Consider the following 72,089-nt stretch of genomic DNA (forward strand, 5'->3'; position numbering starts at 1 on the left):
CCAGCTACAACAGGACAGCGGTAACGAGAGATTTAGCAGGATATAAATTTGAGGCCTAGTATTTAGGCGCTGGGTGACAGGTATGGGTTTAGTGACAGAATTAGACTTGAAAATACACAGTAGCGGGTGTGTGTGAAGTTATTCTGAATGACCCAATGTGCACCTTGAATATTATATACCCTTTTAGGGATAGATTTCAAATAGCTCTGATATAGCAGAAACCACTAAATTATGAAATTGCTAAATTGGGAATTGTACTTCAACCCAGAACAAAAAATGTGCTTTGACGGACACTAAATATCTTTCCAAGCAACAACAGTACAGCGGTAACGAGAGATTTAGCAGGATATAAATTTGAGGCCTAGTATTTAGGCGCTGGGTGACAGGTATGGGTTTAGTGACAGAATTAGACTTGGAAATACACAGTAGCGGGTGTGTGTGAAGTTATTCTGAATGACCCAATGTGCACCTTGAATATTATATACCCTTTTAGGGATAGATTTCAAATAGCTCTGATATAGCAGAAACCACTAAATTATGAAATTGCTAAATTGGGAATTGTACTTCAACCCAGAACAAAAAATGTGCTTTGACGGACACTAAATAACTTTCCCAGCTACAACAGGACAGCGGTAACGAGAGATTTAGCGGGATATAAATTTGAGGCCTAGTATTTAGGCGCTGGGTGACAGGTATGGGTTTAGTGACAGAATTAGACTTGGAAATACACAGTAGCGGGTGTGTGTGAAGTTATTCTGAATGACCCTATGTGCACCTTCAATATGATCTACCCTTTTAGGGATAGATTTCAAATAGCTCTGATATAGCAGAAACCACTAAATTATGAAATTGCTAAATTGGGAATTGTAATTCAACCCAGAACAAAAAATGTGCTTTGACGGACACTAAATAACTTTCCCAGCTACAACAGGACAGCGGTAACGAGAGATTTAGCAGGATATAAATTTGAGGCCTAGTATTTAGGCGCTGGGTGACAGGTATGGGTTTAGTGACAGAATAAGACTTGAAAATACACAGTAGCGGGTGTGTGTGAAGTTATTCTGAATGACCCAATGTGCACCTTGAATATTATATACCCTTTTAGGGATAGATTTCAAATAGCTCTGATATAGCAGAAACCACTAAATTATGAAATTGCTAAATTGGGAATTGTACTTCAACCCAGAACAAAAAATGTGCTTTGACGGACACTAAATAACTTTCCCAGCTACAACAGGACAGCGGTAACGAGAGATTTAGCAGGATATAAATTTGAGGCCTAGTATTTAGGCGCTGGGTGACAGGTATGGGTTTAGTGACAGAATTAGACTTGAAAATACACAGTAGCGGGTGTGTGTGAAGTTATTCTGAATGACCCAATGTGCACCTTGAATATTATATACCCTTTTAGGGATAGATTTCAAATAGCTCTGATATAGCAGAAACCACTAAATTATGAAATTGCTAAATTGGGAATTGTACTTCAACCCAGAACAAAAAATGTGCTTTGACGGACACTAAATAACTTTCCCAGCTACAACAGGACAGCGGTAACGAGAGATTTAGCGGGATATAAATTTGAGGCCTAGTATTTAGGCGCTGGGTGACCGGTATGGATTTAGTGACAGAATTAGACTGGGATATGGCCAAAAAATAACCACACTATTGCTGGTTAAATGCACTTGGTGACGGGCGCAGCTTGCCCCTGATGTAGTATATGGCCAAAAAATGAACAGACTATTGCTGGTTAAATGCACTTGGTGTCACAGCTTGACCAACCACACTACTGAGGGTTAAATGCACTTGGTGACGGGCGCAGCTTGCCCCTGATGTAGTATATGGCCAAAAAATAAACAGACTATTGCTGGTTAAATGCACTTGGTGTGACAGCTTCACCCTGATGTAGGCTTTAGCCAGAAAACAACCACACCATTGAGGGTTAAATGCACTTGGTGACAGGCGCAGCTTGCCCCTGATTTTGTATATGGCCAAAAAATGAACAGACTATTGCTGGTTAAATGCACTTGGTGTGACAGCTTCACCCTGATGTAGGCTTTAGCCAAAAAACAACCACACCATTGAGGGTTAAATGCACTTGGTGACAGGCGCAGCTTGCCCCTGATTTTGTATATGGCCAAAAAATGAACAGACTATTGCTGGTTAAATGCACTTGGTGTGACAGCTTCACCCTGATGTAGGCTTTAGCCAAAAAACAACCACACCATTGAGGGTTAAATGCACTTGGTGACAGGCGCAGCTTGCCCCTGATTTTGTATATGGCCAAAAAATGAACAGACTATTGCTGGTTAAATGCACTTGGTGTGACAGCTTCACCCTGATGTAGGCTTTAGCCAAAAAACAACCACACCATTGAGGGTTAAATGCACTTGGTGACAGGCGCAGCTTGCCCCTGATTTTGTATATGGCCAAAAAATGAACAGACTATTGCTGGTTAAATGCACTTGGTGTGACAGCTTCACCCTGATGTAGGCTTTAGCCAAAAAACAACCACACCATTGAGGGTTAAATGCACTTGGTCGCAGCTTGTGCTGGCGCACCACAAGACACAAAATGGCCGCCGATCACCCCAGAAAAATGTGACTGACAAACGGTCTGGGCAGCCTAAAAACAGTGAGCAATTGAGTATCAGCAGCTCAATGATCCACAGCTGCAGATCGATCAGTTAATCAAGTCCTTTGGAGGAGTTAATCTGCCTAATCTCGCCCTACTGTCGCAGCCGCAACCTCTCCCTACGCTAATCAGAGCAGAGTGACGGGCGGCGCTATGTGACTCCAGCTTAAATAGAGGCTGGGTCACATGGTGCTCTGGCCAATCACAGCCATGCCAATAGTAGGCATGGCTGTGATGGCCTCTTGGGGCAAGTAGTATGACGCTTGTTGATTGGCTGCTTTGCAGCCTTTCAAAAAGCGCCAAGAAAGCGTCACAAAAGCGCCAAGAAAGCGACGAACACCGAACCCGAACCCGGACTTTTACGAAAATGTCCGGGTTCGGGTCCGTGTCACGGACACCCCAAAATTCGGTACGAACCCGAACTATACAGTTCGAGTTCGCTCATCCCTACTCGTGACACATTGTACCTCAGGACAGTCATAAATTTGAGTCAATATATTTCACCTTTGATTGGTCCCTTGCCGGCATTACTAGACTTCATGCTGTCCGTGACAGCAGCAGGGCAGAGGCAGAAGCTTTAATCCAAGCGCTATGCAACGCTTGAATTAAAGAACTGCCATGACGTCTATACAGTACATGTGGTAGCTGCACTGGGCATGTTCAAATAGCACATATATAGATGGATTGCAGTCGTGAAGGGGTTAAACATAAAAAGTGATTTAAACAGCAGGTCATTTTCTGATGACACATTCCCTTTAACACTGGCATGTGCACAGCCACTCAAGCATACAGAGATCATGCTTATACAACATTTTGAATGCTGCTGTTCCATTCCGGCAAAGTCTGAAATCATTGTCATAGCGCACTGGCCTGTAGCAACTATCATTTTTGATTATGTTACATCCAGTCCACTCAATACACTGCCCTTTTGGCTACATTGTTATTTAACACCTTTCTTGCTCTTTGTAGCATGGACTGATTTAGCTCCAGGCCGTGCAAAGAATCCTGGGGTTCTGAGGTTATTAAGTTGCTTTATTCAGCATCAAATGTTATATTCTGTATCTGGACTTGAGCGGAGGCGGCATGATGATCATGAAAGTGTCAAAGCAAATTAATGTGATGGCCCATTATAATACATCTTAGCTTCTCCCCCAGCTACAGTACACCAAAACAGGCTTCCTCTTCTGTGCCACGCTGGCATAATAGGGCTTGACAGCATGTGTCTGAGTACAGCCACATCAGTTATATAAGGCAGTTCTTGACATGTGACAAGAGTTAATAATATTTAAATTCAGATGTGTGACATGTGCAGATATCTCTTCTCCAGACGTTAAAACTAAAAGTTTTATTGCAGGACATTTGCCAAATTACTCATTAAAGGGAACCTGTCATCAACTTTATGCTGATCTTACTGAGGGCAGCATAAGTTACTGACAGAAATGCTGATGTCAGCGGTGTGTCCCTCATGAGCTAAATGTAAGTGGTTGCTGAGAACCAGCATCATAATCATTGCAGCCCAAGCCTTGAGAAGAGTCACATCTACCTGAGAAGAGTCCTGGTTATTTATAATCTCCTGCTCTCTCACCCATTTGCTGATGATTGTCAATTCTCTCCTAGAGAGAAAGGGAGAAAACTAGGTAGAAGACTGTCAGTCATCAGCAGGTGGGCAGAGACAACAAGAATTAATTAATAACAATGACTCTTCTCAGATGGTCGTGACTCTTTTCCAGGCCTAGTCTGCAATGATTGTGATATTGGTTCTCGGCAACCACTTACTTTTAACTTTTAAATGACAGACCGCTAAAATCAATTCAGCTGTCTCTACTTTATACTATAGTTAGTAGGGGCAGCATAAAGTTGATGACACGTTCCATTTAACTTTTGTTTAACACTAACATCTTTTGTTTAACATTTAACATTAAAAAGAAGCATCAGATTTTGTCTCTCTCTCCTATTATAAAATCAATAACTCAAAATCACAAGTCCTCCCTATCAATATTCCATTAGCAGAACTGAGATTCCTAAAAAAATATGTTTCCACTTGACTGGCAATCTACCTATCTTCTATACTTGGGAATCAAACTTACTTGTCCTTGTTTGCACGCATATCAGCTTAACTATGAACCACTCCTTACCACTATGTCAAAAGATTTTGCAAATTTCAACATGCAGAAAGTCTCCTTGGTTGGTAGAGTCGCATCATTCCAGATGATGACATTACCAAAATTAAAGGGCTTCTGTCACCCCATTAAACCGTTTTTTTTTTTCTTTACTAATAATCCCTACACTGCGATCTCATCATACATAAGCTAATTAATGATTTTCGTTCAGTAGAATTTGTTAAAAATCGATTTTTAAAATATGTAAATTACCTTGCTACCAGCAAGTAGGGCGGCTACTTGCTGGTAGCAGCCGCGTCCTCCGATGGTAATGACGCCCCCTCTGCTTGTTGATTGACAGATCCCGTCCGCTGGCCCTTTCTCTGCTGGCCCTGCCTGTTTTGATTCAATATCTGGCGCCTGCGCCGCGGCCGTACCTTTCTTCAATCTGCGCAGGCGCACTGAGAGGCGCCCACTCGCTCGGCCGCTCCATCCTCAATGCGCCTGCGCCGGGTGTAGATGTGAGGTCATCGGCGCAGGCGCATTGAGGATGGAGCGGCCGAGCGAGTGGGCGCCTCTCAGTGCGCCTGCGCGGATTGAAGAGAGGTACGGCCGCGGCGCAGGCGCCAGATATTGAATCAAAACAGGCAGGGCCAGCAGAGAAAGGGCCAGCGGACGGGATCTGTCAATCAACAAGCAGAGGGGGGTCATTACCATCGGAGGACGCGGCTGCTACCATCAAGTAGCCGCCCTACTTGCTGGTAGCAAGGTAATTTACATATTTCAAAAATCGATTTTTAACAAATTCTACTGAACGAAAATCATTAATTAGCTTATGTATGATGAGATCGCAGTGTAGGGATTATTAGTAAAGAAAAAAAAGAAAAAAAAGAAAAAACAGATTAATGGGGTGACAGAAGCCCTTTAATATATATCTTTCGAGCATTATTAATGCCCATACCCGATTCGCTTTTCAGGGAAGTGCAAAAACTCCTTAATAATTACATCTGGAAATCAAGACGTCCCAGAGTCGCTCAGCCTCTAATGTTCAGAAGGAAACAAGCTGGTGGCATTGGCCTCTCTTCAATTAAGGACTATTTCCGTTCTATTGGCGTTTCCTTTCTTAGAGATTGGTGGAACACCTCTACAAATAAATCTTGGGTCAACATAGAGTCCCAACTTACACCAGGAGGCTCACTGAAAGATCTCCTTTGTCTGTCTATACTAAAACCCGATACTATTACTCACCCCCTTATCACGGTGTCGCATGCTACTGCACTATGGTCTCAGCTTCATCTCTCCAAGTGTACCCCAAACCCCATAAATCTATCACATATATCAATGAATGTTTTGTAAAGACTTATAGGGGACACCTGGGCGGCTTCAGTTATTACAGCTTCTCAACTGGTGGAAAACTCAACAATGATAACATTCGATCGCATCCGTCAAGGTCAGAACCTACCCAATTCCGAATTTTTGACCTATATGAGAGTTTGCCACTGTCTCGGCACACTTCTCCTTTCGTCTTTTAACACTCAACAAGACATCATCAGAATTTTTCATAATCCTTCCTTATTTAAGCAACATACCACTCGTCATATTTAGAACATTCTGGATAATAAATCTAAATTTATAAAGTCTTCCCCGATATTAAAATGGGAAAGAGACTTACAAACAACGTATTCAGAGGAGAGGTGGGCTGGGGCAGTTTGCTTTATTGTGTCTACCTTCAAGTGCGCCTCACACTACGAGGCTGGGATCAAAACATTGCTTAGATGGTACTTCACCCCTTACCGTTTAAGCCTCATATATCCGGGTACCCCAGAATGCTGCTGGAGAGGATGCGTTAATATTCTCTTCTTCACATTCTATGGTCGTGCCCAAAACTCACTGCATATTGGAAAACGACCTTCGCTCTAATTTCCCAAATCACAGGTTCTCAGGTGTCCCCTTCACCTGCTCTGGCTCTCCTTTTTCTTGATGTTTCTGATTTCCCCCATGAATACAGGCGTGTTGTGGGGCATATTCTACTCAGTGCTAAACTGGTAATTACGAGGCATTCGAAATTGAAGAATTCCCCTGCCTTTGCGGAGGTCATTAACGTTCTAAATTCCACCTGTAGACACAAGAAACTGCTTCCTGACACAGTAATTAACTCGGCCCTTAGAGATAAAACTTGGGCTCCTTGGATGTTACACACACAATATGACCAATAATTATATTGCTCACCCATGGATTTGGCTGCATTGCTGTTTTGCTCAACTGACCTTCCAATGTTCCTCCCTTTCCCTTTTATTTTTCTAGGGTTTCTTTACCTAGATACAAGTCTTATGTTTTTCTGATTCTCGTCATTCTTACAACCTGTCTATTTGTCATTCTTATGAGTCTTACCTGAGAGTCTTGTGCCTCACCCTCTCTGCTATACATCATTGGATATGTTTTTGATCCATATTTTACAGTATGTTTCTGTATTTCATTTACTGTAACTATAGTGTATTCTATACCGCAATTTTAAAACGAATAAAAACGATTAAATATAAAAAGAAGCATCGGATTACACCAATTACCAATTTAGTTTGCATTTCTTAATTTCACCATTTTCTGATCCATATTCGTCAGATTAAAAGGAATGTCACCTAGATTTTATCAATCAACACTAGATGTAACAGTAGTGAAATAAATTATTTTGCTATGCAACATAATGGGGAAAGCCTTCTTGCCTGAGAGCATTAAGAGATATGCTCAACTGCAGTCATATGGCCCACAGGAGATGTTTATTAGTGTTTATGGAAGAGTTTTCTACGCATGTGACCTGTATAGAGGTTGTTGTGCAGGGAGGTTAGAATAGTTCAGTTGTCTCCGTCACCTATTGTGAATATTGAGATTCAAAATTATTTATATAGCAGTGTTTTTTTTCATTGTAATCAAGATATTATTAGGCTTAGTGGATACTTTGAAAACTGTAGGTTTTTAGGATTTTTTTAACTATAGAAAGTGACCTGGAAATGTAAAAAATAAAAAATAAAATTCTAAATATTTGTATTCAAAATAAAAACGTGATTTAACCCCTTCTTGATTTGCACTGTACATGTAAATTGAAAGTTTGGTCTTTAAGGGGTGGAAAGGGCACTTTTGACCTAACAGGTGTTTCACAGAAGTGAATATGTAGTGGTTGGTGAAAAGTGGATATGTAAGCTATGCAGACTAAGGGCTTGTTTACACGACTGTATGTATTTTGCGATCCGCAAAAAATATGGATAATGTTCGTGTGCATTCCGTATTTTGTGGATTGGAACAGCTGGCCCCTAATAGAACACTACTATCCTTGTCCGTAATTCGGACAATAATAGGACATGTTCTATTTTTTTGAGGAACGGAAATACGGAAACGAAATGCACACGGAGTACCTTCTGTTTTTTTTTTTTTTGCTGATCCATTGAAATGAATGGTTCTGTATATGGTCCGCAAAAAAAAAAAAAAAAAAAAGGAACGCCAACGGAGAGAAAATGCGTTCATGTGCATGAGCTCTAAATCAGAGAAATAAGTTGGTAAAACTGCAGGGTACATCATGGATGAAAATAAATTAATACTCCATGTATGAGTGACAGATTCTGAAACAATCCTTGATGCACAGGTCAGGTTTTTCAGGGCAGGTTTCGCAGTGGTAAATGGTGTCTTTCCTTATCCCCGTTTTGGAACACACCCTGCATCTTTTTTGCGTCCTTCCCTTCCTCGCTGTTTGGGGGACTTCACCAGGGAAAGGCTGCCCTGGTACAACTCGGGCCCCGTAACTTGCAGAAGTACTGGGGCCCTCCATTGCTTGATTTGGAAGAATTATGGCCTTTATCACCACCTCTTGAAATTGTAGGAATGTTATCGTCTGGCCATCTGTACAATGTGAACGGCCAGTTTTTTGTACCACACTTTTGTTTTTCATATGGCACTGTAGGGCTTCAGAACTTGATCTGAAAGATCAACTCCGCCCATGTGCCCGTTGTAGTCCAGAATGCAGTCTGGTTTGGAGACAGTGGTAGTAGTACCATGTACAGGGGCAGGGGAGCTGGTGAATGGTGGTCAGCGAAACGACATCCCTCTTGTCCTTGTACTTAACCACCATGTTCACATTGAGGAGAGCACGGCTGTCTACTTTTCTTAGTGGTTGCCCTACCAGGGATATAGGGAGGCCTCTCTAATTTTTGCGTACTGTGCTGCACGCCACAGTACCTCTGGAACTTAGTGACCGGAATAGTGGTAGACTCGTGTAGTAATTATCCACGTATAGATGGTAACCCTTATCCAGCAGTTGGTGCAGTAAGTCCCACACTATCTTCCCACTAACTTCTAGGACGGGGAGAGGGTATTCTGGGGGTTCAATCCGGGTGTCCCTCCCTTTATAGACCCGGAACTTGTGAGTGTACCCAGAGCTACTCTCACAGACTTTATACAGTTTTATGCCATACCTTGCCTGCTTGCTGGGCAGCTACTGGTGGAATCTTACCCCCCCTTTGAAAAGTAATAGGGATTCGTCTATGCAGACATTTTGTTCTAGGGTGCACACTTCTGAAAACTTTGCTTTGAAGTGGTCAAGGACGGTCTTAATTTTGAACATACGGTCAAATACAGGGTCATTCTGGGCTGTGCACTGTGCAAAAACTTAAGTATTTATTTGAATCGATTACAGACCATGGTATTACTGTAAATTGGAGACATCCACACTCCAATAATGATTAATCTTTGTTTTTTTAATAACTCCCATATGCAGCAAGAGCCCCCAAAAGGTCATCATCTCTGCTGTATTTATTGGGTTTAAACCTTGGGATCTAGTGTATGGCGTTGTGGGGTTCTGGGAAAAAATTTGCTGGGCGTATAAATTTGTTTGGATTACCATTAAATGTATAAAATTTTCAGAGAAAAATATAATAATTCTGTGAAGCCTGCACAAAAAACCCTCAGGGACAGGGATGGAGGGTGGTTTAGGGATCTGGAACAGCTGCAAATGAAAAAATAAAATAAAAATCAATGCAGCAATTCCAGATGTTCTTCTTTTCTTCTTTCAGAAGCAAAAGGTAAAATCGCAGTGGTGGTGCACCACAAGTCCCAGTAAGTAGGGATGAGCGAACTCGAACTGTATAGTTCGGGTTCGTACCGAATTTTGGGGTGTCCGTGACACGGACCCGAACCCGGACATTTTCGTAAAAGTCCGGGTTCGGGTTCGGTGTTCGTCGCTTTCTTGGCGCTTTTGTGACGCTTTCTTGGCGCTTTTTGAAAGGCTGCAAAGCAGCCAATCAACAAGCGTCATACTACTTGCCCCAAGAGGCCGTCACAGCCATGCCTACTATTGGCATGGCTGTGATTGGCCAGAGCACCATGTGACCCAGCCTCTATTTAAGCTGGAGTCACATAGCGCCGCCCGTCACTCTGCTCTGATTAGCGTAGGGAGAGGTTGCGGATGCGACAGTAAGGCGAGATTAGGCAGATTAACTCCTCCAAAGGACTTCACTTGATTAATCGATCGATCTGCAGCTGTGCATCATTGAGCTGCTGAAATTCAAATGCTCACTCACTGTTTTTAGGCTGCCCAGACCGTTTGTCAGTCACTTTTTTCTGGGGTGATCGGCGGCCATTTTGTGTCTTGTGCGGTGCTGCGACCAAGTGCATCCAAGCTGCGACCAAGTGCATTTAACCCTCAATGGTGTGGTTGTTTTTTGGCTAAAGCCTACATCAGGGTGAAGCTGTCACACCAAGTGCATTTAACCAGCAATAGTCTGTTCATTTTTTTGGCCATATACTAAATCAGGGGCAAGCTGCGCCTGTCACCAAGTGCATTTAACCCTCAATGGTGTGGTTGTTTTTTGGCTAAAGCCTACATCAGGGTGAAGCTGTCACACCAAGTGCATTTAACCAGCAATAGTCTGTTCATTTTTTGACCATATACTACATCAGGGGCAAGCTGCGCCCGTCACCAAGTGCATTTAACCCTCAGTAGTGTGGTGCGTCAAGCTGTGACACCAAGTGCATTTAACCAGCAATAGTCTGTTCATTTTTTGGCCATATACTAAATCAGGGGCAAGCTGCGCCCGTCACCAAGTGCATTTAACCAGCAATAGTGTGGTTATTTTTTGGCCATATCCCAGTCTAATTCTGTCACTAAATCCATACCGGTCACCCAGCGCCTAAATACTAGGCCTCAAATTTATATCCCGCTAAATCTCTCGTTACCGCTGTCCTGTTGTGGCTGGGAAAGTTATTTAGTGTCCGTCAAAGCACATTTTTTGTTCTGGGTTGAAGTACAATTCCCAATTTAGCAATTTCATAATTTAGTGGTTCCTGCTATATCAGAGCTATTTGAAATCTATCCCTAAAAGGGTATATAATATTCAAGGTGCACATTGGGTCATTCAGAATAACTTCACACACACCCGCTACTGTGTATTTCCAAGTCTAATTCTGTCACTAAACCCATACCTGTCACCCAGCGCCTAAATACTAGGCTTCAAATTTATATCCTGCTAAATCTCTCGTTACCGCTGTCCTGTTGTGGCTGGGAAAGTTATTTAGTGTCCGTCAAAGCACATTTTTTGTTCTGGGTTGAAATACAATTCCCAATTTAGCAATTTCATAATTTAGTGGTTCCTGCTATATCAGAGCTATTTGAAATCTATCCCTAAAAGGGTATATAATATTCAAGGTGCACATTGGGTCATTCAGAATAACTTCACACACACCCGCTACTGTGTATTTCCAAGTCTAATTCTGTCACTAAACCCATACCTGTCACCCAGCGCCTAAATACTAGGCCTCAAATTTATATCCTGCTAAATCTCTCGTTACCGCTGTCCTGTTGTGGCTGGGAAAGTTATTTAGTGTCCGTCAAAGCACATTTTTTGTTCTGGGTTGAAATACAATTCCCAATTTAGCAATTTCATAATTTAGTGGTTTCTGCTATATCAGAGCTATTTGAAATCTATCCCTAAAAGGGTATATAATATTCAAGGTGCACATTGGGTCATTCAGAATAACTTCACACACACCCGCTACTGTGTATTTCTAAGTCTAATTCTGTCACTAAACCCATACCTGTCACCCAGCGCCTAAATACTAGGCCTCAAATTTATATCCTGCTAAATCTCTCGTTAACGCTGTCCTGTTGTGGCTGGGAAAGTTATTTAGTGTCCGTCAAAGCACATTTTTTGTTCTGGGTTTAAATACAATTCCCAAATTAACAATTTCATAATTTAGTGGTTTCTGCTATATCAGAGCTATTTGAAATCTATCCCTAAAAGGGTATATAATATTCAAGGTGCACATTGGGTCATTCAGAATAACTTCACACACACCCGCTACTGTGTATTTCCAAGTCTAATTCTGTCACTAAACCCATACCTGTCACCCAGCGCCTAAATACTAGGCCTCAAATTTATATCCTGCTAAATCTCTCGTTAACGCTGTCCTGTTGTGGCTGGGAAAGTTATTTAGTGTCCGTCAAAGCACATTTTTTGTTCTGGGTTTAAATACAATTCCCAATTTAACAATTTCATAATTTAGTGGTTTCTGCTATATCAGAGCTATTTGAAATCTATCCCTAAAAGGGTATATAATATTCAAGGTGCACATTGGGTCATTCAGAATAACTTCACACACACCCGCTACTGTGTATTTCCAAGTCTAATTCTGTCACTAAACCCATACCTGTCACCCAGCGCCTAAATACTAGGCCTCAAATTTATATCCTGCTAAATCTCTCGTTAACGCTGTCCTGTTGTGGCTGGGAAAGTTATTTAGTGTCCGTCAAAGCACATTTTTTGTTCTGGGTTGAAATACAATTCCCAATTTAGCAATTTCATAATTTAGTGGTTTCTGCTATATCAGAGCTATTTGAAATCTATCCCTAAAAGGGTATATAATATTCAAGGTGCACATTGGGTCATTCAGAATAACTTCACACACACCCGCTACTGTGTATTTCTAAGTCTAATTCTGTCACTAAACCCATACCTGTCACCCAGCGCCTAAATACTAGGCCTCAAATTTATATCCTGCTAAATCTCTCGTTAACGCTGTCCTGTTGTGGCTGGGAAAGTTATTTAGTGTCCGTCAAAGCACATTTTTTGTTCTGGGTTTAAATACAATTCCCAATTTAACAATTTCATAATTTAGTGGTTTCTGCTATATCAGAGCTATTTGAAATCTATCCCTAAAAGGGTATATAATATTCAAGGTGCACATTGGGTCATTCAGAATAACTTCACACACACACGCTTCTGTGCATTTCCAAGTCTAATTCTGTCACTAAATCCATACCGGTCACCCAGCGCCTAAATACTAGGCCTCAAATTTATATCCTGCTAAATCTCTCGTTAACGCTGTCCTGTTGTGGCTGGGAAAGTTATTTAGTGTCCGTCAAAGCACATTTTTTGTTCTGGGTTTAAATACAATTCCCAATTTAACAATTTCATAATTTAGTGGTTTCTGCTATATCAGAGCTATTTGAAATCTATCCCTAAAAGGGTATATAATATTCAAGGTGCACATTGGGTCATTCAGAATAACTTCACACACACCCGCTACTGTGTATTTCCAAGTCTAATTCTGTCACTAAACCCATACCTGTCACCCAGCGCCTAAATACTAGGCCTCAAATTTATATCCTGCTAAATCTCTCGTTAACGCTGTCCTGTTGTGGCTGGGAAAGTTATTTAGTGTCCGTCAAAGCACATTTTTTGTTCTGGGTTGAAATACAATTCCCAATTTAGCAATTTCATAATTTAGTGGTTTCTGCTATATCAGAGCTATTTGAAATCTATCCCTAAAAGGGTATATAATATTCAAGGTGCACATTGGGTCATTCAGAATAACTTCACACACACCCGCTACTGTGTGTTTCTAAGTCTAATTCTGTCACTAAACCCATACCTGTCACCCAGCGCCTAAATACTAGGCCTCAAATTTATATCCTGCTAAATCTCTCGTTAACGCTGTCCTGTTGTGGCTGGGAAAGTTATTTAGTGTCCGTCAAAGCACATTTTTTGTTCTGGGTTTAAATACAATTCCCAATTTAACAATTTCATAATTTAGTGGTTTCTGCTATATCAGAGCTATTTGAAATCTATCCCTAAAAGGGTATATAATATTCAAGGTGCACATTGGGTCATTCAGAATAACTTCACACACACACGCTTCTGTGCATTTCCAAGTCTAATTCTGTCACTAAATCCATACCGGTCACCCAGCGCCTAAATACTAGGCCTCAAATTTATATCCCGCTGAATTTGAATACAATACATTGGGCCAAATAATATATTTGTTGTTGTGGTGAACCATAACAATGAGAAAAACATCTAGTAAGGGACGCGGACGTGGACATGGTCGTGGTGGTGTTAGTGGACCCTCTGGTGCTGGGAGAGGACGTGGCCGTTCTGCCACATCCACACGTCCTAGTGTACCAACTACCTCAGGTCCCAGTAGCCGCCAGAATTTACAGCGATATATGGTGGGGCCCAATGCCGTTCTAAGGATGGTAAGGCCTGAGCAGGTACAGGCATTAGTCAATTGGGTGGCCGACAGTGGATCCAGCACGTTCACATTATCTCCCACCCAGTCTTCTGCAGAAAGCGCACAGATGGCGCCTGAAAACCAACCCCATCAGTCTGTCACATCACCCCCATGCATACCAGGGAAACTGTCTCAGCCTCAAGTTATGCAGCAGTCTCTTATGCTGTTTGAAGACTCCGCTGGCAGGGTTTCCCAAGGGCATCCACCTAGCCCTTCCCCAGCGGTGAAAGACATAGAATGCACTGACGCACAACCACTTATGTTTCCTGATGATGAGGACATGGGAATACCACCTCAGCATGTCTCTGATGATGACGAAACACAGGTGCCAACTGCTGCGTCTTTCTGCAGTGTGCAGACTGAACAGGAGGTCAGGGATCAAGACTGGGTGGAAGACGATGCAGGGGACGATGAGGTCCTAGACCCCACATGGAATGAAGGTCGTGCCACTGACTTTCACAGTTCGGAGGAAGAGGCAGTGGTGAGACCGAGCCAACAGCGTAGCAAAAGAGGGAGCAGTGGGCAAAAGCAGAACACCCGCCGCCAAGAGACTCCGCCTGCTACTGACCGCCGCCATCTGGGACCGAGCACCCCAAAGGCAGCTTCAAGGAGTTCCCTGGCATGGCACTTCTTCAAACAATGTGCTGACGACAAGACCCGAGTGGTTTGCACGCTGTGCCATCAGAGCCTGAAGCGAGGCATTAACGTTCTGAACCTGAGCACAACCTGCATGACCAGGCACCTGCATGCAAAGCATGAACTGCAGTGGAGTAAACACCTTAAAACCAAGGAAGTCACTCAGGCTTCCCCTGCTACCTCTTCTGCTGCTGCCGCCTCGGCCTCTTCTGCTGCTGCCGCCTCGGCCTCTTCCTCCGCCTCTGGAGGAACGTTGGCACCTGCCGCCCAGCAAACAGGGGATGTACCACCAACACCACCACCACCACCTCCGTCACCAAGCATCTCAACCATGTCACACGCCAGCGTTCAGCTCTCCATCTCACAAACATTTGATAGAAAGCGTAAATTCCCACCTAGCCACCCTCGATCCCTGGCCCTGAATGCCAGCATTTCTAAACTACTGGCCTATGAAATGCTGTCATTTAGGCTGGTGGACACAGACAGCTTCAAACAGCTCATGTCGCTTGCTGTCCCACAGTATGTTGTTCCCAGCCGGCACTACTTCTCCAAGAGAGCCGTGCCTTCCCTGCACAACCAAGTATCCGATAAAATCAAGTGTGCACTGCGCAACGCCATCTGTGGCAAGGTCCACCTAACCACAGATACGTGGACCAGTAAGCACGGCCAGGGACGCTATATCTCCCTAACTGCACACTGGGTAAATGTAGTGGCAGCTGGGCCCCAGGCGGAGAGCTGTTTGGCGCACGTCCTTCCGCCGCCAAGGATCGCAGGGCAACATTCTTTGCCTCCTGTTGCCACCTCCTCCTTCTCGGCTTCCTCCTCCTCTTCTTCCACCTGCTCATCCAGTCAGCCACACACCTTCACCACCAACTTCAGCACAGCCCGGGGTAAACGTCAGCAGGCCATTCTGAAACTCATATGTTTGGGGGACAGGCCCCACACCGCACAGGAGTTGTGGCGGGGTATTGAACAACAGACCGACGAGTGGTTGCTGCCGGTGAGCCTCAAGCCCGGCCTGGTGGTGTGTGATAATGGGCGAAATCTCGTTGCAGCTCTGGGACTAGCCAATTTGACGCACATCCCTTGCTTGGCGCATGTGCTGAATTTGGTGGTGCAGAAGTTCATTCACAACTACCCCGACATGTCAGAGCTGCTGCATAAAGTGCGGGCCGTCTGTTCGCGCTTCCGGCGTTCACATCCTGCTGCTGCTCGCCTGTCTGCGCTACAGCGTAACTTCGGCCTTCCCGCTCACCGCCTCATATGCGACGTGCCCACCAGGTGGAACTCCACCTTGCACATGCTGGACAGACTGTGCGAGCAGCAGCAGGCCATAGTGGAGTTTCAGCTGCAGCACGCACGGGTCAGTCGCACTACAGAACAGCACCACTTCACCACCAATGACTGGGCCTCCATGCGAGACCTGTGTGCCCTGTTGCGCTGTTTCGAGTACTCCACCAACATGGCCAGTGGCGATGACACCGTTATCAGTGTTACAATACCACTTCTATGTCTCCTTGAGAAAACACTTAGGGCGATGATGGAAGAGGAGGTGGCCCAGGAGGAGGAGGAGGAGGAGGAGGAAGAGGGGTCATTTTTAGCACTTTCAGGCCAGTCTCTTCGAAGTGACTCAGAGGGAGGTTTTTGGCAACAGCAGAGGCCAGGTACAAATGTGGCCAGCCAGGGCCCACTACTGGAGGACGAGGAGGACGAGGATGAGGAGGAGGTGGAGGAGGATGAGGATGAAGCATGGTCACAGCGGGGTGGCACCCAACGCAGCTCGGGTCCATCACTGGTGCGTGGCTGGGGGGAAAGGCAGGACGATGACGATACGCCTCCCACAGAGGACAGCTTGTCCTTACCCCTGGGCAGCCTGGCACACATGAGCGACTACATGCTGCAGTGCCTGCGCAACGACAGCAGAGTTGCCCACATTTTAACCTGTGCGGACTACTGGGTTGCCACCCTGCTGGATCCACGCTACAAAGACAATGTGCCCACCTTACTTCCTGCACTGGAGCGTGATAGGAAGATGCGCGAGTACAAGCGCACGTTGGTAGACGCGCTACTGAGAGCATTCCCAAATGTCACAGGGGAACAAGTGGAAGCCCAAGGCCAAGGCAGAGGAGGAGCAAGAGGTCGCCAAGGCAGCTGTGTCACGGCCAGCTCCTCTGAGGGCAGGGTTAGCATGGCAGAGATGTGGAAAACTTTTGTCAACACGCCACAGCTAACTGCACCACCACCTGATACGCAACGTGTTAGCAGGAGGCAACATTTCACTAACATGGTGGAACAGTACGTGTGCACACCCCTCCACGTACTGACTGATGGTTCGGCCCCATTCAACTTCTGGGTCTCTAAATTGTCCACGTGGCCAGAGCTAGCCTTTTATGCCTTGGAGGTGCTGGCCTGCCCGGCAGCCAGCGTTTTGTCTGAACGTGTATTCAGCACGGCAGGGGGCGTCATTACAGACAAACGCAGCCGCCTGTCTACAGCCAATGTGGACAAGCTGACGTTCATAAAAATGAACCAGGCATGGATCCCACAGGACCTGTCCGTCCCTTGTCCAGATTAGACATTAACTACCTCCCCATAACCATATATTATTGGACTCCAGGGCACTTCCTCATTCAATCCTATTTTTATTTTCATTTTACCATTATATTGCGAGGCTACCCAAAGTTGAATGAACCTCTCCTCTGCCTGTGTGCTAGGCCTAAATATATGCCAATGGACTGTTGCAGTGGTGGCTGACATGAAGCCTGATTCTCTGCTATGACATGCAGACTAATTCTCTGCTGACATGAAGCCAGATTGTCTGTTACGGGACCTCTCTGCTCTGCCTGTGTGCTAGGCCTAAATATATGCCAATGGACTGTTGCAGTGGTGGGTGACGTGAAGCCTCATTCTCTGCTATGACATGCAGACTGATTCTCTGCTGACATGAAGCCAGATTGTCTGTTACGGGACCTCTCTGCTCTGCCTGTGTGCTAGGCCTAAATATATGCCAATGGACTGTTGCAGTGGTGGGTGACGTGAAGCCTCATTCTCTGCTATGACATGCAGACTGATTCTCTGCTGTCATGAAGCCAGATTGTCTGTTACGGGACCTCTCTGCTCTGCCTGTGTGCTAGGCCTAAATATATGCCAATGGACTGTTGCAGTGGTGGGTGACGTGAAGCCTCATTCTCTGCTATGACATGCAGACTGATTCTCTGCTGACATGAAGCCAGATCGTCTGTTACGGGACCTCTCTGCTCTGCCTGTGTGCTAGGCCTAAATATATGCCAATGGACTGTTGCAGTGGTGGGTGACGTGAAGCCTCATTCTCTGCTATGACATGCAGACTGATTCTCTGCTGACATGAAGCCAGATTGTCTGTTACGGGACCTCTCTGCTCTGCCTGTGTGCTAGGCCTAAATATATGCCAATGGACTGTTGCAGTGGTGGGTGACGTGAAGCCTCATTCTCTGCTATGACATGCAGACTGATTCTCTGCTGTCATGAAGCCAGATTGTCTGTTACGGGACCTCTCTGCTCTGCCTGTGTGCTAGGCCTAAATATATGCCAATGGACTGTTGCAGTGGTGGGTGACGTGAAGCCTCATTCTCTGCTATGACATGCAGACTGATTCTCTGCTGACATGAAGCCAGATTGTCTGTTACGGGACCTCTCTGCTCTGCCTGTGTGCTAGGCCTAAATATATGCCAATGGACTGTTGCAGTGGTGGGTGACGTGAAGCCTCATTCTCTGCTATGACATGCAGACTGATTCTCTGCTGACATGAAGCCAGATTGTCTGTTACGGGACCTCTCTGCTCTGCCTGTGTGCTAGGCCTAAATATATGCCAATGGACTGTTGCAGTGGTGGGTGACGTGAAGCCTCATTCTCTGCTATGACATGCAGACTGATTCTCTGCTGTCATGAAGCCAGATTGTCTGTTACGGGACCTCTCTGCTCTGCCTGTGTGCTAGGCCTAAATATATGCCAATGGACTGTTGCAGTGGTGGGTGACGTGAAGCCTCATTCTCTGCTATGACATGCAGACTGATTCTCTGCTGACATGAAGCCAGATCGTCTTTTACGGGACCTCTCTGCTCTGCCTGTGTGCTAGGCCTAAATATATGCCAATGGACTGTTGCAGTGGTGGGTGACGTGAAGCCTCATTCTCTGCTATGACATGCAGACTGATTCTCTGCTGACATGAAGCCAGATCGTCTGTTACGGGACCTCTCTGCTCTGCCTGTGTGCTAGGCCTAAATATATGCCAATGGACTGTTGCAGTGGTGGGTGACGTGAAGCCTCATTCTCTGCTATGACATGCAGACTGATTCTCTGCTGTCATGAAGCCAGATTGTCTGTTACGGGACCTCTCTGCTCTGCCTGTGTGCTAGGCCTAAATATATGCCAATGGACTGTTGCAGTGGTGGGTGACGTGAAGCCTCATTCTCTGCTATGACATGCAGACTGATTCTCTGCTGACATGAAGCCAGATCCTCTGTTACGGGACCTCTCTCCTCTGCCTGGGTGCTGGGCCTAAATTTATGACAATGGACTGTTGCAGTGGTGGGTGACGTGAAGCCTGATTCTCTGCTATGACATGCAGACTGATTCTCTGCTGACATGAAGCCAGATCCTCTGTTACGGGACCTCTCTCCTCTGCCTGGGTGCTGGGCCTAAATTTATGAAAATAGACTCTTACAGTGGTGGGTGACGTGAAGCCTGATTCTCTGCTATGACATGAAGACTGATTCTCTGCTGACATGAAGCCAGATTGTCTGTTACGGGACCTCTCTCCTCTGCCTGGGTGCCGGGGCCTAAATATCTGAGAATGGACTGTTCCAGTGGTGGGTGACGGGAAGCCAGATTCTCTGCTATGGAACCTCTCTCCAATTGATTTTGGTTAATTTTTATTTATTTAATTTTTATTTTAATTAATTTCCCTATCCACATTTGTTTGCAGGGGATTTACCTACATGTTGCTGCCTTTTGCAGCCCTCTAGCCCTTTTCTGGGCTGTTTTACAGCCGTTTTAGTGCCGAAAAGTTCGGGTCCCCATTGACTTCAATGGGGTTCGGGTTCGGGACGAAGTTCGGATCGGGTTCGGATCCCGAACCCGAACATTTCCGGGATGTTCGGCCGAACTTCTCGAACCCGAACATCCAGGTGTTCGCTCAACTCTACCAGTAAGCCAACAAGCAACACAGAGAAGCACAGAACCACTCTGCACGCAGTCACCAGCTAGAATAGCTGCCTGCAGACAGGTTCAGCCCTTTCCTGTGCTGCTATAGTGCTGCCATTGGCTGGAGCCCTGTTCCAGCCAATCGCAGCGCAGGCAGGGGATGCCAAACACCTCGGGGGAGACAGGTACTGATTAGATCAGCACCAGTCATTCCTGGCTGATTGGCCGGTCTGCAGAAACCGGCCAAAGACATCGCTCGGGGCTGCAGGGGGACGGAAAAACCTCCCTGTGCCTGTAGGAAAGATGGCCGCCTGCCGTGCAGAGCAGCCATTGTACCCCAGTCACAGAGGGATTTTGCTCAGGGACTGGGTGCAGTGGCGCACCTACAGCGGGGGTCCAGCGGGTCTGGACCCCCCCCCCCCCCCCCAGAACAACCAGCCCAAATTTTTTTTTTTTATCCTTCAGGGCCGCACCGCCGATCACCACAGGCGGCGCGGCCCTGGATGTAATTGCAGCGGTGGTGGTGGGGGGCGGGGGGGCAGTAGGAGATGAGCGCTTCCATTGTGGAAGCACTCATCTCCATATCTAATCCATCTGTATCGCTGATGTGTCCCTCCCCTGTTCTTCTGATAGGCCGCAGGCACTAATGCCTGCAGCCTATCAGAGGCCGGCTCTGGCGGCGCGATGACGTCATCATCGCGCCGCCTGAGCCGGGCAGCACACAGCAGGGACACGGGCCGGAAGAGGCCTGCATCGCATCGCTGCTGATGGAGGTAAGTATCGGTGTATTTTTTTTTTTGTATTTTTAGTTTTTTTTTGAGGGGGGAGCTGGCACTATGGGGGCTCTAAAGGAGAGAACGGCACTACGGGGGCACTAAAGTGGAGAATGGCACTATGGGGGCAGTAAAGGGGAGAACGGCACTATGGGGGCACTAAAGGGGAGAATGGCAATATGGGACACTAAAGGGGAGAACGGCACTATGGGGGCACTAAAGGGGAGAACTGCACTATGGGGGCACTAAAAGGGAGAACGGCACTATGGGGGCACTAAAGGGGAGAACGGCACTATGGGAGCACTAAAGGGGGGAACGGCACTATGGGGCATTATTTGGGGGGCACCATGGGGGAGAGGAGCACTATGGGGGGGCTCTAAAGGGGCTTTTTTTTTTACACATTATGGGGGGTACTATAGGGAAAAACGGCACTAGGGGGCATCTGGTGGCACTATAGGGGCATTATTTGGGGGGCACCATGGGGGAGAGGAGCACTATGGGGGCTCTAAAGGGGCATTTTTTTTTTTACACATTATGGGGGGCACTATAGGGGAGAACGGCACCAGGGGGCATCTGGTGGCACTATAGGGGCATTATTTGGGGGCACTAAGGGGGAAGTGGGGGCTCTAAAGGGGCCTTTATTCTTATTGGCACATTATGGGGGCATTATGGGGGAGAGGAGCACTATTGGGGCATATGGTGGCACTTAGAAGGGGCATTTTTTACTGGAATATTATGGGCGACACTATGGTGAAGGAGATAGGAGCACTATGAGGGCATTTATTGGGGCACTATATAGGGGTATTTTATACTGGCATACATTATGGGGACATTAGCTCAACAACGGGCACTAAGCAGGGGTACAATAATTTTTTGAGGACATTATCTTTATACTATTAGTGTCTGGGCGCAGTTATTTTTTTAGAGCACTGTGTGCCAATAATTGTTGAAGGGGGCACTATCTGTGTGGTAGCAGTATTTCCAGGGGGACTGTTTCTGCAGTATAGTATTGGGGGCACAGCGGGCACAGTATTGGGGGTGGCAGGAAAGGGTGTTCAGAAGATGTGAAGATGATGCAAATGTGGGAAACTAATGTCTGTTTGTTAATATCTGCAGAGACGGGAGATGGCTGAAAAATCATTATGGCGGTCTGGTCTGAATGGAGAAGATAAAGAAAGAGAACGTCTACAACAAAGGTGACATCACTGGATGTAAGAGGTATGGGGCGCTATGTAGGAGAAGAGATGCTCCGGCTCTTCCCCCTGCCATTTGCAGAAGGAGGATTCAGAGCTGGGTGAGGACGGCCAAAGGGGGCAGCAGGCCACGGGCGGGTGGCAGATGGTGGGGGGAACCACAGGCCTTGAGCAGGATCTGGGGAGGGAGGAGAGCGGAGGAGCTTCCTGGCTGCAGCCGGCTGTTTATTGTATGATGTGAAGCAGGCAGTGCAGCCAGGACAGACCTCCCCCTCTCTCCGTATGATGTGTAGAGACAGGCCGCAACTATAGAATGTCAGCTGTACAGTGTTTGTTGGGAGTGGCCTATTATATGTAGGCGGGGCTTTAAATAATGGTCGGGGCTTCGCGTGCCGCATTGTTATTATCCTACAGAGCTTTTAGAATCGCCAAGTAAAAGAATCAGCGCAACACACTACACCCCGTCCCTGCAGTTTTAAATATAAAGGGGGCTTTGAATTCGCACAGCGCACTACACATGCCACATTTTTTTGCCTTTCGGACCCCCCCTAGACAAAATTCCTGGGTGCTCCCCTGTCTGGGTGTATATAGCGTACAACAGTGTTGGGGAGTATTTATTTTGTATCTAAGTAAATGCATTCTTCTTTGAGTCTGGGGGGAAATTGAGGTCTGGTACAAACAGTTTTGGGGTGTATTTTTATATATATAAATACTTCCATTCATCCTTGCTTCTGGGGTGAAATTGCAGTCTGATACAAACAGTTTGGGGTGTGTTTATTTTATATACAAGTACTTCCATTCATCCTTGATTCTGTAGTGAAAGTGATGTCTGATACAAACAGTTTTGGGGTATTTTTATTTTTACATATAAGTATATCCATTCCTCCATGATTCTGGGGTGAAATTGTGGTTTTGTGGTGCATTTAGTTGATATATAATTACTTCCATTGATCCTTGCTATTGAGGTAAAATTGTAGTGTGAGACAAACAGTTTTGGGGAGTATTTATTTTATATATAAGAAGGGGCGTTGTTATGGTCTCAAAAGATCTGGGGCCCAAACCCCAATGCACATGGCCCAATTCTATAAGTGGACCAACCGCCCCCGAAAAACAGTCCCACATAAATAACATCACCCCCTCCCCAGCCGCCTTCAACATACAGTCCCATGTAAAGAAAATTACTCCCTCCCCAGCCGCCTTCAACATACAGTCCCATGTAAGGCTACTTTCACACTAGCGTTCGGGGCTCCGCTTGTGAGTTCCATTTGAAGGCTCTCACAAGCGGCCCCGAACGCATCCGTACTGCCCTAATGCATTCTGGCACCGTTTGTCTTCCGCTCCGCTGAGCAGGCGGACACCCGAACGGATCCGTCCCCCATTGACTTTCAATGTAAAGTTTGGACGGATCCGTCTGAGCAACTTTCACACTTAGAATTTTTTAAACTATAATGCAGACGGATCCGTTCTGAACGGATCCCATCGTCTGCATTATAGGAGCGGATCCGTCAGTGCAGACATCAGACGGATCCACTCTGAATGCAAGTGTGAAAGTAGCCTAAATAACATCACCCCTCCCTCATATACCTTCTACATATGCAATGAGCAGGACACTGGGTCAGTGGGGTTGCTATGCAGTGGGTCAGTTTTATATGTGTATAAGTTTGTTACGCCAGTTGCAGCTTGCGCAGGTAGCAGGGCCCTTTAAGATGGTATAGCTTACATACCAGGTGAGGAATGCCAGAGGGGAAATAATGTCTCTATGCAGTGTCAACGGTGTATCCTACCTTGGTACGGCCGGACTCCTGTATCCTGGCTCACATGCAACAAATTGAGTGTTGTTAATAGGAGTTTTGATGGAATAATTAAGATCCAGACAGGAAATATTGTCCAACTCGTCTTTACTTAATGCAGCTTTAAATCCGTTCAAAGTACAGCAATAGTCTTTTGGTCCCAGCAGGTTTTGACAATATGTGGCAGGGATTTATATCTATTCTGCATCTGGTACATACGCCTATAGATCTGGCAGGTATCTGTCTTCTGCTCCGTCTGTATTCTGCTTGGTATGGGCCTGACTAGCTGAGGAGGAATTTGGCTTCTCCTGGACTTGGGATTTGTACTCACAGGACAGCTCGCAGGGTATGGTGTCTTCTTCCTGGAGATCTATTGTTCTGTGGATGCTGCTTCTCTGGTCGTCCAGCTGAGGTAGATGACTCAGGCTGGGAAGATGGATCTTGAACCTCAGCAGAGGTTGGATCCAGGGTTGGGATCCCTGATTCTGGGAGCTCCTTCCAACACAGCCTTCCCCAGAATGGGGGCTGGTTCACACTGACTAGAACTTTCCTTCCTACCTATGAAGTAGGAAATGGGAAGATTCCATTCCTCCTCAGAAAGGTGGGAGCTAGCCTTGAATGGACTATTCCAGCCTAGATATACTAAACTGTCCTATAGACTGTCTATATATTGCCACCACCTACTGGTGTACATAAACAATTACAGCAATTTACATGAAACAGTCACAGAAAATCCGGATAATGCAAATGTAATGTCAGATTACACCAGATGATAACACATTTACACTTTAACATCATATATCAGGGTGACAGAGTGTTTAGTGACATACTCTGGGATGTTACACATACAGTCCCATGTAAATATCACCCCCACCCCAGGCACCTCCAACATGCATTCCCATGTAAATAACATCCCCCCCTAAACTTTCAGTCCCATATAAATAACATCACTCCACCCCACAGTCCTGTGTAAATAACTTCCCTCCCTTCAGCCCTAACATACAGTCCTAGTTAAATAACTACAACTCCCAACATTGTTCTGTCTCACACTGAGTAATCTACCCCTTCACTTACCTCTCCTCATGTAGCAGACCTCACCACAGCTTCTTCCCAGGACTTCTCTTCAATGCTGAGCTGTGCTCTCCTGCACTGGTCACATGATGGTGAAATCATCGCCGGTCCTTTTCAGCTACTGCATTTAGTACTGATCACATGGACTGTGATGTCATCACAGGTCCTTTAGATCTTGCAGGGCATTAGATTCAATTGTATTGCTGTTCTGAGGATGGCAATGCAGTTAGATCTATCTGAAAGGCAGTACATTCGGGGCCTGGGACAAAACATTAGGGGCCCAGGCCCTGAATGTTTTAACCTAGCAATGCCTCTGTATATAAGTACATCCATTCCTCCTTGATTCTAGGGGGGAATTGTGGTCTAGATTGTGGTGTATTTAGTTGATATACAATTACTTCCATTCATCCTTGCTATTGTGGTGAAATTGCTGTGTAAGACAAACAGTTTTTTATTTTTACATATAAGTGCCTTCATTCATCCTTGATTCTGGGGTGAAATTGCAATGTGATACAAACAGTTTTGGGGTGTATTTATCTTATATAGAAGTACTTCCATGCATCCTTGCTTCTGCGGTGAAATTGCAGTATAATACACATAGTTTTGGGGTGTTTTTATTTTTAGATATAAGTACATCCATTCATCATTGCTTCTGGGGTGAAGTTGCAGTGTGATACAGTTTTGGGGGTGTATTTATCTTATATAATAGTGATGAGCAGCATATGCAATATTTGTTTTCGCAAGATTTCACAAACTTTTGGCCTAATATTCACCATAAATTAGCAAATTTTCGAATTTGGGATCTCCAGTCATTATTTTCTTGATTGCGAAAACTGGCTATGAAATATGCGTGTACTGTGTGCGCAATCAGGGCCGACTCTATCATAAGGCATCCCAGGCGGGCGGGAGAGAAGGGGGGGGGGGGGCGGTGCCAGTGCGGAAAACAATGAACTTGCATTTACCTCGATGAGCCTGTTTGCTAAGCCAGTGTTTCCCAACCAGTGTGCCTCCAGCTGTTGCAAAACTACAACTCCCAGCATGCCCGCACAGCCAAAGGCTGTCCAGGCATGCTGGGAGTTGTAGTTTTGCAACAGCTGGAGGCACACTGGTTGGGAAACACTGTGCTAAGCAGCCCGGCCAAACCCCGCCCGGCACGCAGCTGACAGGCTGAGGGAGCACACACACGAGAGCCTGGTGTATTTAAATCTCAATTAGCATGTCTTTTAGAAAAGTTTCTCCTAGGATTCGAACTCACGACCTTTCACATGAGAGGCAAGGCATTTACCTACACAGCTATGACAGCTGTACAGACAGTTACTTAAAAAAATATATTTAAGACTTCTACTGTAGATAACTTTGATACCTAATGTACATACACATGACAGCTGCCTCAGCACACTGTGTATGGATGTAGCAGAGCTGGGTGTGTTGGGGAAACTGTCATGTGTATAGTTGTACCCTAGGTATCAAAGTTGTCTACAGTAGAAGTCTTATATTATTATTTTTTAAGTAAATGTCTGTCCAGCTGTCATAGCTGTGTGGGTAAAATGCTTTGCTTCTGATACAGAAGGTCATGGGTTTGAATCCCATCACAAACTTTTCTGAAAGACAGGCTAAAAATGAACACGAGCACCAAATCTTCAACACTAGAGGCTGCATCGCATCGCTGACATGGAGGTAAGTATGAAAGTTTTTTTTTTTTTTAAATACCGGACTGTTACTTTACTGCCATGGGGTAGGGGGTAGGGGGGCTATTGGCGCCATGATACTGGCACATGGAGGGGGGAGGAGAGAGGCACTTGATACTGGCACATTAGGGGGCATGGGGAGAGGATGGCACTATGATATTGGCACATGGGGGATATGAATCATGAGGGGCAGAAATGTGAAATGATCGGGGGGCAAGAAATGGATATGAATCATGGGGGGCAGAAATGTGAAATGATGGGTGGGCAAGAAATGGATATGAATCATGAGGGGCAGAAATGTGAAATGATAGGGGGGGGCAAGAAATGGATATGAATCATGAGGGGCAGAAATGTGAAATGATGGGGGGGGGGCAAGAAGTGGATATGAATCATGAGGGGCAGAAATGTGAAATGATGGGGGGGCAAGAAATTGATATGAATCATCAGGGGCAGAAATTTGAAATGATGAGGGGCAGAAATGTGAAATGATGAGGGGGCAAGAAATGGACATGAATCATGAGGGGCAGAAATGTGAAATGATGGGGGGGGGGGGGCAAGAAATGGATATGAATTATGAGGGACAGAAATGTGAAATGATGAGGGGGGGGGGGCAAGAAATGGATAGGAATCATGAGGGGCAGAAATGTGAAATGATGAGGGGGGCAAGAAATGGATATGAATCATCAGGGGCAGAAATGTGAAATGATGGGGGGGGGGGCACCAAAATGTAGATTTGCTTGTGTTGACAAAAGTCCTTGCACCGGCCCTGTGCGCAATACAGGCGTGGCTCACTTTTGATACATTTTACAAGCTGCTAGAAGTTTCCTGAGACTGGAGAAAATGGTTGGCAGCAACTTCCGTGACTGTGAGGAAGAACTCCTGATCACTGTAAGTAATTTTACATTACAGCACTGTTTTGATTACATTTTGTATGCATGGCAGAACAATAGCTTTATATGCAGATAAAGTGCGCAGCCTTAGCCCTGGGGGGCAAATCCAGTCAAGTGGCCCATTGTAGCCCCGCCCATTATTAAAAGCCCCTCCTACATATAATAGGCCACACCCAACAAACACTGTACAGCTGACATTCTATAGTTGAGGCTTGTCTCTACACATCATACAGAGGGGGGAGGCCTGTCCTGGCTGCACTGCCTGCTTCACACTATGCAATTAACAGCAGGCTACAGCCAGGAAGCTCCTCCGCTCTCCTCCCTCCCCAGGCCCTGCTCAAGGCCTGTGGTTCCCCCACCATCTGCCACCCGCCCGTGGCCTGCTGTCCCCCTTTGGCCGTCCTCACCCAGCTCTGAACCCTCTTTCTGCAAATGGCAGGGGGAGGAACCGGAGCATCTCCTCTCCTACATAGCGCCCCATACCTCTTACTTCCAGTGATGTCACCTTTGTTGTAGACAAGACCACCATGATGATTTTTCAGCCATCTCCCGTCTTTGCAGAGATTGGCAAGCAGACATTAATTTCCCACATTTCCATCATCTTCACATCTTCTGAACACCCTTTCCTGCCACCCCAATACTATACTGCAGAAACAGTCCCCCTGGAAATACTACTACCAGATAGTGCCCGCTGTGCCCCCAATACTATACTGCAGAAACAGTCCCCCTGGAAATACTACTACCACACAATTCAACAGTGCCCCCTTCAACAATTATTGGCACACCGTGCTCTAAAAAATAACTGCGCCCAGACACTAATAGTATAAAGATAATGTCCCCCCAAAATAATTGTCCTAAGCTGATACTATGCCAGGGTGCCCCCCAAAGTAACAGTGCTCCCCAAAATCCCACCAATAGAAAAAATTATCTGCCAGAGCACACTTAGTAGTAATAGTGCCCCTATAGTGCCCATACTAGTAATCATGTTCCTCATAGCCCCCCAGTAGTAGTAAAGCTCCCCATAATACCCCCTAGTAGTAATAATTCTCCCTATAATATGACAGTACATGAAATACCCTCACTTAGTGCCCACAGTTGAGCTAATGTCCCCATAATGTATGCCAGTATAAAATACCCCTATATAGTGCCCCAGTAAATCCCCTCATAGTGCTCCTCTCCCCCTTCCCCATAGTGTCCCCCATAATATGCCAGTAAAAAAATGCCCCTTCTTAGTGCTCTCAGCAGATGTCCCTAAAGTGCTCCTCTCCCCCATAATGTGCCAGTAAAAAATGCCCCTTCTTAGTGCCACTATATGCCCCAATAGTGCTCCACTCCCCCATAGTGCCCCAAATAATGCCCCATAGTGCCACTCTCCCCTATAGTGCCTCCCATAATGTACCAGTAAAAAATGCCCCCTTAGTGCCACCAAATGCCATAGTGCCCCCATAATGTGCCAATAAAAAAGGCCCCTTTAGAGCCCCCACTTCCCCATAGTGCCCACAAATAATGCCCATATAGTGACACTTGATGTCCCATGGTGCCTCTCCACCCCTATAGTGCCCCCATATTATGCCAATAATTAAAAAAAAGCCTGTTTAGAGCCCTCAGATACCCCCATAGTGCTCCTCTCCCCCATGGTGCCCCCCATAATGTGCCAGTAAGAAATGCCCCCATAGTGCCAGCTCCCCCCATAGTGCCAGCTCACCCATAGTGCCAGCTCACCCCATAGTGCCAGCCTCCCCCATAGTGACAGCCCCCCATAGTGCCAGCTCCCCCCATAGTGTCAGCCCCCCATAGTGCCAGCTCCCCCATAGTGCCAGCCCTCTTCCACCTATAGTGCCAGCTTCCCCCATAGTGCCATCTCCCCCCATAGTGCCAGCTCCCCCATAGTGCCAGCCACCCCATAGTGCCAGCTCCCCCATAGTGCCAGCCCCCCATAGTGCCAGCTCCCTATAGTGCCAGCCCCCCATAATGCCAGCTCCCCCCATAGTGCCAGCCCCCCCATAGTGCCAGTCCCCCATAGTACCAGCTCCCCCCATAGTGCCAGTCCCCCATAGTGCCAGTCCTTTTCCCCCCATAGTGCCAGCTCCCTCCATAGTGCTAGCCCTCTTCCCCCCATAGTGCCAGCTCCCCCATAGTGCCAGCCCTCTTCCAGCTATAGTGCCAGCTCCCCCCATAGTGCCATCTCCCCCCATAGTGCCAGCTCCCCCATAGTGCCAGCCACCCCATAGTGCCAGCTCCCCCATAGTGCCAGCCCCCCATAGTGCCAGCTCCCTATAGTGCCAGCCCCCCATAGTGCCAGCTCCCCCCATAGTGCCAGCCCCCCCATAGTGCCAGTCCCCCATAGTACCAGCTCCCCCCATAGTGCCAGTCCCCCATAGTGCCAGTCCTTTTCCCCCCATAGTGCCAGCTCCCTCCATAGTGCTAGCCCTCTTCCCCCCATAGTGCCAGCTCCCCCCACTAAGAAAATAAAAAACACTAATACTTACCTCCATCAGCAGCGATGCAGGCCTCTTCCGGCCTGTGTCCCTGCTGTGTGCTGCCAGCTCAGTCAGCGCAATGATAATGACGTCATCGCGCTGCCTGAGCCGGCCTCTGATAGGCTGCAGACATTAGTGCCTGCGGCCTATCAGAAGATCAGGGGAGGGACACTCCTCTCCCTCCCCTGCCCCACAGCTCACAGCCGCCGCCGCAATTACATCCAGGGCTGCGCCGCCTGTGGTGATCGGCGGTGCGGCCCTGAGGAATAAAAATAAATAAATAAATCCTTTGTTAAAGACGGCCCAGTGGCCGTTGTTTTAGGGCGGCCTGGGGGGAAATTGCCTTCCTGCCCCCCGGCCCAGCCCGCCCCTGGATACAAATAGCTTTGGGGTGTATTTAGTTGATATATAAGTATTCCATTCATCCTTGCTTCTGGGGTGCAATTGCAGTCTGATACAACCAGTTTTGGGGGTGTATTTTATATATAAGAACTTTAATACATCCTTGATTCTGTTGTGAAAGTGCTGTCTGATGTGGGGATTTGCTCTGGTAGACAGGCTAGTGGACGCAGTATAGAGGCAACCACAAAGTCTTTAACTTAACCCCTTAAGGACACATGACGTATCGGTACGGCATGTTTCCCGAGTCCTTAAGGACACATGACGTACCGGTACGTCATGTGTTGTTCCGATCACTGCCGTGCGGCCGGCTGTGATCGGGGCAAGGTGCCTGCTCAAATCATTGAGCAGGCACCTCGGCTAAATGCGCGGGGGGGTCCCGTGACCCCCCCATGTCCGCGATCGCAACAAACCGCAGGTCAATTCAGACCTGCGGTTTGTTGCGCTTTCTGCAGTTTCTGATCGCTGCGGTCCCTGACCGCGGCGATCAGAAACTTTAGTGTGGCGAAAATATATATTTATCACCCCCCCTGCACCTCTGAATGATTTTAGCCCGGTGGGAGGTGCAGGGGGGGTGTTGCGGGCGGTGGGGGCGGTGCGGGAGGCGGGCGGTGCGGCAGGCGGGATCGCGATCCCCCGCCCGCCTCCTATTGCGTAATCGTTGGTGTACAGTGGGTATACCAGGGTGCCAGCACATTGCTGGCACCCTGGTATAAACGGCTGACATCGGTGATGCGATGTCAGCCGTTTAACCCTTTCCATACAGCGGTCCGTACGGACCGCTGTATGGAAAAAGTTAACAGTAAGAGGGAGCTCCCTCCCTCTCCGATCGGGGGGCTGCAGTGCCTTTGCAGCCCCCCGATGGAGAGGGAGAGAGCCCCCAGACAGCCCCCCCAGAGCCCCGTCCTTACCCTTCCCCGTCTGCGCAGTTCTGACCATAACTGAGCAGACGGGGAAGGTTCCCATGGCAACAGGACGCCTCTCAGGCGTCCTGCTGTCCATGGTGCTGAACAGATCTGTGCTGAAAGCATAGATCTGTTCAGTGTAAGTAAAATATAGTACAGTGCAATATATATTGTACTGTACTGTATTATACAGACATCAGACCCACTGGATCTTCAAGAACCAAGTGGGTCTGGGTCAAAAAAAAAGTGAAAAAAAGGTAAAAATCAAAAAACACATTTATCACTGATTAAAAATTAAAAAAATTAAATTCCCTACACATGTTTGGTATCGCCGCGTCCGTAACGACCTGATCTATAAAACGGTCATGTTACTTTACCCGAACGGTGAACGCCATAAAAATAAAAAATAAAAAACTATGATGAAATTGAAATTTTGTCCACCTTACTTCCCAAAAAAAGGTAATAAAAGTGATCAAAAAAGTCGCATGTACGCCAAAATTGTAACAATCAAACCGTCATCTCATCCCGCAAAAAATGAGACCCTACTTAAGATAATCGCCCAAAAACTGAAAAAACTATGGCTCTTAGACTATGGAAACACTAAAACATCATTTTTTTTGTTTCAAAAATGAAATCATTGTGTAAAACTTACATAAATAAAAAAAAGTATACATATTAGGTATCGCCGCGTCCATATCGACCGGCTCTATAAAAATATCACATGACCTAACCCCTCAGGTGACCACCGTAAAAAAATAAAAATAAAAACGGTGTAAAAAAAGCCATTTTTTGTCATCTTACGTCACAAAAAGTGTAATAGCAAGCGATCAAAAAGTCATATGCACACCAAAATAGTGCCAATCAAACCGTCATCTCATCCCGCAAAAAATGAGACCCTACTTAAGATAATCACCCAAAAACTGAAAAAACAATGGCTCTTAGACTATGGAGACACTAAAACATTTTTTTTGTTTTAAAAATGAAATCATTGTGTAAAACGTACATAAATAAAAAAAATTGTATACATATTAGGTATCGCCGCGTCCGTGACAACCTGCTCTATAAAATTACCACATGATCTAACCTGTCAGATGAATGTTGTAAATAAAAAAATAAAAAACGCTGCCAAAAAAGCTATTTCTTGTTACCTTGCCGCACAAAAAGTGTAATATAGAGCAACCAAAATTCATATGTACCCTAAACTAGTACCAACAAAACTGCCACCCTATCCCGTAGTTTCTAAAATGGGGTCACTTTTTTGGAGTTTCTACTCTAGGGGTGCATCAGGGGGGCTTCAAATGGGACATGGTGTAAAAAAAAACAGTCCAGCAAAACCTGCCTTCCAAAAACCGTATGGCATTCCTTTCCTTCTGCGCCCTGCCGTGTGCCCGTACAGCGGTTTACGACCACATATGGGGTGTTTCTGTAAACTACAGAATCAGGGCCTTAAATAATGAGTTTTGTTTGGCTGTTAACCCTTGCTTTGTAACTGGAAAAAAAAAATTAAAATTTGAAAATCTGCCAAAAAAGTGAAATTTTGAAATTGTATCTCTATTTTCCATTAAATCTTGTGCAACACCTAAAGGGTTAACAAAGTTTGTAAAATCCGTTTTGAATACCTTGAGGGGTGTAGTTTCTTAGATGGGGTCACTTTTATGGAGTTTATAATCTGGGGGTGCATCAGGGGGGCTTCAAATGGGACTTGGTGTCAAAAAACCGGTCCATAAAAATCAGCCCTCCAAAAACCAAACGGCGCACCTTTCCCTCTACGCCCCGCTGTGTGGCCGTACAGTAGTTTACGGCCACATATTGGGTGTTTCTGTAAACAGCAGAGTCAGGGCAATAAAGATACAGTCTTGTTTGGCTGTTAACCCTTGCTTTGTTAGTGGAAAAAATGGGTTAAAATGGAAAATTAGGCAAAAAAATGAAATTCTCAAATTTCATCGCCATTTGCCAATAACTCTTGTGCAACACCTAAAGGGTTAACGACGTATGTAAAATCAGTTTTGAATACCTTGAGGGGTGTAGTTTCTTAGATGGGGTCACTTTTAGGGAGTTTCTCCTCTAGGGGTGCATCAGGGGGCTTCAAATGGGACATGGTGTAAATAAACCAGTCCATAAAAATCAGCCTTCCAAAAACCAAACGGCGCACCTTTCACTCTACGCCCCGCTGTGTGGCCGTACAGTAGTTTACGGCCACATATTGGGTGTTTCTGTAAACGGCAGAGTCAGGGCAATAAAGATACCGTCTTGTTTGGCTGTTAACCCTTGCTTTGTTAGTTGAAAAAATGGGTTAAAATGAAAAATTAGACAAAAAAATTAAATTCTCAAATTTCCTCCCCATTTGCCAATAACTCTTGTGCAACACCTAAAGGGTTAACAACCTATTCAAAATCAGTTTTGAATACCTTGAGGGGTGTAGTTTCTTAGATGGGGTCACTTTTGGGTGGTTTCTATTATGTAAGCCTCGCAAAGTGACTTGAGACCTGAACTGGTCCCTAAAAATTGAGTTTTTGTAAATTTCTGAAAAATTTCAAGATTTGCTTCTAAATTTCTAAGCCTTATAACATCCCCAAAAAATAAAATATCATTCCCAAAATAATTCAAACATGAAGTAGACATATGGGGAATGTAAAGTCATCCAAATTTTTGGGGGTATTACTATGTATTACAGAAGTAGAGAAACTGGAACTTTGAAATTTGCAAATTTTTCCAAATTTTTGTTAAATTTGGTATTTTTTGGTGCAAAAAAAATAATTTTTTTGACTTCATTTTACCAGTGTCATGAAGTACAATATGTGACGAAAAAACAATCTCAGAATGGCCTGGATAAGTCAAAGCGTTTTAAAGTTATCAGCACTTAAAGTGACTCTGGTCAGATTTGCAAAAAATGGCCTGGTCCTTAAGGTGAAATAGGGCTGTGTCCTTAAGGGGTTAAACAGTTCAGTGTTTATAAAGGAAAATAATAGCATTCTTAATACAGAATGCTTAGTAAAAGAAGGCTGGAGGGGTTAAAAAAAAATATATATAAATTTAACTCACCTCATCCACTTTTTCGCGCAGCCCGGCTTCTCTTCTTTCTTCTTCTTTGAGGAAAAGGAAAGTGATGGATTATGTGATGGACCACGTGATGAGCGCAGTGACGTCACCACAGGTCCTGAAGAAAGAAGAAAGAAGAGAAGCCCGGCTGCGCGAACAAGTGGATTAAGGTGAGTATTTTTTAGTTTTTTTAACCCCTCCAGCTCTATTGTACTATGCATTCTTTATGAAGAATGCTATTATTTTCCCTAATAACCATGTTATAAGGGAAAATAATTACATCTACACAACCTTGAACCCAAACCTGAACTTCAGTGAAGAAGTTCGGGTCTGGGTACCACATTCAGTTTTTTATCACGTGTGTGCAAAACGCATTGCATCCGCTCAATAAAAACTGAACAACGGAACGCAATTGCAGTCAAAACTGACTAAAATTGCGTAGCTACTCGCATCCTGAGTAGGGTTGAGCGGACCCGAACTGTAAAGTTGGGGTTCGTACCGAACTTTAGGATTTTTGGACCCCGGACCCGAACATTTCAGTAAAAGTTCGGGTTCGGTGTTCGGTGCTTTCTTGGTGCTTTTTAACCGCCTCCGGACCGCCTAACGCAGATCTGCGGTCCGGAGGCGGCAGCTCTGCGCAGAGTGACGCATATACGCGTCATCTCGCGAGAGCCGTGACTTCCTGTGAACGCGCGCACACAGGCGCGCGCGTTCACAGGAACGGAAGGTAAGAGACAGGATCTCCAACCTGCCAGCGGTTTTGATAACAGCGTCTAATATACCTGCTACCTGGTCCTCTGGTGGTCCCTTTTGTTTGGATCGACCACTAGAGGACACAGGTAGCTGTGTAAAGTACCATAAAACACCACTACACTACACTACACCCCCCCTGTCACTTATTAACCCCTTATGAACCCCTGATCACCCCATATAGACTCCCTGATCAACCCCCTGTCATTGATCACCCCCCATCATTGATCACCCCACTGTCAGGCTCCGTTCAGACGTCCGTATGATTTTTACGGATTCACGGATACATGGATCGGATCCGCAAAACACATACGGACGTCTGAATGGAGCCTTACAGGGGGGTGATCAATGACAGGCGGGCGATCACCCATATAGATTCCCTGATCACCCCCCTGTCATTGATCACCCCCCTGTAATTGATCACCCCCCTGTCAGGCTCCATTCAGAAGTCCGTATGATTTTTACGGATCCACGGATACATGGATCGGATCCGCAAAACACATACGAACGTCTGAATGGAGCCTTACAGGGGGGTGATCAATGACAGGGGGGTGATCACCCATATAGATTCCCTGATCACCCCCCTGTCATTGTTCACCCCCCTGTCATTGATGACCCCCCTGTAAGGCTCCATTCAGACGTCCGTATGATTTTTAAGGATCCACGGATACATGGATCGGATCCGCAAAACACATACGGACGTCTGAATGGAGCCTTACAGGGGGTGATCAATGACAGGGTGGTGATCACCCATATAGACTCCCTGATTACCCCCCTGTCATTGATCACCCCCTGTCATTGATCACCCCCCTGTAAGGCTCCATTCAGACGTCCGTATGTTTTTTACGGACCCACGGATACATGGATCGGATCCGCAAAACACATACGGACGTCTGAATGGAGCCTTACAGGGGGGTGATCAATGACAGGGGGGTGATCACCCATATATACTCCCTGATCACCCCCCTGTCATTGATCACCTCCCTGTCATTGATCACCCCCCTGTAAGGCTCCATTCAGACATCCGTATGTTTTTTTACGGATCCACGGATACATGGATCGGATCCGCAAAACACATACGGACGTCTGAATGGAGCCTTACAGGGGGGGTGATCACCCATATAGACTCCCTGATCACCCCCCTGTCATTGATCACCCGCCTGTCATTGATCACCCCCTGTCATTGATCACCCCCCTGTAAGGCTCAATTCAGACGTCCGTATGTTTTTTACGGATCCACGGATACATGGATCGGATCCGAAAAACACATACGGACGTCTGACTGGAGCCTTACAGGGGGGTGATCAATGACAGGAGGGTGATCACCCATATAGACTCCCTGATCACCCCCCTGTCATTGATCACCTCCCTGTCATTGATCACCCCCCTGTAAGGCTCCATTCAGACGTCCGTATGTTTTTTTACGGATCCACGGATACATGGATCGGATCCGCAAAACACATACGGACGTCTGAATGGAGCCTTACAGGGGGGGGTGATCACCCATATAGACTCCCTGATCACCCCCCTGTCATTGATCACCCGCCTGTCATTGATCACCCCCTGTCATTGATCACCCCCCTGTAAGGCTCAATTCAGACGTCCGTATGTTTTTTACGGATCCACGGATACATGGATCGGATCCGCAAAACACATACGGACGTCTGAATGAAGCCTTACAGGGGAGTGATCAATGACAGGGGGGTGATCACCCATATAGACTCCCTGATCACCCCCCTGTCATTGATCACCCCCCTGTCAGGCTCCATTCAGACGTCCGTATGATTTTTACGGATCCACGGATACATGGATCGGATCCGCAAAACACATACGGACGTCTGAATAGAGCCTTACAGGGGGGCGATCAATGACAGGGGGGTGATCACCCATATAGATTCCCTGATCACCCCCCTGTCATTGATCACCCCCCTGTCAGGCTCCATTCAGACGTCCGTATGATTTTTACGGATCCACGGATACATGGATCGGATCCGCAAAACACATACGGACGTCTGAATGGAGCCTTACAGGGGGGTGATCAATGACAGGGGGGTGATCACCCATATAGATTCCCTGATCACCCCCCTGTCATTGATCACCCCCCTGTAAGGCTCCATTCAGACGTCCGTATGATTTTTACGGATCCACGGATACATGGATCGGATCCGCAAAACACATACGGACGTCTGAATGGAGCCTTACAGGGGGGTGATCACCCATATAGACTCCCTTATCTCCCCCCTGTCATTGATCACCCCCCTGTAAGGCTCCATTCAGACGTCCGTATGTTTTTTACGGATCCACGGATACATGGATCGGATCCGCAAAACACATACAGACGTCTGAATGGAGCCTTACAGGGGAGTGATCAATGACAGAGGGGTGATCACCCCATACAGACTCCCTGATCACCCCCCTGCCATTGATCACCCCCTGTAAGGCTCCATTTAGACATTTTTTTGGGCACAAGTTAGCGGAAATAGATATTTTATTTTTATTTTATTTTTCTTACAAAGTCTTATATTCCACTAACTTGTGTCAAAAAATAAAATCTCACATGAACTCACCATACCCCTCACGGAATCCAAATGCATAACATTTTTTAGACATTTATATTCCAGACTTCTTCTCACGCTTCAGGGCCCCTAAAATGCCAGGGCAGTATAAATACCCCACATGTGACCCCATTTCGGAAAGAAGACACCCCAAGGTATTCCGTGAGGGGCATATTGAGTCCATGAAAGATTGAAATTTTTGTCCCAAGTTAGCGGAAAGGGAGACTTTGTGAGAAAATACAAAAAAAAAATCAATTTCCGCTAACTTGTGCCAAAAAAAAAATAATTCTATGAACTCGTCATGCCCCTCATTGAATACCTTGGGGTGTCTTCTTTCCAAAATGGGGTCACATGTGGGGTGTTTATACTGCCCTGGCATTTTAGGGGCCCGAAAGCTTGAGAAGAAGTCTGGGATCCAAATGTCTAAAAATGCCCTCCTAAAAGGAATTTGGGCCGCTTTGCGCATCTAGGCTGCAAAAAAGTGTCACACATGTGGTATCACTGTACTCAGGAGAAGTTGGGCAATGTGTTTTGGGGTGTCATTTTACATATACCCATGCTGGGTGAGAAAATTATCTTGGTCAAATGCCAACTTTGTATAAAAAAAAATGGGAAAAGTTGTCTTTTGCCAAGATATTTCTCTCACCCAGCATGGGTATATATAAAATGACACCCAAAAACACATTACCCAACTTCTCCTGAGTACGGCGATACCACATGTGTGACACTTTTTTGCCGCCTAGGTGGGCAAAAGGGCACACATTCCAAAGAGCACCTTTAGTATTTCACAGGTCATTTTTTACACATTTTGATTTCAAACTACTTACCACACATTAGGGCCCCTAGAATGCCAGGGCAGTATAACTACCCCACAAGTGACCCCATTTTGGAAAGAAGACACCCCATGGTATTCCGCGAGGGGCATGGCGAGTTCCTAGAATTTTTTATTTTTTGTCACAAGTTAGCGGAAAATGATGATTTTTTTTTTTCTTACAAAGTCTCATATTCCACTAACTTGTGACAAAAAATAAAACATTCTAGGAACTCGCCATGCCCCTCACGGAATACCTTGGGGTGTCTTCTTTGCAAAATGGTGACACTTGTGGGGTAGTTATACTGCCCTGGCAATTTAGGGGCCCATATGCGTGAGAAGTAGTTTGAAATCAAAATCTGTAAAAAATTGCTGGTGAAATCCTAAAGGTGCTCTTTGGAATGTGTGCCCCTTTGCCCAACTTGGCTGCAAAAAAGTGTCACTCATCTGGTATCACCGTACTCAGGAGAAGTTGGACAATGTGTTTTGGGGTGTCATTTTACATATACCCATGCTGGGTGAGATAAATATCTTGGTCAAATGCCAACTTTGTATAACAAAATGGGAAAAGTTGTGTTTTGCCAAGATATTTCTCTCACCCAGCATGGGTATATGTAAAATGACACCCCAAAACACATTCCCCAACTTCTCCTGAGTACGGCGATACCAGATGTGTGACACTTTTTTGCAGCCTAGGTGGGCAAAGGGGCACACATTCCAAAGAGCACCTTTCGGATTTCACCGGTCATTTTTTACAGATTTTGATTTCAAACTACTTCTCACGCATCTGGGCCCCTAAAATGCCAGGGCAGTATAACCACCCCACAAGTGACCCCATTTTGGAAAGAAGACACCCAAAGGTATTTCATGATGGGCATAGTGAGTTCATGGAAGTTTTTATTTTTTGTCACAAGTTAGTGGAATATGAGACTTTGTAAGAAAAAAAAAATAATCATAATTTTCTGCTAACTTGTGACAAAAAATAAAAAGTTCTATGAACTCACTATGCCCATCAGTGAATACCTTAGGGTGTCTACTTTCCGAAATGGGGTCATTTGTGGGGTGTTTGTAGTGTCTGGGTATTGTAGAACCTCAGGAAACATGACAGGTGCTCAGAAAGTCAGAGCTGCTTCAAAAAGCAGAAATTCAAATTTTTGTACCATAGTTTGTAAACGCTATAACTTTTACCCAAACCATTTTTTTTTACCCAAACATTTTTTTTTATCAAAGACATGTAGAACAATAAATTTAGCGAAAAATGTATATATGGATGTCGTTATATTTTGCTAAATTTTACAACTGAAAGTGAAAAATGTCATTTTTTTGCCAAAAAAATAACAAAAAAAGGAAAAATGTCAGCAGCAATGAAATACCACCAAATGAAAGCTCTATTAGTGAGAAGAAAAGGAGGTAAAATTCATTTGGGTGGTAAGTTGTATGACCGAGCAATAAACGGTGAAAATAGTGTAGTGCAGAAGTGTAAAAAGTGGCCTGGTCACTAAGGGTGTTTTAGCTAGGGGGGTTGAAGTGGTTAAAAGGCTGCAGAGCAGCCAATCAACAAGCGGTTAACTGTATGACCTTAGAAGCCATCACAGCTAGGCCTACTAATGACATGGCTGTGATTGGCCAGTGCAGCATGTGACCCAGCCTCTATATAAGCTGGAGTCACGTAGCGCTGCACGTCACTCTACTGTGCTTAGTGTAGGGAGAGGATGCGGCTGGTGATTTCAGGGAGAGAATAGGAGAGATTCTTTGCTCAAAATCTGAATCTAACTCAGCGATCTACATACGTTGTGTTTTGTGGGTGCAGGGCACATTTTTTTTATCCTGTCCTGAGCCCAGTGACCGAAAAAAAATAACTTTAATAAGTCAGTTAGGTGGGCGGTGGCCATTTTATGGAAGCTCAGTGCACCAGCACTGCATCTGAGTTTTTGGAACAAAATTTTTTTTTTTTTTAATTTTCAAAGAAATTTCAATATATTATACAGAAAATTGAATGTTTCACACAAAATATTACTTCATATCACATGAGGTGAGAACACATAATCTACATTTCAAATATAATTAATGATGCATGTATCAGAATAAATTGCAGTAAAATAAAATAAACTTATACACAAAAGTGCTTTCTTAAATCTTTGTTAACTTTAACATTAAATAAATAAAGAAAAGTGAATCTTTATTACATATACATTGAGAACATATCTTTAATTACATGTATCACTAATCTTTCCTGGCAATACTAAATTGGTTTTATTCATTACAATCTCTATTAAATTTATGCTTTCTCTTATCTGAGTTTTTGGGACATTGAAAATCCCAATTTTTTGGGCAATTTACAACATCTGGTGCATTTGCAGGCTTAGTCAGTGTGTAATTTAAGCTAGAAATACATACATCATTTTCTGGGGTATTAAAAACACACTTTTTTTTCTGAAAACCACTATTTTCCTGATCTGCAAGTGTTAAATTAAAGTTTAATATATATAGCTTTCATATTCTGTTACCAAAACAACACTTTTTGCCAATATACAACATCTGGATTAGTCAGTATGCAATTTAAGCTAGAAGTACAGCCATCATTTTCTGGGGTTTTAAAAACACACTTTTTAGCCAAAAAACACTATTTTCCTGATATGCAAGTGTTAAATTAAAGTTTAATATATACAGCTTTCATATTCTGTTACCAAAACAACACTTTTTGCCAATATACAACATCTGGATTAGTCAGTATGCAATTTAAGCTAGAAATACACCCATCAATTTCTGTGGTTTTAAAAACACACTTTTTTTGCCAAAAAACTCTATTTTCAGGCCTTGCAGTATCAGCACGTGTGAAATTACAGGCTTATATACTGCAGTCAAATTTAGTTGTCAAACAAACACTCGTTTGGGCAAAAAAAAATTAGTTGGCAGCCTGTGAAGCAGATGTCATTGTGAGATACACCCTTAATACATTTCGGTATATACAGGGCTTATATTCTTTCATTAATAAAACACCTTTTTTGGGGAAAAATTCACAATATTTCAGGCCTTGCGGCATAAGCACGTTTGAAATTCCTGGGTTGTATACTGCTGCCATATTCACTTATTTAACAAACACTCGTTTGGGCAAAAAAAAAAATAGTTGGCAGCCTTTGAAGCAGATGTCATTGTGAGATACACCCTTAATACATTTTGGTTAGATTCAGAGATTTGAAATACTGCCATTTGGTGCACCAATCTTTAATTCAGGCCTACAGTGGTTCAGACAGTGTGAGATACACCCTTTTGCATACAGGGGTTTGATTCAGGCATTTGAAATACTGCCATTTTGGGCAAATAAATCTTTAATTCAGGCCTACAGTGGGTCAATCCGTTTGAGATACACCCTTTACATACAGGGGTTTGATTCAGGCATTTGAAATACAGCCATTTTTGGCAAAGAAATCTTTAATTGAGGCCTAGTCTGGTTCAGACCGTGTGAGATACACCATTTACATACAGGGGCTTGATTCAGGCATTTGAAATTCTGCCATTTTAGGCAAATAAATATTTAATTCAGGCCTACAGTGAGTCAGGCCGTGTGAGATACACCCTATACATACAGGGGTTTGATTCAGGCATTTGAAATACAGCCATTTTGGGCAAATAAATCTTTAATTGAGGCCTAGTCTGGTTCAGGCCATGTGAGATACAGCCTTTACAAACTGTCGTTCTATTCTACTATTAATTAAACACCCATCTAGGGCAAGATCCTACATTCGAGAAATATAAGGAAAGCGTCAAGTAAGGGACGTGGCCCAGGTCGTGGTGCTGCTGGTAGAGCTCCTGTTGCAGGGAGAGGATGTGGTTGATCTGTGCCAGCTACACGCACAAGTGGAACCCCTTCCTCAGGTGCGAGTAGGCGATAGAACCTGCAGCAGTATTTGGTTGTGCCTAATGCGGCTCTACGAATGGCAAGGCCTGGGCAAGTACAAGGCAATAGTAGATTGGGTTGCTGACAGTGCCAAAAGAAACTGAGTCGTGGGAAGTTCAACACTCACCTAGGTACAACTGCTTTGCAAAGGCACATGATCGCACATCACAAACGCCTATGGGATCAACACATGATGACGAGTAGAAGCAGCACATAGCTCAAAGCCACCATCCTCCTCCTGGTCCAGCATCTTCAGCCACGTCAACCACTGCTGTCCTCCTTGCCCTCTCTCAACCACCCGCCACTCCGCCTCTCACCTTCAGCAGTTCCATCTCATCTGCCCACAGTCAGGTGTCTGTAAAGGAAATGTTTGAGCGTAAGAAGCCAATGTCACAGAGTGACCCCCTTGCCCGGCGTCTGACAGCTGGCTTGACGGAACTATTAGCCCACCAGCTTTTACCATACCAGCTGGTGGAGTCTGAGGCCTTCAAAAAAAATTCGCTATTGGGACACCACAGTGGAAGGTACCCGGACGATTTTTTTTTTTCAAATAAGGCAATCCCAAACCTCTACTCAGTGATTGAAAAGGAAGTCATGGCATCTCTGGCATACAGTGTTGAGGCAAGGGTCCATCTGACCACTGATACCTGGTCTACAAAGCACGGTCAGGGCAGGTATATCACCTACACTGCGCATTGGGTCAACCTGCTGACGGCTGCCAAGCATGGAATGCGTGGCTCTGCAGTGGAGTTGGTGACACCGCCATGACTTGCAGGCAGACCTACTGCCACCTCCTCTACTCCTCCTACTCCATCCTCTTCCATAACCTCCTCAGCTGAGTCCTCTTCTGCTGCGGCGTCTGGCTGCACATCAACTGAATCCCCCCAGCTCCCCAGGGGCTATTCCACATCCCGGATACGACAGTGTCACGCTCTCTTGGGGTTGACTTGCCTGAAAGCAGAGAACCACATCGGACCAGCACCCCGCACCAACTGGAGATCGGCAAAGTGGTGTGTGACAATGGAAGCAATTTGTTGGTGGCATTGAATTTGGGCAAGTTGTCACATGTGCCATGCATGGCATATGTGTTGAATCTCATCATACAATGCTTTGTGTCTAAGTACCCAGGCTTACAGGATGTCCTCAAGCAGGCCAGGTAGGTGTGTGGCCATTTCAGGCGTTCCTACACGACCATGACGCACTTTTCAGACATTCAGCGCCGAAACAACATGCCAGTGAGGTGCTTGATTTGTGACAGCCCGACACTTTGGAATTCAACACTACTAATGTTCGACCGCCTGCTCCAACAAGAAAAAGCCGTCAACGAGTATTTGTATGACCGGGGTGCTAGGACAGCCTCTGTGGAATTTTTTTGCCACATTACTGGACGCTCATGCGCAATGCCTTTAGGCTCATGCGTCCTTTTGAGGAGGTGACAAACCTAGTCAGTCGCACCGAAGGCACCATCAGCGACCTCATCCCATTTGTTTTCTTCCTGGAGCGTGCCCTGCAAAGAGTGCTGGATCAGGCTGTAGATGAGCGTGAAGAGGAAGAGTTGTGGTCACCATCACCACCAGAAACAGCCTTGTCATCATCGCTTGCCGGCCCTGCGGCAACGCTGGAAGAGGAGTATGAGGAAGAGGAGTCAGAGGAGGAATGTGGCTTTGTAGAGGCGGAAGACCAACCACACCAGGCATCCCAGGGTGCTCGTTGTTTGTCACCTATCTGGGAGCCGTGGTGTTGAACGTGGCTGGGGGAGAAGAACAGACCGTCAATGACATCAGTGAGGACGAGGAACGGGAAATGAGTAGCTTGGCATCCAACCTTGTGCAAATGGGGTCTTTCATGCTGTCATGTCTGTTGAGGGACCCTCGTATAAAAAGGATGAAGGAGAACGACCTGTACTGGGTGGCCATGCTACTAGACTCCCGGTATAAGCAGAAAGTGGCGGAAATGTTACCAAATTACCGGAAGCCAGAAAGGATGCAGCAGTTCAAACCCAAACTAAAAAATATGCTTTATACAGCTTATAAGGGGGATGTCACAGCACAACGAGAATCTAACAGGGGAAGATGTGAAAGTAATCCTTCTCCTACCACGGCGGCAAGGACAGGACGCTTTACAGATGTGTTGTTGATGGAGGACATGCAGAGCTTTTTCAGTCCTACACATCGCCACAGCCCTTTGGGATCCAGCCTTAAAGAACGACTCGACCGACAGGTAGCAGACTACCTCGCCTTAACTGCAGATTTCGACACTCTGAGGAGCGATGAACCCCTTGACTACTGGGTGTGCAGGCTTGACCTGTGGCCTGAACTATCCCAGTTTGCGATAGAACTTCTGGCCTGCCCCGCTTCAAGTGTCCTGTCAGAAAGGACCTTCAGTGCAGCAGGAGGCATTGTCACTGACAAAAGAAGTCGCCTCGGTCAAAAAAGTGTTGATTACCTCACCTTCATTAAGATGAATGAGGCATGGGTCCCGAAGGGACTGACAGTGGGGGATACATTTGACTAACAAAAGGCCTGATGACATGCCTTGGCCTCAAAATGGTCCCCACGCTGCTGTATTTAATGTGTGCATACCGGATGACTTTCGTGAATTCTCCGCCACCAACTAGGGTTCAAGCCGCAATGTTTTAGTCACCTTTCTGCCTGGAAAACATCAATTTTTCCGGCCGCTGTTACAGCAGCGGCTGCAACAATACCTAGTTTTTCAGGCATGTGTACATGCCTAATTTATCTGGCCTCTAGTGCTGCACTGTGGCTGCAAAAACAAAACAAAAAAAAAGGCACATACATGTGTCAATTCCCCTTCGTGATCGTTACCTTGTTGTGGTGAAGGGGCTTGCGTATCACAATGAAGCGATCATCACCTCTATGAGGGTGTTATCAATGTTGCCACACCACAGATAAGGCCGTTGCTTCATTATGATCAGACTAAAAGCGATCGGCTGGATAATTTTTCATAGAAAAAACATTATTAATAATACTTAAAATAAAAAATTCATAATAAAGTCTCTTAATAGTTTATTAGAAATAATGCAGACAATTTAAAAAATCCCCATCAATTCCAATACAAAGAAAGTACAGAGCTCAGAACAAAATTATTTCAGGATGTCGTTAATTCGACAATGATTAATCAATTCGACACACGTCCCCGGATAGGGGACGTAACAGGGATTAAACTGATAGGAATAGAACTAGTTAAGACACCACTCATTTAGGGTGTCACAGCACATTGCTCCGCCCACGCGCAGTGCCTCAACTTGGGAGTAAGAGGACCGACCAAGCTGCTTTTTCCATCTCCCGGTTCCTAAAATCAATTCAGTTTGGTGTATCAGAGTTTGGTCTGTCACTGTGAAGACAGTCGAAGGTACCCGGCCTAAATTTTTATTTTTATTTTCACAAAAGGCAATCTCTGATATGGGACGTAACAGGGATTAAACTGATGAGGATAAAACTACAGAAAATACCACTAATATCGGGTGTGACAGTAAATTGCACGGCGCAGACGGAGTGCCGTGGATTCAAAGAAAGGGGAGGGAGCCAGCGGTTTTTTAACCATCTCCCCGTTCGAAAAATCAATTCAATTCACCTTTCGGGTACCCTTGGTGTTGTATGTGGCTGGGTGGAGGAAGAAACCTTCAATGACATCAACGGGACATGGCTAACTTGGTACCCAACCTTGTGCAAATGGGAAGTTTGCGGTTGGGCAAATGGACTGTTTGTGGTTGTTTGAGGTGCATTAAAAGGGGAGTTTGGTCTGTCAATGTCTGTGAAGCAGGCGTAACCCTTACACTACCTGATCGATACAACATCATACCTGTTTGTTTACACACACTGGATGTTTTAAACCACGTTGTTCAAAAAAATTTAGGATTGTTAGGTGATTTATGCCCTTTATGGATTGAAATGCAACTCTGCGTCAACTATGTAATTTTCCATGGGAGTTTTGCCATGGATCCCCCTCCGGCATGCCACAGTCCAGGTGTTAGTCCCCTTGAAACAACTTTTCCATCACTACTGTGGCTAGAAAGAGTCCCTGTGGGTTTTAAAATTCGCCTGCCTATTGAATTTAATGGCGGTTTGCCCGGTTCGCCCGTTTTCGAACATTTGTAGAAATTCGCGTTTGCCGTTTGCAAACGGAAAATTTTATATTCGCGACAACTCTAATCAGGATGAGCTCTGTGGAATGCTCTCACCAGACGACAAGCATTAACATTGGTCGCTGGCACCCACATCCTCTCCTCTGGTCCGTAACATCTCCAATGAACGAGATACTGGAGGGACCTCCGGAGAACTCGGGAGTCCACATTCCTGCTGATCTGAAATTCCAAATTGCCGTCCACCGTGAAAGGGGCGGGAGGCAAGGAGGACGACTCAACAGGTTCAACACATTTCTTTAACAACGATTTATGAAATACGTTATGGATTTTCAATGCCTGAGGAAGTTCAAGACGGAAGGCTACAGGGTTAACAATGGCAGTGATCTTATATGGACCAATAAATCTTGGTCCCAACTTCCAAGAAGGTACCTTAAGTTTAATGTTTCTTGTAGACAGCCACACAGAATCACCCACTCTTAGGTACGGACCACTCATACGTCTCCTGTCAGCCGCACGCTTATACCTGTTGCCCATCTTTTCCAGGTTATTTAGGATTTTCCACCAAATAGAAGACAAAGAAGAGGAAAATCATTCCTCCTCAGGAATGCCGGAATTATGAGCACCAGAAAATGTACCAAACTGTGGATGGAACCCATATGCCCCAAAAAACTGCAGATTCCTGTCTACGGTTATTTATAGAAAACTCAGCTAACGACAAAAATGAAGACCACTCTTCCTGATTCTCTGAAACAAAACATCTTAATTAAGTCTCCAGATTCTGATTAGTGCGCTCCGTCTGTCCGTTCGACTGAGGATGAAAAGCCAAAGAGAAGGACAATTGTACACCAAGACGAGTACAGAACGCTCTCCAGAATTTGGAAACAAACTGAGTTCCTCTATCAGACACCAAATCAGAGGGAATGCCATGTAGTTTCACGATGTTGTCGACAAACACCTGCGCAAGAGTTTTAGCATTGGGTAGACTAGGTAATGCAATAAAGTGTGCCATTTTACTAAAACGATCAACAACCACCAGAATCACGGTCTTTCCTAAAGAATACGGTAATTCCGTTATAAAATCCATGGCCAAATGGGTCCAAGGTCTGGACGGCATGGGCAATGGAAGCAGAAATCCAGAAGGCCGAGTATGTGCCACCTTAGCACGTGCACAGGTCCCACAAGCTGACATATAGTCCTCAATACACTTACGCAACCCTGGCCACCAGATTCTGCGAGAGATGAGATCGATAGTCGATCTGCTCCCAGGGTGCCCAGCAAGCACCGTACAGTGATGTTCCTCAAACACCTTGTGACGTAATTCGGGGGGAACAAACAATTTCCCCTGAGGACAAGAGTCCGGAGCATCCTCCTGTGCCTCCAACACACTGGCCTCAAGATCGGGATAAAGAGCGGAAATAACTACCCCTTAAGATAAAAATGGGACTAGGGTCATTAGACTCACTTCCCCCAGGAAAGCTATGTGACAAAGCATCCGCCTTGACGTTCTTAACCCCAAGGCGGTAAGTGACGATGAAGTTAAATCTGGTGAAAAACAATGACCATCTGGCCTGCCTTGGGTTCAGTCGCTTAGCCGACTCCAAGTAGGCCAGATTCTTGTGATCCGTACTTACCGTAATAGGATGAATTGCTCCTTCCAACCAATGCCGCCATTCCTCAAACACCAACTTAATGGCCAGCAATTCCCTATTCCCCACATCATAATATAAACATAATTCCTTTCAGCAGTCAAGAGTAGGGATGAGCGAACCCTAACTGTATAGTTGGGGTTTGTAACGGACCGTTTCAGCAGACAAGGGGTTAAAATCCGTTTAGGCGATATGCCCCTTTCTGAGAGACAGGCACAGCTACTGCAGAACACCAAACTCCCGAACTGGATACCAAATAGCACTCCAAACTGGAACCTCACAAATAGCTGCCAGCAGACGAACAGGAAAAGCATCCAATCAGCTTACACTCCTGGCAATCAGTCTCTAACAGCATACAGGGAATCCCCCCAATAACGAGACAAGGCTCCGTCTTGAGGGTCAAACAGTGGTCTGACTGTACTTCAAGTACAGCCTCTTTTATTCATAAGAAACATACATAGTACTGCCCACAGGGTTTTGAAATCCAACCAATCAATACCTTACAACACACACAATGCAAGTACAGCAACCAATCGTTCCTGCCCCCTAGAGGACCAGAAGGGAGACTGCGACACAGAACAGATACAACACATCCCCACAATGTATCATGGTTTCCTCCTCTCTGTCCCAGAGACAACCAAAGGCAATCCAATTATCTCTCAGGACAAAGGGAGATCACCAATACACATGTGGAGACAACAGGACAGACATCACCATTTAAACACACAATGGGACAATAGAACCACACCCAGCATATTCCTCCCAAGCTGACAAGTTACACTTATTATAAATTGTTACAACTTTGTGAGGTTACATTGTCCATACATATAACTTACATCAATTTAAACAGTATAACTTGGGGGACAAACCTATCCAAAATTCACTTGAATAGGTTCAGGGGTTCAAAAGTTAGCATGGGCCATAATCCTGAGGCAAGAGGCCTTCAAACAGCCCCCTCCAAAACACAGTGGCGAGGTTGGTTTCACCACACATCTCCCCCCCCCCCCAGGGAAGACTAACCAGATACCTGACCTCACGCCGGTCGGTACCTGAGTTAGTCTGGCAGCCCACCCACAACCAAAAACTGGACCTGTTGAATTTAGTAGCCTGTCTCTGTCCAGTGAATCCACCATGGTAAAATTGGTAGCTGGTACTCCCAGTCTCTGAGTTGCTCCCTGGCTTGGAGTGGAGGTTGCTTTGTTGGCAGGGATCAGTGGGACTCTGCCCTGGTACCAGCGCTACCATGGAAGAAGCCTGGTTGGAGTCTGGTTGTTGGAGGGGGAAACCGACTGTCTCCCCTTTGGCTAAACAGCCCTGTTGCTGGGGGACAGGAACAACTGTCCCTACCCCCTGTGCTGTAAGTGCAGAGACCACGGTCCCATCTGCACTGTTGTGGGTCTTACTGTCTCCCCCTGGTGCGTTAAGCTGCCGCTGGGGAGAGGGGGTAACGAGCTCCTCTCCCATACATACTTCCAGCCGCTGGGGAGGGCGACTGACCGCCTCCGCTCCCAATACAGTGTCCTGCTGCTGGGGAAAGGAGACTGGGCTCTCTATTCCCTGTAGGACACTCTGCCGCTGGGGGACAGGACTGACTGTCTCTGCCCCCTGTAACTCCACCTGCCGCTGGGGAATGGAGACTGGGCTCCCAATTCCCAAAAAAACATGCTGCTGCTGGGGGGCAGGAACAACTACCTCTGCCCCCTGTAACTCAGCCTGCCGCTGGGGAGGGAGGACGTTGCTCTCCTCTCCCTGCATTTCACACTGCCTTCCCGGCATATCACTCTGCTGCTGGGGGGCAGGAACAACTACCTCTGCCCCCTGTAACTCAGCCTGCCGCTGGGGAGGGAGGCCGCTGCTCTCCCCTCCCTGCACTTCACACCGCTGGGGAATGGAGACTGGGCTCCCTCTGTCCCGCAACTGTAACTTCCGATGAAGGTCCACCCAACGTGGCAGCTGACCGTCACCTTCTGCCCGGTATAGTAGGGTCTTGAACAGTAGACTCCTCACGAACTTCACGTATTTCTTAGCTGGATTGGGTCCGAAGAAGTTCAGCCGCAACCACATCATACGGTCAAATTCCTCAACAGAGTATCTGTACTCCACTGCTGGTTCCATCCTGGTGCTTTTAGGGTCGCTGTACTGAGACATGCGTTGCCCTTAAATTGTAGAATCCACAGAAATGGTGTCTCCTGTAGCTGTCCTTCTGGCTGTAGGAACGATCCCGCTGCTTGCCACCAATGTAACGGACCGTTTCAGCAGACAAGGGGTTAAAATCCGTTTAGGCGATATGTCCCTTTCTGAGAGACAGGCACAGCTACTGCAGAACACCAAACTCCCGAACTGGATACCAAATAGCACTCCAAACTGGAACCTCACAAATAGCTGCCAGCAGACGAACAGGAAAAGCATCCAATCAGCTTACACTCCTGGCAATCAGTCTCTAACAGCATACAGGGAATCCCCCCAATAACGAGACAAGGCTCCGTCTTGAGGGTCAAACAGTGGTCTGACTGTACTTCAAGTACAGCCTCTTTTATTCATAAGAAACATACATAGTACTGCCCACAGGGTTTTGAAATCCAACCAATCAATACCTTACAACACACACAATGCAAGTACAGCAACCAATCGTTCCCGCCCCCTAGAGGACCAGAAGGGAGACTGCGACACAGAACAGATACAACACATCCCCACAATGTATCATGGTTTCCTCCTCTCTGTCCCAGAGACAACCGAAGGCAATCCAATTATCTCTCAGGACAAAGGGAGATCACCAATACACATGTGGAGACAACAGGACAGACATCACCATTTAAACACACAATGGGACAATAGAACCACACCCAGCATATTTCTCCCAAGCTGACAAGTGACACTTATTATAAATTGTTACAACTTTGTGAGGTTACATTGTCCATACATATAACTTACATCAGTATAACTTGGGGGACAAACCTATCCAAAATTCACTTGAATAGGTTCAGGGGTTCAAAAGTTAGCATGGGCAATAATCCTGAGGCAAGAGACCTTCAAACAGCCCCCTCCAAAACACTGTGGCGAGGTTGGTTTCGCCACAGGGTTCGTACCGAATTTTGGGGTGTCCGTTACACGGACCCGAACCCGGACATTTTCGTAAAAGTCCGGGTTCGGGTTCGGTGTTCATTGCTTTCTTGGCGCTTTTTGAAAGGCTGCAAAGCAGCCAATCAACAAGCGTCATACTACTTGCCTCAAGAGGCCATCACAGCCATGCCTACTATTGGCATGGCTGTGATTGGCCAGTGCACCATGTGACCCAGCCTCTATTTAAGCTGGAGTCACGTAGCGCCGCCCGTCACTCTGCTCTGATCAGTATAGGGAGAGGTTGCAGCTGTGACGTTAGGGCGAGATTAGGCAGTGATTAACTCCTCCAAAAGACTTCATTCAGTGATCGATCTGCAGCTGTGGATCATTGAACTGCTGATATTCAATTGCTCACTGTTTTTAGGCTGCCCAGAGCGTTTTTCATTCACTTTTTTCTGGGGTGATCGGCGGCCATCTTGTGGTGCGCCAGCACAAGCTGCCACCAAGTACATTTAACCATCAATAGTGTGGTTATTTTTTGGCTATATCCTACATCAGGGTGAAGCTGTCACACCAAGTGCATTTAACCATCAATAGTGTGGTTATTTTTTGGCCATATACTACATCAGGGGCAAGCTGAGCCTGTCACTAAGTGCATTTAACCCTCAATAGTGTGGTTGTTTTTTGGCTATATCCTACATCAGGGTGAAGCTGTCACACCAAGTGCATTTAACCATCAATAGTGTGGTTATTTTCTGGCCATATACTACATCAGGGGCAAGCTGTCACCAAGTGCATTTAACCCTCAATAGTGTGGTTGTTTTTTGGCTATATCCTACATCAGGGTGAAGCTGTCACACCAAGTGCATTTAACCATCAATAATGTGGTTATTTTTTGGCCATATACTACATCAGGGGCAAGCTGAGCCTGTCACTAAGTGCATTTAACCCTCAATAGTGTGGTTGTTTTTTGTCTATATCCTACATCAGGGTGAAGCTGTCACACCAAGTGCATTTAACCATCAATAGTGTGATTATTTTTTGGCCATATACTACATCAGGGGCAAGCTGAGCCTGTCACTAAGTGCATTTAACCCTCAATAGTGTGGTTGTTTTTTGGCTATATCCTACATCAGGGTGAAGCTGTCACACCAAGTGCATTTAACCATCAATAGTGTGGTTATTTTCTGGCCATATACTACATCAGGGGCAAGCTGTCACCAAGTGCATTTAACCCTCAATAGTGTGGTTGTTTTTTGCCTATATCCTACATCAGGGTGAAGCTGTCACACCAAGTGCATTTAACCATCAATAATGTGGTTATTTTTTGGCCATATACTACATCAGGGGCAAGCTGAGCCTGTCACTAAGTGCATTTAACCCTCAATAGTGTGGTTGTTTTTTGTCTATATCCTACATCAGGGTGAAGCTGTCACACCAAGTCCATTTAACCATCAATAGTGTGTTTTTTTTGGCCATATACTACATCAGGGGCAAGCTGTCACCAAGTGCATTTAACCCTCAATAATGTGGTTGTTTTTTGGCTATATCCTACATCAGGTTCAAGCTGTCACACCAAGTGCATTTAACCATCAATAGTGTGGTTATTTTTTGGCCATATCCCAGTCTAATTCTGACTGTAAACATATACCTGTCACCCAGCGCCTAAATAATAGGCCTCAAATTTATAGTCAGCTAAATCTGTGGTTATTGCTGTGGCTGGGCAAGTGATTTAGTGTCCGTCAAAGCACAGTTTTTGTTCTGGGTTGAAATACAATTCCCAATTTAGCAATTCTCTAAATTAGTGGTTTCTGCTGTATCAGGCCTACTTTAACCCCTTAAGGACACAGGGCGTACAGGTACGCCCTTGTGCCCTGGTACTTAAGGACACAGGGCGTACATGTACGCCCTGTGCATTTTCGATCACTGCCGTGCGGCTGGCAGTGATCGGAACCCGGTGCCTGCTCAAATCATTGAGCAGGCACCTAGGCTAAATGCGCGGGGGGGTCCCGTGACCCCCCCATGTCGGCGATCGCGGCAAACCGCAGGTCAATTCAGACCTGCGGTTTGCTGCGATTTCTGCAGTTTCTGATCCCCGCGGTCCCTGACCGCGGGGATCAGAAACTTTAGTATTCCTAAAGTGCATCTGTATCCCCCCCCCCTGCACCCCTTAGTGATTTTTGCCCGGTAAGAGGTGCAGGGGGAGGGTTGCGGGCGGTGCGGGCGGTGCGGGAGGCGGGCGGTGCGGTAGGCGGGATCGCGATCCCCCGCCCGCCTCCCATTGCGTAATCGTTGGCGTCTAGTGGGTTATACCAGGGTGCCAGCACATTGCTGGCACCCTGGTATAAACGGCTGACATCGGTGATGCGATGTCAGCCGTTTAACCCTTTCCATACAGCGGTCCGTACGGACCGCTGTATGGAAAAGGTTAACAGCGCAGGGAGCTCCCTCCCTCTCCCATCGGGGGGCTGCTGTGCCTTTGCAGCCCCTCCGAATGGAGAGGGAGAGAGCTTTCAGGCAGCCCCCCCAAGCCCCGTCCTTACCCTTCCCCGTCTGCGCAGTTCTGGCCACTACTGAGCAGACGGGGAAGGTTCCCATGGCAACAGGACGCCTTCTCAGGCATCCTGCTGTCCATGGTGCTGAACAGATCTGTGCTGAAAGGCATAGATCTGTTCAGACAAAGTGTAAAATACAGTATAGTACTATATATTGTACTGTACTGTATTATGCAGACATCAGACCCACTGGATCTTCAAGAACCAAGTGGGTCTGGGTCAAAAAAAAAGTGAAAAAAGTGAAAAATAAAGTAAAAATCAAAAAACACATTTATCACTGATTAAAAATGAAAAAAATAAAATTCCCTACACATGTTTGGTATCGCCGCGTCCGTAACGACCTGATCTATAAAACGGTAATGTTACTTTACCCGAACGGTGAACGCCATAAAAATAAAAAATTAAAAACTATGATGAAATTGGAATTTTGCCCACCTTACTTCCCAAAAAAGGTAAAAAAAATGATCAAAAAAGTCGCATCTATGCCAAAATTGTAACAATCAAGCCGTTATCTCATCCCGCAAAAATCATACCCTACCCAAGATAATCGCCCAAAAACTGAAAAAGTTATGGCTCTTACACTATGGAAACACTAAAACATGATTTCTTTTGTTTCAAAAATGAAATCATTGTGTAAAACTTACATAAATAAAACAAAGTATACATATTAGGTATCGCCGCGTCCGTATTCACCGGCTCTATAAAAATATCACATGACCTAACCCCTCAGATGACCACCGTAAAAAAATAAAAATAAAAACGGTGTAAAAAAAGCCATTTTTTGTCATCTTCCGTCACAAAAAGTGTAATAGCAAGCAATCAAAAAGTCATGTGCACCCCAAAATAGTGCCAATCAAACCGTCATCTCATCCCACAAAAAATGAGACCCTACTTAAGATAATCGCCCAAAAATTTAAAAAACTACGGCTCTTAGACTATGGAGACACTAAAACATTTTTTTTGTTTTAAAAATTAAATTATTGTGTAAAACGTACATAAATAAAAAAAATTGTATACATATTGGGTATCACCGCGTCCGTGACAACCTGCTCTATAAAATTACCACATGATCTAACCTGTCAGATGAATGGTGTAAATAACAAAAAAAAAAAAAACGGTGCCAAAAAAGCAATTTCTTGTTACCTTGCCGCACAAAAAGTGTAATATAGAGCAACCAAAAATCATATGTACCCTAAACTTGTACCAACAAAACTGCCACCCTATCCCGTAGTTTCTAAAATGGGGTCACTTTTTTGGAGTTTCTACTCTAGGGGTGCATCAGGGGGGCTTCAAATGGGACATGGTGTCAAAAAAACCAGTCCAGCAAAATCTGCCTTCCAAAAACCATATGGCATTCCTTTCCTTCTGCGCCCTGCCGTGTGACCTTACAGCGGTTTACGACCACATATGAGGTGTTTCTGTAAACTACAGAATCAGGGCCAGAAATAATGAGTTTTGTTTGGCTGTTAACCCTTGCTTTGTAACTGAAAAAAAAATATTAAAATGGAAAATCTGCCAAAAAAGTGAAATTTTGAAATTGTATCTCTATTTTCTATTAAATCTTGTGCAACACCTAAAGGGTTAACAAAGTTTGTAAAATCAGTTTTGAATACCTTGAGGGGTGTAGTTTCTTAGATGGGCTCACTTTTATGGAGTTTCTACTCTAGGGGTGCATCGGGGGGGCTTCAAATGGGACATGGTGTCAAAAAAACCAGTCCAGCAAAATCTGCCTTCCAAAAACCGTATGGCATTCCTTTCCTTCTGCGCCCTGCCGTGTGACCGTACAGCGGTTTACGACCACATATGAGGTGTTTCTGTAAACTACAGAATCAGGGCCAGAAATAATGAGTTTTGTTTGGCTGTTAACCCTTGCTTTGTAACTGGAAAAAAAATATTAAAATGGAAAATCTGCCAAAAAAGTGAAATTTTGAAATTGTATCTCTATTTTCTATTAAATCTTGTGCAACACCTAAAGGGTTAACAAAGTTTGTAAAATCAGTTTTGAATACCTTGAGGGGTGTAGTTTCTTAGATGGGGTCACTTTTATGGAGTTTCTACTCTAGGGGTGCATCAGGGGGCTTCAAATGGGACATGGTGTCAAAAAAACTGTCCAGCAAAACATGCCTTCCAAAAACCAAACGGCGCACCTTTCACTCTACGCCCCGCTGTGTGGCCGTACAGTAGTTTACGGCCACATATTGGGTGTTTCTGTAAACGGCAGAGTCAGGGCAATAAAGATACAGTCTTGTTTGGCTGTTAACCCTTGCTTTGTTAGTGGAAAAAATGGGTTAAAATGGAAAATTAGGCAAAAAAATGAAATTCTCAAATTTCATCCCCATTTGCCAATAACTCTTGTGCAACACCTAAAGGGTTAACAAAGTTTGTAAAATCAGTTTTGAATACCTTGAGGGGTGTAGTTTCTTAGATGGGGTCACTTTTATGGAGTTTCTACTCTAGGGGTGCATCAGGGGGCTTCAAATGGGACATGGTGTCAAAAAACCAGTCCAGCAAAATCTGGCTTCAAAAAACCATACGGCGCACCTTTCACTCTACGCCCCGCTGTGTGGCCGTACAGTAGTTTACGGCCACATATGGGGTGTTTCTGTAAACGGCAGAGTCAGGGCAATAAAGATACAGTCTTGTTTGGCTGTTAACCCTTGCTTTGTTAGTGGAAAAAATGGGTTAAAATGGAAAATTAGGCAATAAAATGAAATTCTCAAATTTCATCCCCATTTGCCAATAACTCTTGTGCAACACCTAAAGGGTTAACAAAGTTTGTAAAATCAGTTTTGAATACCTTGAGGGGTGTAGTTTATAGAATGGGGTCATTTTTGGGTGGTTTCTATTATGTAAGCCTCGCAAAGTGACTTCAGAGCTGTAGTGGTCCCTAAAAATTGGGCTTTTGTAAATTTCTGAAAAATTTCAAGATTTGCTTCTAAACTTCTAAGCCTTGTAACATCCCCAAAAAATAAAATATCATTCCCAAAATAATTCAAACATGAAGTAGACATATGGGGAATGTTAAGTCATCACAATTTTTGGGGGTATTACTATGTATTACAGAAGTAGAGAAACTGAAACTTTGAAATTTGCTAATTTTTCCCAATTTTTGGTAAATTTGACTTTTTTTTATGCAAAAAAAAATATTTTTTTTAACTTTATTTTACCAGTGTCATGAAGTACAATATGTGACGAAAAAACAATCTCAGAATGGCCTGGATAAGTCAAAGCGTTTTAAAGTTATCAGCACTTAAAGTGACACTGGTCAGATTTTCAAAAAATGGCCTGGTCCTAAGGTGTAAAAAGGCTGTGTCCCTAAGGGGTTAAATACAACCCTAAAAGGGTATATCAGAATCAAGGTGCTGATAGGGTCATTCTCAATAACTTCACACACACGCTACTGTGCATATCCCAGTCTAATTCTGTCCGTAAACGTACACCTGTCACCCAGCGCCTAAATAATAGGCCTCAAATTTATAGTCAGCTAAATCTGTGGTTATTGCTGTAGCTGGTCAAGTTATTTAGTGTCCGTCAAAGCACAGTTTTTGTTCTGGGTTGAAATACAATTCCCAATTTAGCAATTCTCTAAATTAGTTGTTACTGTTGTATCAGGCCTACTTTAAATACATCCCTAAAAGGGTATATCAGAATCAAGGTGCTGATAGGGTCATTCTCAATAACTTCACACATACGCTACTGTGCATATCCCAGTCTAATTCTGTCCGTAAACGTATACCTGTCACCCAGCGCCTAAATACTAGGCCTCAAATTTATAGTCAGCTAAATCTGTGGTTATTGCTGTGGCTGGGCAAGTTATTTAGTGTCCGTCAAAGCACAGTTTTTGTTCTGGGTTGAAATACAATTCCCAATTTAGCAATTCTCTAAATTAGTGGTTTCTGCTGTATCAGGCCTACTTTAAATACATCCCTAAAAGGGTATATCAGAATCAAGGTGCTGATAGGGTCATTCTCAATAACTTCACACACACGCTACTGTGCATATACCAGTCTAATTCTTCTCCGTAAACGTATACCTGTCGCCCAGCGCCTAAATACTAGGCCTCAAATTCATAGTCAGCTAAATCTGTGGTTACTGCTGTGCCTGTATTAGTGTAATACGGTACCTAAATAGATAGCCAGATAGTGTTAGGTGTCTGTAAAAAAAGGCCTGAATTTGAATTCAATACATTGGGCCAAATAATATTTTTGTTGTTGTGGTGAACGATAACAATGAGGAAAACATCTAGTAAGGGACGTGGACGCGGACATGGTCGTGGTGGTGTTAGTGGACCCTCTGGTGCTGGGAGAGGACGTGGCCATTCTGCCACATCCACATGTCCTAATGTACCAACTACCTCAGGTCCCAGTAGCCACCAGAATTTACAGCGATATTTGGTGGGGCCCAATGCCGTTCTAAGGATGGTAAGGCCTGAGCAGGTACAGGCATTAGTCAATTGGGTGGCCGACAGTGGATCCAGCTCGTTTACATTATCTCCCACCCAGTCTTCTGCAGAAAGCGCACAGATGGCGCCTGAAAACCAAGCCCATCAGTCTGTCACATCACCCCCATGCATACCAGGGAAACTGTCTGAGCCTCAAGTTATGCAGCAGTCTCTTATGCTGTTTGAAGACTCCGCTGGCAGGGTTTCCCAAGGGCATCCACCTAGCCCTTCCCCAGCGGTGGAAGACATAGAATGCACTGACGCACAACCACTTATGTTTCCTGATGATGAGGATATGGGAATACCACCTCAGCACGTCTCTGATGATGACGAAACACAGGTGCCAACTGCTGCGTCTTTCTGCAGTGTGCAGACTGAACAGGAGGTCAGGGATCAAGACTGGGTGGAAGACGATGCAGGGGATGATGAGGTCCTAGACCCCACATGGAATGAAGGTTGTGCCACTGACTTTCACAGTTCGGAGGAAGAGGCAGTGGTGAGACCGAGCCAACAGCGTAGCAAAAGAGGGAGCAGTGGGCAAAAGCAGAACACCCGCCGCTAAGAGACTCCGCCTGCTACTGACCGCCGCCATCTGGGACCGAGCACCCCAAAGGCAGCTTCAAGGAGTTCCGAGGCATGGCATTTCTTTAACCGCCTCCGGACCGCCTAACGCAGATCTGCGATCCGGAGGCGGCAGCGCTGCGCAGACTGACGCATATACGCGTCATCTCGCGAGATGACGCTCTTAGCCGGCCCGCGCGTGCGCAGTGCGGGCCGGCATTTCGTCAAGGGGGGTCACATCATCAGCTTGCCAGCCAATGATCGCGGCTGGCAAGCTGATGATTTAAAAAAAAAACAATCAAGTGCCAGATAACAGATCATATTAGTAAATATGATCTGTTATATGGCTGCCCTGCTCCTCTGCTGGTCCTTTTGGTCGGTTGGATCCAGCAAAGGAGCAGGCTTCACAGTGAGTAGCACCAACACCACACTTTAGCCCCAGATCACCCCCTGCACCCCAATTAACCCTTTGATCACCCCTTTGATCGCCCCTGTCAATCACTAGTGAAAGGAAAAAAGTGATCAGTGTAAACTGTCCCTTTTTTTTTCACTGGTATTGACTGTTAGGTTTTAGGGGTTTTAGGGATAGTTTAGGCCCCTTGGTTAGGTACTTTAGGGATCGGTTAGCGCCCAGCCCACCGCACCGCAGTCACTGATTCGCTGATTAGCGTATCGCTAATCAGCATTTGGACTTTTATAGCATCTGGAAGTGATCAAAACTGATCACGGTCAGATCTATAATAGTATTAGTGTCACTTTAGTTCGCCCTCCACCCAAAACGCAGTGTTTGCCCGATCAGGCCTGATCTGTCGCCCACACGTGCGTTCGCCCACACCCGCCCCACCGCAGTGACAAAAAATATATATTTTTTGATGACTGCACAATCACTTTACACGCGCTGCGGCGATAAAAAAATCAGTTTTGATATTTTTTATCAACCGCAGCGGCCTCCGGTACTTCGCTAGCCTCCCATTTGTAAGACAGGCTTGCTGTTTTTTCTTGGGTAGTCTCAGGGAATACCCCTCAATTTAGTTGCCCAAATGTCAAACAGGGGGTATTCTTCTGAAGAGGCCTACAGGCTTCTGACCCAGTCGGATCAGTGGGAACCCTCATCTGAGGCTGAGGTCCCTGATAGCACCAGGCATACCCGGCCCCGTGTCGCTAGACCACAGGTTGCGCAGGATCCACTTCAAGGGCAGCAGAGTGGGGCTGGCGCTGTCGGATTACGTGGTGAGGCATACACCAGCAGCGCAGCCCTCCCTGGACCTAATACCAGCACTGCCGTACAACCTGGTGAAGTGGCGAGCACCAGAAGGGCAGTTTAAGCTGGTACGGTGGCACGAGCAGTAGTGACCCCGTCACAGCCACCGCAAAGATGGGCCCGTAGACCCCCTAGAATCCCTGAGGTGCTGGCAAACCCTGATTGGCAGTCCCCAACTTCAGCCGCACCTGTAGTTCCCCCTTTCACCGCCCAGTCTGGAGTTCGGGTTGAGACAGCTCAGATCGGTTCGGCCCTGGGATTTTTTGAGCTGTTCTTGACTGCGGAGCTCTTAGACATAGTCGTGGCCGAAACAAACAGGTATGCCACACAATTTATAACCGCCAACCCGGGAAGCTATTATGCCCAGCCTTTCCGGTGGAAACCAGTCCAAGTTTCTGAAATAAAAATTTTTCTGGGCCTTCTCCTCAACATGGGTCTAACTAAAAAGCATGAATTGCGGTCATATTGGTCCACGAACCCAATTCATCACATGCCCATGTTCTCTGCTGCTATGTCCAGGGCACGTTTTGAGGCCATCCTGCGTTTCCTGCACTTTAGCGACAACACCGCCTCCCGTCCCAGAGGCCACCCAGCTTTTGACCGGCTCCACAAAATTCGGCCCCTCATAGACCATTTCAACCAGAAATTTGCAGATTTGTATACCCCAGAGCAAAACATCTGCGTAGACGAGTCCCTAATACATTTTACCGGGCGCCTTGGCTTTAAACAATACATCCCAAGCAAGCGCGCCCGGTATGGGGTCAAATTGTATAAGCTCTGTGAAAGGGCCACAGGCTATACCCACAAATTTCGGATCTATGAGGGAAAAGATCAGACCCTGGAGCCGGTCGGTTGCCCTGACTACCTGGGGAGCAGTGGGAAGACAGTCTGGGACTTGGTGTCACCCTTATTCGGCAAGGGGTACCATCTTTATGTGGACAATTTCTACACAAGTGTGGCCCTCTTTAGGCATTTGTTTCTAGAACAGATTGGCGCCTGTGGCACCTATCTTCCCCCAACGGCTCGTTACCACCCGTCTTGCAAGGGGGGAGAGGGCAGCATTGTGTAACGAAGAACTGCTTGCGGTGAAATGGAGAGACAAGCGTGACGTTTACATGCTCTCCTCCATTCACGCAGACACGACAATCCAAATTGAGCGAGCAACCCGTGTCATTGAAAAGCCCCTCTCAGTCCACGACTATAACCTTCACATGGGAGGGGTGGACTTCAATGACCAGATGTTGTCTCCGTATTTAGTTTCCCGCAGAACCAGACGCTGGTATAAGAAGGTGTCTGTATATTTGATTTAATTGGCTCTGTATAATAGTTTTGTTCTCTACAGTAAGGCTGGGAGAACTGGATGCTTCCTCAAATTTCAGGACGAGATCATCGAGAACCTCCTGTACCCAGGAGGTTCCGTGGCCCCATCCACCAGTGTGGTTAGCCGTCTACACAAGCGACATTTCCCCAATGTCGTTGCCGGTACCTCAACCCAACCGTCACCCCGAAAAAGATGTTGTGTCTGTAGCAGGAGTGGAATAAGGCGTGACACCCGCTATTTCTGTCCTGACTGTCCTGACCACCCTGCCCTATGCTTAGGGGAGTGTTTCCGGAAGTACCTCACACAGGTACACCTAGCATAGGCTCACATCTCACCAGGACAGGCACACAGGGCTATTAGGGCCCATTCACATACAGCTGCTGCAAACGTCTCCTTTCACCTGGGACAAAGTGCATAACGCACTTCGCCACATCTTTGGGCGATTTGCGCTTTGCACATTGACCCATGGGGGAGAGGTTTGTTCTATAAAGGTAAAAAAAAACAAAAAACAAAAAAACACCAGTAAGCAAAAAGGTTAATGTTCAGTTAAAAAAGTTAAAGTTTACATGTTCTGTTCCAAAGTTAATAAAATTATTGCGTTGCGGCCTGGTTTTTTCTTTTCTTGTTTTTTTCTTTACCTTCCAGGTGGACCAACTGATCGACTAGCTGCAGCAGTGATGTGCATTCTGACAGAAGCATTGCGCTGCTGTCAGATTACACGCAAGTCGGTGTATGCGGCGCTGCAAGACGAGATTTCTCCTCTGCAGTAAAAGATACGTTTGCCAAGGCATATGAGCTGAGGAGGAGGCGGTGTTCCTATGCTTTGGCAAACACTTTGTATATAAAAAAAAATCAAAAAGATCCCGGCAATGATTTATTCATCCACATCGATTGATGTGAATGGAGAAATCTGGATTGCCAGGGCATACGAGCTAAGTGGGTATGGATGTTGGGCGGGGCACCTATATCCTGGCAGACGCCTTTCCCCTCCTTTTTTTTTTGGCAGAGATTTTTTTATCCACATTGATCGATGCGAATGAAGAAATCTGTGCCGTTCACTTTTTTTTTTCAGCCCAGAGGCTGAACGGAAAAAAAAAATTTCATTACCTGTATGCTCAATATAAGGAGAATAGCAGAAACTCCTAATGCTGGCCATACATGTAATGATTGCGGAGACCCTCAAATGCCAGGGCAGTACAAACACCCCACAACTGACCCCATTTTGGAAAGAAGACACCCCAAGGTATTCGCTGAGGGGCATATTGAGTCCATGAAAAATGTAAATTTTTGTCCCAAGTTAGCAGAAAGTGAGACTTTATGAGAAAAAAACAAAAAAAAACAATTTCCGCTAACTTATGTAAAAAAAAAAAAAAATTCCATGAACTGGCCAGGCCCCTCATTGAATACCTTGGGGTGTCTTCTTTCCAAAGTGGGGTCACATGTGGGGTATTTATACTGCCCTGGCTTTTTAGGGGCCCTAAAGCGTGAGTAGAAGTCTGGGATCCAAATACCACATGTGTGCCACTTTTTTGCAGCCTAGGTGGGCAAAGGGGCACACATTCCAAAGAGCACCTTTCGGATTTCGCAGGCCATTTTTTACACATTTTGATTGCAAATTACTTCTCACACATATGGGCCCCTAAATTGCCAGGGCAGTATAACTACGCCACAAGTGACCCCATTTTGGAAAGAAGACACCCCAAGGTATTCCGTGAGAGGCATGGCGAGTTCCTAGAATTTTTTATTTTTTGTCGCAAGTTAGTGGAATATGAGACTTTGTAAGGAAAAAAAAAATAAAATATAAATCATCATTTTCCGCTAACTTGTGACAAAAAAAAATAAATTCTAGGAACTCGCCATGCCCCTCATGGAATACCTTGGGGTGTCTTCTTTCCAAAATGGGGTCACTTGTGGCGTAGTTATGCTGCCCTGGCAATTTAGGCGCCCAAATGTGTGAGAAGTACTTTGCAATCAAAATGTGTAAAAAATAGCCTGCGAAATCCAAAAGGTGCACTTTGGAATATGTGCCCCTTTGCCCACCTTGGCTGCAAAAAAGTGTCACACATGTGGTATCGCCGTACTCAGGAGAAGTTGTGGAATGTGTTTTGGGGTGTCATTTTACATATACCCATGCTGGGTGAGATAAATATCTTGGTCAAATGCCAACTTTGTATAAAAAAAATTGAAAAGTTGACTTTTGACAAGATATTTCTCTCCTCCAGCATGGGTATATGTAAAGTGACACCCCAAAACACATTCCCCAACTTCTCCTGAGTACGGCGATACCAGATGTGTGACACTTTTTTGCAGCCTAGGTGGGCAAAGAGACCCACATTCCAAAGTGCACCTTTCGGATTTCACCGGTCATTTTTTACACATTTTGATTGCAAACTACTTCTCACACATATGGGCCCCAAAATTGCCAGGGCAGTATAACTACGCCACAAGTGAACCAATTTTGGAAAGTAGACACCCCAAGGTATTTTGTGATGGGCATAGTGAGTTCATGGAAGTTTTTATTTTTTTGTCACAAGTTAGTGGAATATAAGACTTTGTAAGATAAAATTTTTTTTAAAAAAATCATCATTTTCCGCTAACTTGTGACAAAAAATAAAAAGTTCTATGAACTCACTATGCCCATCAGCGAATACCTTAGGGTGTCTACTTTCCGAAATGGGGTCATTTGTGGGGGTTTTCTACTGTCTGGGCATTGTAGAACCTCAGGAAACATGACAGGTGCTCAGAAAGTCAGAGCTGCTTCAAAAAGCGGAAATTCACATTTTTGTACCAAAGTTTGTAAACGCTATAACTTTTACCCAAACCATTTTTTTTTTTGCCAAAACATTTTTTTTTTTATCAAAGACACATAGAACAATAAATTTAGCGAAAAATTTATATATGGATGTCGGTTTTTTTGCTAAATTTTACAGCTGAAAGTGAAAAATGTCATTTTTTTGCAAAAAAATCGTTAAATTTTGATTAATAACAAAAAAAGTTAAAATGTCAGCAGCAATGAAATACCACCAAATGAAAGCTCTATTAGTGAGAAGAAAAGGAGGTAAAATTCATTTGGGTGGTAAGTTGCATGACCGAGCAATAAACGGTGAAAGTAGTGTAGTGCAGAAGTGTAAAAAGTGGCCTGGTCATTAAGGGGGTTTCAGCTAGCGGGGTTGAAGTGGTTAAACAATGTGCTGACGACAAGACCCGAGTGGTGTGCACGCTGTGCCATCAGAGCCTGAAGCGAGGCATTAACGTTCTGAACCTTAGCACAACCTGCATGACCAGGCACCTGCATGCAAAGCATGAACTGCTGTGAAGTAAACACCTTAAAAACAAGGAAGTCACTCAGGCTCCCCCTGCTACCTCTTCTGCTGCTGCCGCCTCGGCCTCTTCCTCCGCCTCTGGAGGAACGTTGGCTCCTGCCGCCCAGCAAACAGGGGATGTACCACCAACACCACCACCTCCGTCACCAAGCATATCAACCATGTCACACGGCAGCGTTCAGCTCTCCATCTCACAAACATTTGAGAGAAAGCGTAAATTCCCACCAAGTCACCCTCGATCCCTGGCCCTGAATGCCAGCATTTCTAAACTACTGGCCTATGAAATGCTGTCATTTAGGCTGGTGGACACAGACAGCTTCAAACAGCTCATGTCGCTTGCTGTCCCACAGTATGTTGTTCCCAGCCGCCACTACTTCTCCAAGAGAGCCGTGCCTTCCCTGCACAACCAAGTATCCGATAAAATCAAGTGTGCACTGCGCAACGCCATCTGTGGAAAGGTCCACCTAACCACAGATACGTGGACCAGTAAGCACGGCCAGGGACGCTATATCTCCCTAACTGCACACTGGGTAAATGTAGTGGCGGCTGGGCCCCAGGCGGAGAGCTGTTTGGCGCATGTCCTTCCGCCGCCAAGGATCGCAGGGCAACATTCTTTGCCTCCTGTTGCCACCTCCTCCTACTCAGCTTCCTCCTCCTCTTCTTCCACCTGCTCATCCAGTCAGCCACACACCTTCACCACCAACTTCAGCACAGCCCGGGGTAAACGTCAGCAGGCCATTCTGAAACTCATATGTTTGGGGGACAGGCCCCACACCGCACAGGAGTTGTGGCGGGGTATAGAACAACGGACCGACGAGTGGTTGCTGCCGGTGAGCCTCAAGCCCGGCCTGGTGGTGTGCGATAATGGGCGAAATCTCGTTGCAGCTCTGGGACTAGCCGGTTTGACGCACATCCCTTGCTTGGCGCATGTGCTGAATTTGGTGGTGCAGAAGTTCATTCACAACTACCCCGACATGTCAGAGCTGCTGCATAAAGTGCGGGCCGTCTGTTCGCGCTTCCGGCGTTCACATCCTGCTGCTGCTCGCCTGTCTGCACTACAGCGTAACTTCGGCCTTCCCGCTCACCGCCTCATATGCGACGTGCCCACCAGGTGGAACTCCACCTTGCACATGCTGGACAGACTGTGCGAGCAGCAGCAGGCCATAGTGGAGTTTCAGCCGCAGCACGCACGGGTCAGTCGCACTGCGGAACAGCACCACTTCACCACCAATGACTGGGCCTCCATGCGAGACCTGTGTGCCCTGTTGCGCTGTTTCAAGTACTCCACCAACATGGCCAGTGGCGATGACGCTGTTATCAGCGTTACAATACCACTTCTATGTCTCCTTGAGAAAACACTTAGGGAGATGATGGAAGAGGAGGTGGCCCAGGAGGAGGAGGAGGAGGAGGAAGAGGGGTCATTTTTAGCACTTTCAGGCCAGTCTCTTCGAAGTGACTCAGAGGGAGGTTTTTTGCAACAGCAGAGGCCAGGTACAAATGTGGCCAGCCAGGGCCCACTACTGGAGGACGAGGAGGACGAGGATGAGGAGGAGGTGGAGGAGGATGAGGATGAAGCATGGTCACAGCGGGGTGGCACCCAACGCAGCTCAGGCCCATCACTGGTGCGTGGCTGGGGGGAAACGCAGGACGATGACGATACGCCTCCCACAGAGGACAGCTTGTCCTTACCCCTGGGCAGCCTGGCACACATGAGCGACTACATGCTGCAGTGCCTGCGCAACGACAGCAGAGTTGCCCACATTTTAACGTGTGCAGACTACTGGGTTGCCACCCCGCTGGATCCACGGTACAAAGACAATGTGCCCACCTTACTTCCTGCACTGGAGCGTGATAGGAAGATGCGCGAGTACAAGCGCACGTTGGTAGACGCACTACTGAGAGCATTCCCAAATGTCACAGGGGAACAAGTGGAAGCCCAAGGCCAAGGCCAAGGCCAAGGCAGAGGAGGAGCAAGAGGTCGCCAAGGCAGCTGTGTCACGGCCAGCTCCTCTGAGGGCAGGGTTAGCATGGCAGAGATGTGGAAAAGTTTTGTCAACACGCCACAGCTAACTGCACCACAACCTGATACGCAACGTGTTGATTCTCTGCTGACATGAAGCCAGATTCTCTGTTATGGGACCTCTCTCCTCTGCCTGGGTGCCTGGGCCTAAATATATGACAATGGACTGTTACAGTGGTGGCTGACGTGAAGCCTGATTCTCTGCTATGACATGCAGACTGATTCTCTGCTGACATGAAGCCAGATTCTCTGTTACGGGACCTCTCTCCTCTGCCTGGGTGCCTTGGCCTAAATATATGACAATGGACTGTTACAGTGGTGGCTGACGTGAAGCCTGATTCTCTGCTATGACATGCAGACTGATTCTCTGCTGACATGAAGTCAGATTCTCTGTTACGGGACCTCTCTCCTCTGCCTGGGTGCCGGGGCCTAAATTTATGACAATGGACTGTTACAGTGCTGTGTGACGTGAAGCATGATTCTCTGCTATGATATGAAGACTGATTCTCTGCTGACATGAAGCCAGATTCTCTGTTATGGGACCTCTCTCCTCTGCCTGGGTGCCGGGGCCTAAATTTATGACAATGGACTGTTACAGTGGTGCTGGGTGACGTGAAGCATGATTCTCTGCTATGATATGAAGACTGATTCTCTGCTGACATGAAGCCAGATTCTCTGTTACGGGAACTCTTTTTTATTAGAAAAATACAAAACTTAACAGACAAGAAAAAAAAAAAAAACAGAACAGCTTCTCAGCTGGCCCAGCCTCACTCATACTCACATTCATACCAATACCCTATAAAAACTATATACAAACTATATACAAATGCTAAAAAAGAAATGAAACTTACTTAGCCGGTTCAGCTGTAAAACCCAAAAAAGAAAAACTTGACTACTCGTCAATAAAACAAAAACACAAATAAAACAATAATAACATTAATAATAATAGTACAAAACAAACAAAATTTTTTTTTTTTTTAATATTACCTTTTTATTAATATAACACACAAAGCAAAACAAACCTCACCTCGCTAATCTAGCCCTAACCCCCACTACCTACTCCATCACCCTTCACCCAAGGCTGACCTCCGCCTCACGTCTCTCTCGTGTCCGCATAGTCCGAGGCCAGCCCTACCTCCACCACCCACATCTAGCCCCTCGCCCCATGTCCACCCATGTCCGCATAGTCTAGGGCTAGATGCAGGCCTCCCACTTCAACACACACATAAAACACTTAAAAGCACAAATAAAAGACCCCTTCCCTCACCCACCCAACCTAACTAGCCCCAACTCATTCTATCCTAATAAACAACATAAACAACATAACTATTTAACACACACTGCAAAATATTTTAATATACAGAACTACCCGAAGGCCCAAGCTTGGTCTCTGTAAGCCTTTCTTCAAAGCTCAACATCCCACAAAACAAAAATCTACGGTGAAAGCATCAGCCCACCACCAGGAAACGTATGACTAGGCTAGGGTACGCTAAAAGCAAAGCCTCTCCAGAGGAGAGAGGCCCTACTGGTACCCAGTCTCTCATACTCCAAAGAACGCACCTTCACCAGGTCACCCAGAATGTTCCTACATACCACGTCCACTGGGAGGACTTTCTGCTGTGTTGAAACTAAGCACCGTGCATTCCACGTGTAGAACCTAACCACTATACTGACTAAAAAACATGTGCACAGGTCCCTTCTACCAATGTCTCTGAGCACTCCATAAGCCCACTCCGCATAGGAGAGGCTGGCTAGTCTAGGCCAGCCAATGGAAGCTCCCACCCGTTGGTAAACCTCTGTATTAAAGGGACACTGAATCAGGAAGTGATCCATACTTTCCAGTATGGAGCCACACTCCTCCCGGGGACAACCCCTTTCATCAGAGTTCCTGTATTTCAAGTTGTCCCTCACATACAGCCTCCCGTGAAAGCAGCGCCAAGCCAAGTCCCAAAACTTCAAGGGGATCCTTGCAGAATTTAGCAACTGTAACCCCTTGTCTAGATCCCGGCTTGGGCAATCCCTGAGGGCCAGGGGCTTCTGGAAGTGGGACAACAAGACCCTCTCGTCAAGGGACCTCCTTGACAGAGTCCTGATCTCCCTCACCTCCAAACCCCACCGGCGGATCACCTTCAGAATCGGGGTGACGTAAGTCGGAAGATATCCGTGAGGCGTACGCAAGTCCTTCACTTGCCCTCCTGTCTCCCATTCCTGGAAGAAAGGCCGAAACCACCCCCGGCAGGAGACTACCCACGGAGAAGCCCTCTCCATCCAGAGGTTCGCCAGATTCTCTTTAACAAAGGTGTTTACAAGAAACACCACGGGGTTGACCATAGATAACCCCCCTAGTCTCCTTGTGCGGTAAGTCACTTCTCTCTTGATCAGGTTCAGTCTATTCCCCCATAAGAGCTGGAAGAACAGACTATAAACCCGAGTCCAGAGAGGCTCTGGCAAGATACACACGCTACCCAAATAGATAAGCAAAGGGAGTAAGTAGGCCTTGATCAGGTTTACCCTTTCCCTGAGGGTCAAAGACCAACCCTTCCACTGGTCGACCTTCTGAGCTGCGATCTTAAGCCTGTCGTCCCAATTTTGAGTGGGATAGTCCCCATGGCCAAAATGGATGCCTAGGACTTTGGCTGACGACTTGGGCCCTGGGAGGGTGTCCGGGAGATCAAAAACTGGATCACCCCCTCCCAGCCAGAGAATCTCACACTTATCCCGATTGATCATGGACCCGGATGCCTCCGAGTAGCGATCCACTTCAGACATCACGTACTCCGCCTCCCCTCTCGAGGATACGAAAATGGTGACATCGTCAGCATACGCTACTACCCTCAGAGTGGCTTCCGGCGCCGTCCGATCCATCCCGACTCCCACCAACGGTCCACGATCGATCCGCTTAAGAAAGGGATCAATCGCGAACACGTATAAAACCTCAAAAGAGCAGCCAGACCAACCGTTCACAAGCGGGAAACTCTCTGCCCCTGCATACAAGATCTTTAACCAATCGACAAACCCCCCCGGCAGGCCATACTTCAGAAGGACCGACCAGAGGTACTCATGGTTCACTCGATCAAACGCCTTTGCTTGATCTAAGGACAGTATGTACCCCCTCCAGTAGCCTGCTCTACTCTGCTCCACTGCCTCTCGGACACCGAGTACAGCACTAAAAGTGCTGCGGCCTGGAACCGAGCAATGCTGGGCCACCGAAAGGAGTTGGGGTGCAAATTTTACCAGCCTATTAAAAAGTATCTTGGCCAGAATCTTTCTGTCCGTGATAAGAAGTGCTATGGGACGCCAGTTCTCAATACGGCTCGGATCTTTACCCTTTGATAGAAGGATCAGAGCTGACCTCCTCATTGACCGAGGCAGAGTGCCCGAGGATAAACACTCATTGAATACCTCAGTCAAGAGGGGACATAAAGAGTCCTTAAAGGTCTTATAAAACTCAGATGTTAAGCCATCCGGGCCTGGCGACTTCTTCAGAGCTAACCCTTCCACCGCCAGGATAACTTCCTCCTTCCTGATCTCTTCTACCAAACCGTCAAAAGAGAGGTGAGCTCCTGACTCAGGGGTGACCCCAGCCAGGAAAGCCGACATCTTGTCCCGATCCAGATCCCTCCTCCCAAAGAGGCACGAGTAAAAGGACTTCCAGGATCCCTGATCTGGACCTGCTCAGAGATCCCGTACTATCGACCAGTCCTGTTATTAACTTACTCTTCACTGACATCTTACAATTTCTGTAGGGGTCGGGCGAGCGGTACCTCCCAAAGTCCCTCTCAAAAACTAAAGATGTGTGCCTATCATACTGGCACCTCTTGAGCAAAGATTTCACCCTGGAGATATCCTCGCGGCTACCACCAGTCGAGACCAGATGCTCGAGTTTCCTCCTCAGACCACTCCTGGCTTTCTCAGTCTCAGGGCCCGGTTTTGCCACCCCTCCTGAGGACCTTGCATCCCCACCAGAGGGGGGCACGGGGCCCCCTGAAGGCCCTCCCTCCTTCGCCCCCGGCCCCTCATCTTCAACCTCCTCCTCAGCAGAGGAGGCAGAGGTCTCATCCAAGATGAGGTACCGGTTGGAGAGCTCCAGAGGGGAGCCGGTTACACCTTCCCTGGCAACTTTGGTCGGGCTAGATCTTTTTTTAGTACGCCGTTTCCGTCTACTTTGGGACTCTGCCCCACTACCCTCTGCAGAACTTTCGTAGTGCGAGGACAGAGTCTCTTCGGCCCGATCCAGTCTCTCAATCTCCTCCTCCAGCTCGCTGCCCCCTAGGGTCTCGGATTCAGGAGGGGCAGTCGTTTGGGAAGGAGCGGGCATCACCCCAGGACGGGGTTCCTCCCCCTCCCTCTCCGCCTGACGCCTCTCTCTCCGCCTCTGCCGGGACGGGTTGTTCCGGTTCCTCACTGACCCCTTAACTCCACTGCCTTTGCCAGCACCCGCCTCAGCCGAAGGGACCTCCCGGCCCGCTCCTGCATGAGCTCGGGCCGCATTGGCCTCAGAGAGAGGACAGCGACTGAAGGGGTGCCCGAGCTCCCCACACAGGTTGCATCTTATCTCCTCACAAGATGCAGCAAGATGACCTGTCCCCCCACACAACGCGCACTTCTGCACTTGGCAGCTGGCGCTGAAGTGTGTGGGGCTGCCGCACTTGTGACAGAGCTTAGGCTGCCCCCTGTAGAAAACCAAGATCCTGTCTCGACCGATAAAGGCAGATGATGGAATGTGGGAAACTGTACTACCCAGATGCCTAAGCTTGATATTAAACGTCCAGGCACCCGACCAAATGCCAAACTCGTCCAGGTTTTTAGCTGGTATTTTCTGGACCTCTCCGTACCTTCCCAGCCAGGTCATGATGTCAATACAAGAGAGAGACTCGTTGCGGGTCAGCACGGTAACTCTCTTGACCTCACTCTGGCGGGTTATCGCTTTTGCAACGAAACCACGCCAGTCCGGTATGTTCTTCACCAGCTCATATCCGGACCAGAAGAGCTCAAGCCCCTCCGGCCGGACAAAGCTGATGTCAAACTCCTTGGAGCCAAAAGGATGGATCAAGGCAAAAATGTCAGTAGCCTTGAAACCCATCCCAAGCAGGAGCTCCACTACCCTCTTTCTAGTAGGGCAAGCTTCATCGCTACTCCACTTGAGACAGACCACATTCCGTCTGGCTCCAGGGCCGGTTGTGGGTGAAGACCAGGCGGTCTCGCCCCCGTTCTGTTCTCGGAAGGTCCGAACGCCATGTCTGTTGAACCAGAATGAACATTCCACCTTCTCTCCCTCTACGGAAAAGGAACTCTCCCCCTTTTTGAGGGCCTCCAGCAGTCGCCGCTGCAAGTCACCGTTACCAGACCCTGAGAGCGAGGAAGCCAAAGAAGTCAGCCCCTCCCCCCCTACAGCCGCAGCCACACTGGCATAACTTCTGCCAGGAGCCATGGATGCAGGAGGGGCAGCAGAACC

This window comes from Bufo gargarizans, chromosome 3 (genome assembly GCF_014858855.1).
Source record: "Bufo gargarizans isolate SCDJY-AF-19 chromosome 3, ASM1485885v1, whole genome shotgun sequence".
Taxonomy (NCBI): domain Eukaryota; kingdom Metazoa; phylum Chordata; class Amphibia; order Anura; family Bufonidae; genus Bufo; species Bufo gargarizans.